At 38.2% G+C, this 67,261-nt stretch overlaps 3 protein-coding genes and 2 pseudogenes across 3 annotated transcripts; 1 reads left to right on the top strand and 4 right to left on the bottom strand.

Moving 5' to 3' along the window:
- Window positions 1–12,527: 12,527 nt before the first annotated feature.
- LOC133072882 (olfactory receptor 5G9-like) lies at window positions 12,528–13,317 on the top strand (annotated as a pseudogene).
- A 3,906-nt stretch (window positions 13,318–17,223) lies between these two features.
- Window positions 17,224–18,091, bottom strand: LOC133072787 (olfactory receptor 5G25-like; annotated as a pseudogene).
- A 14,721-nt stretch (window positions 18,092–32,812) lies between these two features.
- Window positions 32,813–33,748, bottom strand: LOC133072692 (olfactory receptor 5G3-like). The gene has a single exon (XM_061166283.1). The coding sequence runs from the start codon at window positions 33,623–33,625 to the stop codon at window positions 32,813–32,815; it is 813 nt and encodes a 270-aa protein (XP_061022266.1). The 5' UTR covers window positions 33,626–33,748.
- Window positions 33,749–43,665: 9,917 nt separating this feature from the next.
- On the bottom strand, window positions 43,666–44,610 carry LOC133056553 (olfactory receptor 5G3-like). Its single transcript, XM_061141969.1, has one exon. It carries the CDS (start codon window positions 44,608–44,610, stop codon window positions 43,666–43,668), a length of 945 nt encoding a protein of 314 aa, XP_060997952.1.
- Window positions 44,611–49,145: 4,535 nt separating this feature from the next.
- LOC133056546 (olfactory receptor 5G3-like) lies at window positions 49,146–49,748 on the bottom strand. Its single transcript, XM_061141956.1, has one exon. It carries the CDS (start codon window positions 49,746–49,748, stop codon window positions 49,146–49,148), a length of 603 nt encoding a protein of 200 aa, XP_060997939.1.
- Between the last annotated feature and the right edge of the window lie 17,513 nt (window positions 49,749–67,261).

Raw genomic sequence — 67,261 nt, 5'->3', positions numbered from 1 at the left:
ATCTTCCTCTATGGAGACTGAACTCCATGCTGCTATAGATGTTGACCTTCAACATCCCTTGAGGGTGTTCAGGGTGGAGTGAGGCACTCTGTGCTCCAGGGAATCTGGTGGGAGAGGTCTTTAGATAGTTGGAATTTTTAGGAACAAATTTTATGATCTCAGTCCTTGCATCTCCTCATATCTAGAGAAGCATTAAGCACTAAAACCCTTCATGGTGACCTCAGATCCTTATGACTAACAAAAACCTTTTGTAGACTAAATGCTTCATTGTATTGAACTCACTTCACCGAAATCTGATATACTGACCAACCCACTGCCGCTTTGGAGCAGTCTCTCAGAACTATCTGAGATGCTGCCTCTGGGCTGCAGTCCTAATTTTGCCCCCAATAAAACTTAACTCACAACTCTCAAGTTGTACATTTTTTTAGTCAACTCATACGATCTATTTTGTCATGTTGAAAGCAGGTCCTCCTAAAACTGAGCTCCCCTGCTGAGTTTATGATTAACATCTCTATGCACATGGCATTTCTTTTCTTGGCCATCACTTGTTCCCCACAAGGTTGAAGATTATCAAAAAAAGTGGGATTGAAATGCAGAGGAACCCGTGGGGCCCTCTCAAGTACAAAAACATTGTCCCCCAGCTTTTTATTTGTACAAAGAAGACTTTCATCCTCCTAGACTTTCCCTGTGTCCCAAAGGGCATATTCACACAGTAACTAATTAAGGCTTGAAAAAGTTGGCTTAGAACTCAACATTCAGAAAGCTAAGATCATGACATCTGGTCCCATCACTTCATGGCAAATAGGTGGGGAAACAATGGAAATGGTGAGAGAATATTTTTGGGGGCTCCAAAATCACTGCAGATGGTGATTGCAGCCATGAAATTAAAAGATGGTTTCTCCTTGGAGGAAAAGCTATGACCAACCCAGACAGCATATTAAAAAGCAAAGACATTACTTTGCCAACAAAGGTCCATCTAGTCAAAGTAATGGTTTTTCCAGCAGTCATGTATGGATGTGAGATTTGGATTCTAAAGAAAGCTGAGTGGTGAATAATTGATGCTTTTTAACTGTGGAGTTGGAGAAAACTCTTGAGAATCCCTTGGACTGCAAGGAGATCCAACCAGTCCATCCTAAAGGAAACCAGTCCTGATTATTCATTGGAAGGGCTGATGTTAAAGCTGAAACTCCAATACTTTGGCCGCCTGATGTGAAGAACTGACTCATTTGAAAAGACCCTGATGTTGGGAAAGATTGAAGGCGGGAGAAGAAGGGGAAAACAGAGGATGAGATCATTGGATGGTGTCACCGACTCAAGGGACATGAGTTTGAGCAAGTTCCGGTAGTTGGTGATGGACAGGGAGCCCTGGCGTGCCTCAGTCCACGGGGTTGCAAAGAGTCAGACACGACGGAGCGACTGAACTGGACTGAACTGTACTGCAGTGCGCCAGGCTTCCCTGCCCATCGCCAACTGCCGGAACTTGCTCAGACTCATGTGCATTGAGTCACTGAGGCCATCCAAGTATCTCATCTTCTGCCTGCAGGGGTCCGTTTATGCATCAGTTTGTTTCAATTGTAGCTACTGCATTACTAAAGGCTCCCCAGTTGAATTTGCAGAACTGGATGATCCACAAAAACACAAAAACAGAGGGAAGACTCTCAATTGCACATCGATTTTTCAACTACACAAGAAGATTGGCACCCCAACACATTATTCAAGGGTTAGTCGTTGTCTAAGAAAAACAATAAAAGACACTTCTGGAGCTGGTACTTAACATCACTCTAGAATATTTGCAAAATAGAACATGAAAGAGATAAAAAAATCATATGTAGTTTTACTAGTCACATATACAAACTGCAGATATTTTCATATATTTTTTCAGTTATTTCTTGTATATGTATATTTGTATAATATATGTAGAACTCAGAAATATATCAATGTATACAATCTATTTTATGAGATAATGGGACATTAAAAAACAAAAGTCCTTTATAATATGGTTGGTCTGTACAGAACATTTGTGTTAAATCATTTGTTTACATTCTTCCAGTATTTTTCTGTGTATGTATGTATAATATTTGAAAAGATTTCTTATGGAATATTATTTTGCCTATTTAAATCATAAATCCTAAATATTTTTAATTGGACTATTCTTTTAAATATTCTTCTCAACAGGAGCTTTAATTGCCAAAATAATTCATACAATTAACAAATACACTTGTGATGACTTAGAACAGCATGATGCTCAGTAGGCAGTATCCCAGGTTCTGAGGATTTATCTGTGAGCCACACAAGCAAAGACCCTTCCTCCATGGGGCTTACATTCCATTGAGAGGAGAGAGGCTTGCAAATAAAGACAAATCAAACTGTGGCCAGTACTACTACAAAAGGAGAGCATAAAGGGGTGGAGTGCATCTTGCAATGGAGTCAGGATCATGCAGCTGGTCTGTAGTGGGGTTGGGGGTTCCAACTCAGATTCTCAGACAGTAAAGCTTATACTTCTAGCTATTATTTTAATGGCATCATCATAGTCAGATCACTGAGGAAAAATAATAGATGAGGAGAAGTCAAACGGACCCCATCTGCTTCTGCGGCAGAAACTACTCAAGAGAGATCCCATATTTCATTCTGCCCATCTTTAATAGATGACCTATGTTTGGTTGGTACATTGAAACCTGTATGTATGCGTGCTAAGTCGCTTTCATTGTGTCTGACTCTTCTCTGTCCGTGGGATTCTCCAGGCAAGAATACTAGAGTGGTTACCATTTCCTTCTCCAGGGGATCTTCTCAACCCAGGGATTGAATCCGCATCTCTTATGTCTCCTGCACTGACAGGTGGGTTCTTCACTACTAGTGCTACCGGGGAAGCCAGTATAAATGACTGCATTTCTCACTGTCCTTTGTAATTGGGTGTTGACATGTTACTAAGTCCTGATGGGTAAGTGGAAGATTTGTGAGGTACCTATAGGAAGTCTTCTTATACTTTCAGAGAGTGCCTTTCTTCTCAGCTAGCTCCCCTTTGAGACCTGGAATGCAGCTTTAATGGTTGGAACTTGAGCAATCATTTTGGACCATGAGGAAGCATTCGTATCCCTGATACTTTGTACAACTCTATTAGTCCTATATTGTGGCAAAAATAAATTCCTTTAAATACTTTTTTTTTAAGGTCATCATTTTTAATACACATTAAAAAGAACTTGGAGGTGAATAGATAGCCTGCATTATTTTATACATTTGCTCCTATAACAGTATTCTCATCTATAGGGGCATATTCCTAAGCAGCCACAGTGAAATCTTTAGTCACTGAGCGGTCACTGTATGCTAGGCATTGTCCATGAACCAGGTTTTAAGGAAATGTCAAACCACTTCAGTATTCTTGCCTTGAGAACCCCATGAACAGTATAAAAAGGCAAAATGATAGGATACTGAACGAGGAACTCCCCAGGTCAGTAGATGCCAAATATGCTACTGGAGATCAGTGGAGAAATAACTCCAGAAAGAATGAAGGGATGGAGCCAAAGCAAAAACCATACCCAGTTGTGGATGTGACAGGTGATAGAAGCAAGGTCCATTGCTGTAAAGAGCAATATTGCATAGGAACCTGGAATGTTAGGTCCATGAATCAAGGCAAATTGGCAGTGGTCAAGCAGGAGATGGCAAGAGTGAATGTCAACATTCTAGGAATCAGCAAATTAAAATGGACTGGAATGGGTGAATTTAACACAGATGACCATTATATCTACTACTGTGGGCAGGAATCCCTTAGGAGGAATGGAGTAGCCATCATAGTCAACAAAAGAGTCCAAAATGCAGTACTTGGATGCAGTCTCAAAAATGACAGAATGATCTCTGTTCGTTTCCAAGGCAAACCATTCAATATCATGGTAATCCAAGCCTATGCCCCAACCAGTAATGCTGAAGAAGCTGAAGTTGAACGGTTCTATGAAGACCTACAAGACCTTGTAGAACTAACACCCAAAAGAGATGTCCTTTTCATTATAGGGGACTGGAATGCAAAAGTAGGAAGTCAAGAAACACCTGGAGTAACAGCAAATTTGGCCTTGGAGTACAGAATGAAGCAGGGCAAAGGCTAATAGAGTTTTGCCAAGAAAACACACTGGTCATAGCAAACACCCTCTTCCAACAACACAAGAGAAGACTCTACACATGGACATCACCAGATGGTCAACACTGAAATCAGATTGATTATATCCTTTGCAGCCAAAGATGGAGAAGCTCTATACAGTCAGCAAAAACAAGACCAGGAGCTGACTGTGGCTCAGATCATGAACTCCTTATTGCCAAATTCAGACTTAAACTGAAGAAAGTGGGGAAAACCACTAGACCATTCAGGTATGACCTAAATCAAATCCCTTATGACTATACAGTAGAAGAGAGAAATAGATTTAAGGGATTAGATCTGATAGACAGAGAGCCTGATGAACTATGGACGGAGGTTCATGACATTGTACAGGAGACAGGGATCAAGACCATCCCCTGGGGCGGGGGGGGAAATGCAATAAGGCAAAATGGTTGTCTGAGGAGTCCTTAAAAATAGCTGTGAAAAGAAGAGAAGCAAAAAGCAAAGGAGAAAAGGAAAGATATGCCCATTTGAATGCAGAGGTCCAAAGAATAGCAAGGAGAGATAAGAAAGCCTTCCTCAGCGATCAATGCAAAGAAATAGAGGAAAACAACAAAATGGGAAAGACTAGAGATCTCTTCAAGAAAATTAGAGATATCAAGGGAAAATTTCAGGCAAAGATGGGTTTGATAAAGGACAGATATGGTATGGACCTAACAGAAGCAGAAGATATTAAGAAGAGGTGGCAAGAATACACAGAAGAACTGTACAAAAAAGATCTTCATGATCCAGATAATCACAATGGTGTGATCACTCACCTAGAGCCAGATATCCTGGAATGTGAAGTCCTGTGGGCCTTAGGAAGCATCACTATGAACAAAGCTAGTGGATGTGATGGAATTCCAATTGAGCTATTTCAAATCCTGAAAGATGATGCTGTGAAAGTGCTGCACTCAATATGCCAGGAAATTTGGAAAACTCAGCAGTGGCCACAGGACTAGAAAAGGTCAGTTTTCATTCCAATCCCTAAAAAAGGCAATCCTAAAGAATGTTCAAACTACCACACAATTGCACTCATCTCACATGCTAGTAAAGTAATGCTCAAAATTCTCCAAGCCAGGCTTCAGCAATACGTGAACCGCGAACTTCCAGATGTTCAAGCTGGTTTTAGAAAAGGCAGAGGAACCAGAGATCAAATTGCCAATATCAGCTGGGTCATTAAAAAAGCAAGAGAGTTCCAGGAAAACATCTATTTCTGCTTTATTGACTATGCCAAAGCCTTCGACTGTGTGGATCACAATAAACTGTGGAAAATTCTGAAAGAGATGGGAATACCAGACCACCTGACCTGCCTCTTGAGAAACCTTTATGACGGTCAGGAAGCAACAGTTAGAACTGGGCATGGAACAACAGACTGGTTCCAAATAGAAAAAGGAGTACATCAAGGCTGTATATTGTCACCCGTTTATTTAACTTATATGCAGAGTACATCACGAGAAACGCTGGGCTGGAAGAAGCACAAGCTGGAATCAAGATTGCCAGAAGAAATATCAGTAACCTCAGATATGCGGATGACACCACCCTTATGACCAAGAGTGAAGAGGAACTAAAAAGCCTCTTGATGAAAGTGGATGAGGAGAGTGAAAAAGTTGGCTTAAAGCTTAACATTCAGAAAACTAAGATCATGGCATCTGGTCCCATCACCTCATGGGAAATAGATGGGGAGACGGGGGAAACAGTGTCAGACTTCATTTTTTTGGGCTCCAAAGTCACTGCAGATGGTGACTGCAGCCATGAAATTAAAAGACGCTTACTCCTTGGAAGGAAAGTTATGACCAACCAACCTAGATAGTATATTGAAAAGCAGAGACATTACTTTGCCAACAAAGGTCCATCTGGTCAAGGTTATGGTTTTTCCAGTGGTCATGTATGGATGTGAGATTTGGACTGTGAAGAAAGCTAAGCACTGAAGAATTGATGGTTTTGAACTGTGGTGTTGGAGAAGACTCTTGAGAGTCCCTTGGACTGCAAGGAGTTCCAACCAGTCCATCCTAAAGGAGATAAGTCCTGGGTGTTCATTGGAAGGACTGATGCTGAAGCTGAAACTCCAGTACTTTGGCCACCTCATGCGAAGAGCTGACTCATTGGAAAAGACCCCGATGCTGGAAGGGATTGGGGGCAGGAGGAGAAGGGGACGACAGAGGATGAGATGGCTGGATGGCATCACCGACTCGATGGGCATGAATTTGAGTAAACTTAGGAACCTGGTGATGGTCAGGGAGGCCTGGCGTGCTGCGATTCATGGGGTCGCAAAGAGTCGGACATGACTGAGCGACTGAGCTGAGCTGATTCTGAGGTTTTTTTTTTTGTTTTTTTTTTTTTTAGAGTTAGTATTTTTTTTTTTATTATTATTATTATTTTTTTCCAGTGGGTTTTGTCATACATTGATATGAATCAGCCATGGATTTACATGTATTCCCAATCCCGATCCCCCCTCCCACCTCCCTCTCCAAAAAGAATTCATTTGAACCAGTCCTAATGAGATGGATGAAGCTGGAGCCCATTATACAGAGTGAAGTAAGCCAGAAAGATAAAGAACATTACAGCATACTAACACATATATATGGAATTTAGAAAGGTGATAACAATAACCCTATATGCAAAACAGAAAAAGAGACACAGAAATACAGAACAGACTTTTGAACTTTGTGGGAGAATGTGAGGGTGGGATATTTCAAAAGAACAGCATGTATACTATCTATGGTGAAACAGATCACCAGCCCAGGTGATTCTGAGTTTTATATCATAAGAATAGACAATCCTAATTAAAATTAACCCAGATGCCTATTTTGGAGGCAGAAGGTGGAAACAGCGTATCTGTACCATACTTTGGTTGACTGTTGACTTGGTTTTTAGGTTTAGTGCATTAAAATATAGTAATATTCAGAGAAGATAATAAAGAAATAGTTTCCATTTACTATCTCTCTCTCCATTTGACCCCCTTCAAGAGAAACAAATGCTGATTTTGACCCAGCTCGTGCTTAGTAATCTGGTGGCTGCGTCCAGAGTGTTAGGGTTTCCTCACTGATTTCCTCTGCTGGAGCAAGTACTTACCTCAGTTATTTGGGGGAGGTGGGGTCTCATGATTGACAGCCCTACCAGGTGTGGGATGGACAAGTTATTTATAATACAAGAGTGACTCTGTTGCCAAAGAAGGAAAAAGGGAGATCTGGTCAGACAGACAAACACATTTGAAATGAAACTTTGAGGAAAGAGAGAGGAAGGTTTAAAGAAGATATTTTGATGAGAGAAAGACACCATTTTCACAATTTCCCATGACAGAGCAATGTGAGAAACACTCTGGAAAAAAAAAAAAAAAAAAACAGTCATTTTTAATGTGCTTAGATTTTGTGTGTGTGAGAGAGGCAGAGAGACAGAGACAGAGGTAGAAAGAGAAGTTAAATGGGATTGTCCCAGTTAATTTCACATTATGCAAGTGAGACTACATAATACAAAATTTAAAATAAAAAGCAGTATTTAGTATTACAGATAATTTAAACAAAAGAATTATTTTGCTCATCTATGAAATGGGGATAACATTATGTGAGGCACTGTATGTATATAAAAATAAGTAAGAGATCATAAAAAAGTGCTCAGAAGATTGTAAGTGATATTTTATTATTTTTATTATTAATATTCTTTTTTTATATAAAAGCATATTTATAGCAGTATTGACTGTAGGTTTTGTTGATTTTTAAATTTGATTTGCAAAGCAAATGCTATAACTTTCTTTTTTTATATATTAATTTTTTATTTTTGTAAATTAATTTATTTTAATTGGAGGCTAATTGCTTTACAATATGGTAGTGGCTTTTGCCATACATTCGCATGAATCAGCCATGGGTGCACAACATTCTTCAGGTTAATAAAAATTCCATCTTTTCATCTTTATAGGCATAAGACAATATCTGTTCCTAATTAAATTTTATAAAGTTTTAGTAGCCCAGGAAAAGAGGAATTCTTATTTATTGAATGTCCTGGAGAAATACTACTTCTTTATCATCAGTGTCTAGGAAAATATATGACTCTGTAGGAGTTTATTCACTAGAAATTTGTTAGCTCTATCTTAGGCTTCCCCAGTGGCTCAGCAGTAAGAATCCGCCTGCCCATGCAGGAGACATGGATTCGATCCAGGAGTCGGGAAGATCCCCTGAAGAAGGAAATGACAACCCACTGCAGAATTCTCACCTGGGAAATCCCATGGACAGAGGAGCCTGGCGGAATACAGTCCATGGAGTCACAAAGAGTCTGACATGACTTAGCGACTAAACAACAACAACAAATCTATCTTAGGGTATTTTGAAAGGAATGTGATAAAACATTAACTCTAAGACTCATTCTAGTCCTGCTCCAATATCAAGTTCATAAAGATTCCCTCAAAATGACCTTATTTTCTAAACTGTTATAAACCCAATTTTAAATATTTAGTATTACTTGAAAACAAGAGGGTCAAAGTTTGTTAAAATTTGTTTTACCTTCAGTACCATGAGATGCACTATTTCCATTCTTAATGAAGGATCCCCTCCATCTTTTTATTCATCTCCTATTTAACAGGTCTCAGTGAATACAGTGAAGTGAAAGTGATAATCACTCAGTCGTGTCTGACCCTCTGACCCCATGGACTGTAGCCCACCAGGCTCCTCTGTCCATGGGATTCTCCAGGCAAAAGTACTGGAGTGGGCTGCCGTTCCCTTCTCCAGGGGATCTTTCCAACCCAGGGATGGGACCTGTGTCTCCTGCATTGCCCGCAGACTTGTTATCGTTGAGTGACCAGGGAAGCTTCAGTGAATACAGAAAGCGTTAGTCGCTCAGTTGTGTCTGACTCTTTGTGATCCATGGACTGTAGCCCCCAGGCTCCTCTGTCCATGGAATTCTCCAGGCAAGAATACTGAAGTGGGTAGTCATGCCCTTCTCCAGAGGAACTTCCTGACCCAGAGATTGAATCCACATCTCCGGCATTGCAGGCAGATTCCTTAAAGTCTGACCACTAGGGAAGCCCACTTGCTGCTATATTGCCCCTATACTGAATATATTGAATATAGGCTGTGTTCAAATAAAGCGTAGGCAAGGTTCCTAGTGAAGTAACGTTGTTACCGTTCCTTTTCAAGGTGGCGTTAAATGTTTCCACCAGGTGGCAGCATCAGCTTATCAATCACAGTAAAAGTCTGTTCACATTTCCTTCATTATTTTTTAAGATTTTTTTTTTTTTTTTTGGATGTGGATCATTTTTAAAGTCTTTTTTGAGTTTGTTACTATACTGCTTCTGCTTTATGTTATTTTGGTTGTTTGGCCACAAAGCACAAGGGATCTTAGCTCCCCGACCAGGGATTGAACCTGCACCTCCTGCATCGGAAGGCAAAGTCTGGATACCGGATACCACTGGATACCAGAGAAGTCCCCTCTACTACTTTAATTTACAAAGGATTCCATAGGGTTTCCTTGTGTAGCTTGGAACTAGAGAAAATGGGGAGCCTATATCCAGTTAGAAACAAATATAAAATTATCAGAAAATAGATCTCATTGGACTGACTGAGGCTGTAATGCAGAATTTTAATTGCACTTTCCCTTAACTGTTCTTTCCCAAGGTACAGTACACTTTGGAGACAGGGCATCTTCAATAAGAACAAAGAGAAAATGATGCAAGTAATTCAGGGGACTTTCAGTTAGTTGACTAAGACTCTGTATGTGTCACAGTGGAGTCTTCCATACTTTCCTTTTGGAAGAAAGTAAAAAGTAAAATCAAATGATTACTGAAAATTTGGACGCATTCTATGTGTGAAGGTAAGGGAACAGATGAAAGCTAAGAATCTTGATTCCTTTTTACTTTAGTTCTTCTCTCCATCTTTAAAGAAGAGGGACCCCATTGAAATGTAAGTTGAACTTGTAAATCATTATCTGTCCCTTTTCCTACCTGAATTTTAGCAAGTTCAGGAGAACATAAATGAAGTAAATTGAAAATAAATTTTATATTTGATTCATGGCTATGATGGCATGATCCCCATCTTTGCTGGATGGTTGAGCAAGGTCTAAGAAGAGATAACCTAGGTAGAGAAAAGTTTAGGTTGTGCAATTGGCCCAAAATATTATAACATGAGTATAAAATGGATCAGAGATGTCTTAGCAGCAGGAAAAGGGGAAAATAAAAGCTCCGAATTCAATTCACATTCCAGTCTAAGTCACCTGGGTGATCTCCTTTCTCCTTGCTAAAAGAAGGTTATTGTGGGCTGTGCTGTTATTATCCTAAGTGCTCTGAACCCCAGAGTGACTTGTGTTCCTCCGCCTGTGTGGTCTCACCTGTTGGAGCCCCGTAGTCTATTCTAGGCATCAAGCCACATCGGAAAACTGAGAAATTAAAATGTCATGCAGGAGGCTTGGGCAGGGGCTTCCTTGGCTGCTCAATGGTAGAGAGTCCGCCTGCCAATGCAGGAGACACGGGTTTGATCTCTGACCTGGGAAGATCGAACATGCCGTGGATCAGCCTGGCGGGTGCTCACAACTACTGAGCTCGTGCTGGAGTCCGCACACTGCAACCGCCGAGCCCAAGGGCTGCAACTACGGAGGCCCGAGCACCCTCCGGCCTGAGCTCAACGACAGGAGAAGGACCACGATGAAAACCGGAGCACTGCAGCCAGAGAGGAGCCTCCGCTCCCGCGCCCAGGGCAAGACCCGCTCAGCCGAGAAGTCCCAGCACGGCCAAAAATAAACGCGTACGTAAAGAAGGCTTGAGCAGGTTTAGAAACCAAGACTCAGGAGAGGAGCTGATGAGCTTTCGGCAAAGGGCAAGTGGAAGACTGAGATGAAGTACCTGCGTGACCCTGGAGAAGGTGTAAACAAGCGGTGGGTGTGACGGGTGGATGGTTTGACGGCCCATCCTTTCTTTCTCTTTAATTTCCCTGAAGTGAAGAATATCATGCAAGCTGTATTATTGGGCCTCAGAGGTATAGCCTTGCTAAAGCTGAATAATAAATTAAAATAAAAAAGTGAAGGAAAAGTGCTTAGCATACGTGTGATGATGAACTCCAATATTCCTGGGCTAATAAAAATTTAAAGTATGAGTAGTTTTCTGAGCACTTACACATCAACCCTCTCATTCTAAGTGAGTAAGAGTCCCGAGAGATCAAGTTACAGGGTTTCAGCCACGTTGAATGAGGCAACTCAGGTTCAAGGAGATCAGCTGACTTAACCAAGACCACTCTTACAGTGCATGAAAAGAGAATACATAGAGGATATAGAGCTGGGCTAATTTAGGCTCTTTTCATGGTTTCTTCCCTGTACTGTTTCCATAAAGTGTGCTTAAACTCAGCATTCTATTATCCTATGGGCTTCCCACTAATGACCATTGGCTGTAACCTCAAAAAAATAGGAAGCCAAAATGCATTATTCTGTACTGCTATTGCAATGTACAACATTTGGTCTCTCTAAGATGAAAGGATTTATGAAGACCCAGGAAACACTGTAACAGTGTGAAAATAGAAAGAGTACAGTCTGTTTTGACATGTAATTACTCAAAGCCCACTTCTGCCAGTCACTAGTATAGGGAACATGGATTAAACTTTTGTTTTCCTCCTATGTAAAAGGAAATAATGATGTTTAGCTCTCGGGCTTGTTAAAGACAATATGTAAGGCAAAAAAGCCAATAATTAGTGTGCACTTAATAGGAGCTCAATAAGACTCTGTTAAAAGTTTGCATGCATTGACTCATTTAATCCTCACAACAATTTACAAGGTAGCTATTACTATTATTACTCCTACTTCACAGGTGAAGAAATGTAACTTCCTAGGGTCCGGGCACTTGCAGAAGATGCACTCAGGCTTAAATTGTAATCCCAAAGTGCACAGCACGTGGCCTGAGGCTGACCCGCTGCTCATTCTTCTCTGCTTGTTTCATTTCACTCTCCTACATCACTTCACTGGGTGTGTACCCACCTGGTGAACTCTGGAAAAGTTCACTGAAGTTGGAATTACTGGATACTTATTCTGGAATTTTCTCTGCTATCGGTTATGGGACTTTGAATTTCTAGGCTGTGGATTTCTCACCCATATACTGATGGATTCCTATGGAGCCTTGCAATATTATAGGTTCAAATCTGATCGTTTGCCCTGGTCTCTAGTTCACTTCTGTTTCCTTAGCCACAGCATGCAACTAAAAGTTGTATGCTCTCCTAGGGACTAGTTTATTTTTTCTGTGTCCCCTTTTTGAAGATATGTTTACCAAATTTCTCTGCTCTTCTCCAGGGGAATCCAGAGTCTGTCCCTGGCTAATGAAAGCGACACGAGGGTCACAGAGTTCATTTTCACAGGTTTGAATTTCAGTCCTCAATTGCAGGCCTGCCTTTTCCTGCTCTTTCTTAGTTTCTGCCTCAGCAGCCTAACAGGGAACTTGGGTATGATTATTCTGACACAGATGGATTCCCGCCTTCGTGGGCCCATGTACTTTTTCCCCAGTCACTTGTCTTTCGTGGACATGTCGTGAGCCCCAGGATGCTCTCTGACTTCTTTGTGAGGAGGAGAGCCATGTCTTTCCGGGGCTATGCTTGGCAACAGGGGTGCTTTGGGTTCTTCGCGGCCACGGAGGGTGTCCTCTGGTGTCCGTGGCCTATGACCGCTGTGTTGGCATCTGTAACCCCCTGCTGTGTTCCGTCGCCATGTCCCAGAGACTATGAGTCCAGCTGGTGGTGGGTCCCTATGTCATCGGCTTCGTGAACCCCATGATGCACACATGATGCTTTTCTCCTTCCTTTCTGCAGCCCCAATGTCATCCATCGCTTCCTCTGTGACTTGCCCCCTCTGCTTTCCCTTGTGCGTGCGGACACCAGTCTCAGCAAGTGGGTGGTTTTTGTCGTGGCTGGAGCTGCGGGCATCTTCAGTGGCCTGACTGTCCTGGACTCCTGCCTGACAGCCTCATCGCCATCCTGATGATCTGCTCTGCTGATGGGAGACATGAAGCCTCGTCTACGCTGTTCTGCACATCCGAGAGCCGTGTCTATTCTGTATGGCCCTCTTCTCTTTATGTGCAGTCTAGTGCCCGTGTCCCCCTGGGTCTCGACAAAGTGGTGTCCGTGGTTTACACTGCAGGCATCCCCATGTTGAACCCACTTACCCATAGCTTGAGGAATAAGGCGGTCAAAGATGTTATCCGCAGGGCCGTGTTGAAGAGGACATTTTCTAGGACATAAATTCTTATCTAGAAAGGAAGTTGCAGGAGAAAGCTAAAAGGATAGACTGTGTGGATTCCTAAGATTCCAGGCCTCTAGTAAGTATCTGGGAACACCATGGTACCCCTTTATCCATTCATCCATCCAATTATTCATTCATCTTGTCAATCAATGTGGATTCCTGAAACCTTGTATGTGATCTTTTCTGTATACTAAGCCAAAGTTATAGTTCAAACCCACAGCCCCTTTAATTTGGTTCCTTTCAGCCACCTCATAGTCCAATCATTTTCAGAAAAAGTTTATTATTTAATATCAGCTACTATTTTTAAAAAACACTCTGCATATATATTTTCTTTTTCTGTGGACTGCTTGGAATTGGACTTTTTAATTTATTTTAATTTATTTTTACATTTATTTTTATTAGTTGGAGGCTAATTACTTTACAATATTGTAGTGGTTTTTGTCATACATTGACATGAATCAGCCATGGAGTTACATGTATTCCCCATCCCAATCCCCCCTCCCACCTCCCTCTCTACCCGATCCCTCTGGGTCTTCCCAGTGCACCAGGCTCAAGAACTTGTCTCATGCACCCAACCTGGGCTGGTGATCTGTTTCACCCTAGATAATATACATGTTTTGATGCTGTTCCCTCGAAACATCTCACCCTCGCCTTCTCCCACAGAGTCCAAAAGTCTGTTCTGTACATCTGTGTCTCTTTTTCTGTTTTGCATATAGGGTTATCATTACCATCTTTCTAAATTCCATATATATGTGTTGTATACTGTAATGGTCTTTATCTTTCTGGCTTACTTCACTCTCTATAATGGGCTCCAGTTTCATCCATCTCATTAGAACTGATTCAAATGAATTCTTTTTAATGGCTGAGTAATATTCCATGGAGTATATGTACCACAACTACCTTATCCATTCGCCTGCTGATGGGCATCTAGGTTGCTTCCATGTCCTGGGTATTATAAACAGTGCTGTGATGAACATTGTGGTACATGTGTCTCTTTCAGATCTGGTTTCCTTGGTGTGTATCCCCAGGAGTGGGATTGCTGGGTCATATGGCAGTTTTATTTCCAGTTTTTTAAGAAATATCCACACTGTTCTCCATAGCGGCTGTACTAGTTTGCATTCCCACCAACAGTGTAAGAGGGTTCCCTTTTCTCCACACCCTCTTCAGCATTTATTGCTTTTAGACTTTTGGATAGCAGCCATCCTGACTGGCGTGTAATGGTACCTCATTGTGGTTTTGATTTGCATTTCTCTGATAATGAGTGATGTTGAGCATCTTTTCATGTGTTTGTTAGCCATCTGTATGTCTTCTTTGGAGAAATGCCTGTTTAGTTCTTTGGCCCATTTTTTGATTGGGTCATTTATTTCTCTGGAATTAAGCTGCTGGAGTTGCTTGCATATTTTTGAGATTAATCCTTTGTCTGTTGCTTCGTTTGCTATTATTTTCTCCCAATTTGAGGGCTGTCTTCTCACCTTACTTATAGCTTCCTTTGTTGTGCAAAAGCTTTTAAGTTTCATTAGGTCCCATTTGTTTATTTTTGCTTTTATTTCCAATATTCTGGGAGGTGGGTCATAGAGGATCCTGCTGTGATTTATGTCGGAGAGTGTTTTGCCTATGTTCTCCTCTAGGAGTTTTATAGTTTCTGGTCTTACATTTAGATCTTTAATCCATTTTGAGTTCATTTTTGTGTATGTTGTTAGAAAATGTTCTAGTTTCATTCTTTTACAAGTGGTTGACCAGTTTTCCAGCACCACTTGTTAAGAGGTTGTCTTTTTTCCATTGTATATCCTTGCTTCCTTTGTCGAAGATAAGGTGTCCATAGGTTTGTGGATTTATCTCTGGGGTTTCTATTCTGTTCCATTGATCTATATTTCTGTCTTTGTGCCAATACCATACTGTTTTGATGACTGTGGCTTTGTAATATAGTCTGAAGTCAGGGAGGTTGATTCCTCCTGTCCCATTCTTCTTTCTCAAGGTTACTTTGGCTAATCGAGGTTTTTTGTATTTCCATACAAATTGTGAAATTAATTGTTCTAGTTATATGAAACATACCATTTGTAGCTTGATAGGGATTGCATTGAATCTATAGATTGCTTTGGGTAGTATAGCCATTTTGACAATATTGATTCTTCCAATCCATGATCATGGTATGTTTCTCCATCTGTTTGTGTCCACTTTGATTTCTTTCTTCAGTGTTTTACAGTTTCCTATGTATAGGTCTTTTGTTTCTTTAGGTAGATATACTCCTAAGTATTTTATTCTTTTTGTTGCAATGGTGAATGGTATTGTCTCCTTAATTTCTCTTTCTGTTTTCTCATTGTTAGTGTATAGGAATGCAAGGGATTTCTCTGTGTTAATTTAATATCCTGCAACTTTACTATATTCATTGATTAGCTCTAGTAATTTTCTGGTAGAGTCTTTAGGGTTTTCTATGTAGAGGATCATGTCATCTGCAAACAGCGAGAGTTTCATTCCTTCTTTTCCTATCTGGATTCCTTTTACTTCTTTTTCTGCTCTGATTGCTGTGGCCAACACTTCCAAAACTATGTTGAATAGTAGTGGTGAGAGTGGACACCCTTGTCTTGTTCCTGATTTTAGGGGAAATACTTTCAATTTTTCACCATTGAGGGTAATGCTTGCTGTGGGTTTGTCATATATAGCTTTTATTATGTTGAGGTGTGTTCCTTCCAAGCCTGCTTTCTGGAGAGTTTTAATCATAAATGGGTGTTGAATTTTGTCAAAGGCTTTCTCTGCATCTATTGAGATAATCACATGGTTTTTATCTTTCAATTTGTTAATGTGGTGTATTACATTGATTGATTTGTGGATATTAAAGAATCCTTGTGTTCCTGGGATGAAGCCCACTTTGTCATGGTGTATGATCTTTTTAATATGTTGTTGGATTCTTGCTGATTTCTAGTGAGATTGAGCAACTTTGCAATATTTACAGGATATTTACATACTTTATTAAAGAATATGGAGGCATTCTGTACTTCATATGCACAAAGCATATGATTACAACAGCAAAATCCTGATAAGTTATTACTATGACTAAAGAGTATAGAGGATATAAAAGGCCTTGGGAATAAACCTACGCCAAATATGAAGGTAATATTAGAGAGTGCTATGGTTACGTAGTTCCTGAATATCTCACTTTTTTCAGGTTTATTGATATATAATTAACATAATATTGTATTAGTCCAAGGTATACAGCATAATGACTCAATATTTGTCTACATTGCAAAATGATTACCCCAATTAGCTTACCAGTCACCTAACAGAGTTCTGAATTTTATTTCTCATGATGTGAATGATTAAAATCTCCTCTCTCAGCATCTTGCAAATATAAAATACAGTATTGTTAGCTATAGCAACTATGCTTTATTTTACAGCCCCAGAACATATTTATCTTATAACTGAAAGTTTTAAACCTTTGACCTTAATACATTTTTAAATATTCTATGTTTAAAGGGTCAAGGTCAAGATTACAGACAATGAGAGATCTCAACACACTGTAAGAAAAACGAAAGTACTGTTAAGTCACTGCTGTGATTACATTTACTCAGGACTTAACAAAGAACTTCTGATATCCTAGTCATAAAATGTTTTATATGAATAAAAATATTTTTAAGTCTTGGGATTCAATAGTCTACTCTTTTGAGTTTAAAGTTCTAAAATCCATCCCTACTAAATCAGAAATGAGAAAAACAAAGTGAGAAAATTATACCCTAAGACATTGTATGACTTGTCAATGACCCAAAATCTCAACATAAAATAAAGATTGTCTATACCCAGCCCATGTGGTTACATCTTGCATACAGACTACTCTCAATCTGTAGTATAAATGGTGTTCCAGTTTATTTACCTGTAAGAAACTTCTTCCTTTCAAACGTCCTTCTGAATGATTATTTTACTTCCTTGTTTCTTAGGCTATAGAGAAGTGGGTTCAACATGGGAAACAGGGCTGTGTAGAACACAAAAACCACTTTATTAATATCCAGGGAGAAACTGGAACTTGGACGTACATAGATGAATGTCCCATAAATGCTGGAGACAGCAGTTAGGTGTGAAGAGCAGGTGGAGAAGGCTTTCCACCTCCCATCAGCAGAGCAGATACTCAGGACAGTGATGACAATTAAGTGTAGGAGACCAAGATGATCCGGCTATTGGGTACTCCTGGAGCTCCAGCCAAGATGAAAAGTAAAACTTCATTGACCCGTATGTCTGCACATTCCAGGGAGAGAACAGGAAGGAGGTCACAGAAGAAGTGAGTGATTTTTGGACCACAGTAAGGCAGGTGAAAGGTGAAAGTTGTATGGATCACGGTGCTTATAAGGCCCACGGTATAATGAGTTACCACCAGCTGCCCACAGACTCACTGAGACATAATGAGTGTATACAATAGGCCATATGCCAGTCATATGCCATGGAAGCCAGGAGGAAACACTCAGTCACTACACACTGACCAAAAGACCAGATCTGGGCCGCACAACCAAAGAAAGAGATGACTTTTGTCTCCACAAAGATGTCCGTTAACATCTTGGGACCAATGACAGAAGAGGAACAGACGTTCACAAGGGACAAGTGGCTGAGAAAAAAGTTCATGGGGCTGTGGAGTCGAGAATCCATCCAAATGAGAGTGATCATCCCCAAGTTTCCCAGAAAAGTGGCAACAGAGACCATGAGAAATATCACACAAAGAACAACCTGGATCTGGAAGCGATTTGTCAAGCCAATGACAACAAACTCAGTCACCAGAGTTTCATTTTCCATAATCCATTTCTCTGATCTAACCTGTAATGAGAAAGAGAGAGATCTTTCTTTGGAGTCAATTCATAATTGGGTTTCCTCATTTTAAAAATGAATGAATCTTTTACCTTTTTTACATTTACAGGGTAGATTGACAGACAGCACTCCTGACATCTCTGAGTGGTCACCCATCCACTTATTGTTTGCATGATATTAAGTCACTAAACCTCAGTTTCTTCTTGATTAAAACAGAAATTTTTGAAGAGAATCATAGATTTTTATGTATAGAAGTAGCTTTTGGAGACTATCTAAAGCAATTCCTTTAACTGTGCCAGATTACATTTCTAAAAATCCTTGCCTTTGAACCAAGGATATTTTAAGACACATTTCACAGATAAGGTATCATGGGCATTTGATGAATTCAGGCTGATAGTTCTCACTCTCACCCTAGATAAAGGCTGTAAGAAATATAACTTCCTTGCTAATTGCTTCAGATTCTGGGGAAAAAAAGTCAGTGTGTTGTCTAAAAGATAACTTCTGAAGTCTAAGAAGGAATGCAAGCTCAGACAAATGAAGTTGGTTTTCAAACAGAGTTCAAAGTCCTCAGCAGTGTCTACTTTGTGATGCCTTCTCCAAAACACCAATATTCCTCATATTATTAATGAGCATACTGACTACTTTATCAAACTCCATTCTCTTTTCAGCCTATGAGAGAGACTAGTTCTTAAACATTCAATAGGTGCTGTAATCAATTGTGAGTGATCAGAACCTGGGAGAGAAAAATAATATCTTAAGCAGGAAAAGGACACACCTAGGCATTTATCCCCCTAAAAACTGATGTTGACAGAAAAACCTGGTCATCTGTATCCATAGAAACATTATTCATAATGGCCAAACACTTGAAATAACAAAAACAGTTGAACAAACTGTGGTATATCCATACCACAGAATATTATTCAGTAATAAAGAAGAGCAAAACATGATACTTGCAACAATCTGGCTGAGTGTCAAGAGCAGATTTGTTAAAAAAAAAAAAAAAAAAAACAATCTCAAAAGGTCATGTACTCTATGATTCCATTTATAAAACATACTCAGATGGCAGAATTTTAGAGATGGAGAAGAGGTTGCCTGGGATTAAGAATGTTGGGGAGGAGGGTGGTGGTGTTATTATAAAAGGATAACACACAGGAGATCTTTGTGGAGATGGAATAGTTTTGTATCCTGATTGTGCTGGTGGTTAAACAAATCTACATGAGTGCTAAAACAATACAGAGCTACACACATAACATGCCAATTTCCTTTTCCTGCTGTTCTGTGTTGTCTAGAGCAATGAACTGGGGTCAAACTGAGGGAAACACACAGGAGAATTCTCTGTGCTATCTTTGAAGCTTTTTGTGAATATTTATTTCAAAATAAAAAGGCTTTAGAAAAAAATGAATAGAAAGTTAGAGGAAGGGGAAGTGAATATAGTCCCAAAAAGAAAAAGAAAAACTGAAGAAGGGAGATACATATCTTGGACATGGAGATAATCATGGTGATTCCAGCAAAACAATCACACAGAAATATTAAGTGGAGTGTGTGCAGGAGATGTGTTGGCAGAAAACGAATGCCATTGCTCCCTGATAAGACATCTTTAAAAATATTGTGCTTAACAGGAAGTTAATGAAATAAAAGCAACAGACCTCCTGTGGTCTCAGAGGCAACGGAGCTCAGTAAAAAAAGACCTGGAGGGGTGGGATTTCAGATTAGTCAAAAAAATCATACCTAAGTAGTGAAATGTTTCAAGAATTCAGTATTTTGTAGACACAGAGCTCATTTCAGGTCATTTATACTCATGTTTGCTTTCACTCAAAGAGGGAAACAAATCATTTTAAGTGTCAAAATAAGTTAAGGTCACAAGAAAATTCTGTGAAGATGCAACTAGAATATGCTCATCTATGATCTCAACCAACTCAAATTATTATGTGAAAACAACAGTTTCTGACTGTCAAAATGCATAGCACTTTATTTTTTCCAGTCTTGCCCAAATAAAATATTCCAGTTCAGAAAATTCATGATCTTTGGACATGAGTAGCATAAGTTCAAGTTAGCTGATTCAGAGGTTTGTTTTCTACATGTAATATTCCAGTATATGTAATGTGAAGACATTAAGACCCAGAAAAACCAACCAAGGTCTCATCATTCTAACATTCTTGAGACCATATGTCTTAAAGCACATTCAGCATCTCTATGCCAAATACAAAATTCAAACAAAATGTATGTTCAAGTTAGGTCATTTAAATCAAAAGACAAAGATGAAACATTCTATTTCTACCAAAATATCCCTCATAATAAGCTTAAATACAATGCTTTCCTATGCTTTTAAACTCATCTTCCATGTCTGGCTTCCTGATAGCAATTTGGCAAATTTCATTAAAAAAAGAGAAAAGAAAAGAAAAAAGCCCTACTGTGACAACCTAGAGGGGTGGAATGGGGTGGGAGGAAGGTTCAGAAGGGAGGGGACATATGTATACCTATGGCTGATTCATGTTGATGTATGACAGAAAGCAACAGAACATTGCAAAGCAATTATCCTCCAATTAAAAAGAAATAAATTAAAACAGACATGATGAAAACTATTTAGTTATGTCAAAATGAATTATGAAATTAACATTCCCTCATATGAAAATGAATTACTCTACAAATGTAGACCTGCCATTTTTCTCTCAGCTTCTTCATGTTGACTAGGAGGATAGATAATATACTGATACCATCTTGAAACTTGGACCTTCTTAACAGTACTTTAGTGAATTCATTGACTCAATTCTGTACAACCTTCACCAGAGCATTTTCTAAAGAGCTGTTGTATAAATTAGCAATAACTCCCACAAGGAAATGGAAGTTCAGGAGATGAGGCCTATAGAGAAGAAATTAAAGTTATTTTATAAGAAAATAATTTTGGGACTTTGAATCAAAGGTACTTGCACAAATTAAAACTACATCTCCATTTGGAACCATCTGCCCCCTTTGAAATTCCAATTCTGAACCTTCAACTATCACATAATTATCACCGGCCTTTGACATTGTGCAGTTTGAGAATGTAAGATAAAGTCCTGCTTCAGAGAGATTACAATCAGAAGGGGAGTCTGGGTCCACAGCAGCACTAGGGACCCCAAAACTGTGTCATGAGGTAAACTAGAAGAGTGGGATCATTGTAACTGAAGTTTTGGAAATAGTCTCTTGGACATAAGCAATCTCAGAAGGTGGCAAAGGTATCGGTAAGTAAAAATAAGGTGGACTGATGGTATCTATGCAGCAGTTGAGTGCTAAAATTTGGACAACACCTTTGAAAGACAAAATTAGTACACACTGTATGTATGAAAATTTCAAAAATAAGAAAAATAGGGTTGGACTCAAACTTCAAAACATTTTAACATTAGGTAAAAAATTCTTACTCTAAGCAATGAAGAATCTTTCAAGGTATTACAGAAAACAGATAATATCTATTCAAATAAACGTTGCCCCAGGACGTTCATCTTGTCACGAGAGATGCATACTAGGCATCCTTCAAGAGAACACACTGGTCATCGCAAACACCCTCTTCCAACAACACAAGAAGAAACTCTACATATGGACATCACCAGATGGTCAATACCAAAATTAGACTGATTATATTCTTTGCAGCCAAAGATGGAGAGGCTCTAAACAGTCAGCAAAAACAAGACTGGGACTGTGGCTTAGATCAAGAACTCATTATTGCCAAATACAGACTTAAATTGAAGAAAGTAGAGAAAACCACTAGACCATTCAGGTATGACTTAAATCAAATCCCTTATGATTATACAGTGGAAGTGAGAAATAGATTTAAAAGACCACATCTGATAGACAGAGTGCCTGAAGAACTGTAGATAGAAGTTTGTGACGCTATACAGGAGACAGGGAGCAAGACCATCCTCAAGAAAAAGAAATGCAAAAAAGCAAAATGGCTGTCTGAGGAGGCCTTACAAATAGCTGTGAAAAGAAGAGAAGCGAAAGGCAAAGGAGAAAAAGAAAGATATTCCCATTTGAATGCAGAGCTCCAAAGAATAGCAAGGAGAGATAAGAAAGCTTTCTTCAGTGATCAGTGCAAAGAAATAGAGGAAAAAACTACAATGGGGAAGACTAGAGATCTCGTCAAGAAAATTAGAGATACCACGGGAATATTTTATGCAAAGATGGGCTCAGTAAAGGACAGAAATGGTATAGGCCTCAGAGAAGCATAAAATATTAAGAAGAGGTGGCAAGAATACAGAGAAGAACTGTACAAAAAAGATCTTCATGACCCAGATAATCACGATGGTGTGATCACTCACCTAGAGCTAGGCATCCTGAAATGTGAAGTTAAATGGGCCTTAGGAAGCATCACTACAAACAATGCTAGTGGACATGGTGGAATTCCAGTTGAGCTATTTCAAATCCTAAAAGATGATGCTGTGAAAGTGTTGCACTCAATATGCCAGCAAATTTGGAAAACTCAGCAGGGGCCACAGGATTGGAAAAGGTCAGTTTCATTCCAACCCCAAAGAATGGCAATGCCAAAGAATGCTCAAGTTACTGCACAGTTGCACTCATCTCACATGCTAGTAAAGTAATGCTCAAAATTCTCCAAGACAGACTTCAGCAATATGTGAACTGTGAACTTCCAGATGTTCAAGCTGGTTTCAGAAAGGCAGAGGAAGCAGAGCTCAAATTGCTAACATCTCGTGGATCACCAGAAAAGCAACAGAGTTCCAGAAAAACATCTATTTCTGCTTTATTGACTACCAAAGCCTTTGATTTTGTGGATCACAACAAACTGTAGAAAATTCTTAAAGAGATGGGAATACCAGACCACCGGACCTGCCTCCTGAGAAACCAGTATGCATGTCAGGAAGCAACAGTTAGAACTGGACATGGAACAACAGCCTGGTTCCAAATTAGGAAAGAGTCTGTCAAGGCTATAAATTGTCACCCCGCTTACTTAATTTATACGCAGAGTAAATCATGAGAAATGCTGGACTGGATGAAGCACAAGCTGGAATCAAGATTGCCGGGAGAAATGGCAATAACCTCAAAAATGCAAATAACTCCACCCTTATGGAAGAAAGTGAAGAACTAAAAAGCCTCTTGATGAAAGTGAAAGAGCAAAGTGAAAAAGTTGGCTTGAAATACAACATTCTGAAAACTGAGATCACAGCATCTGGTCCCATCACGTCATGGCAAATAGATGGAGAAACAATATAAACAATGATAGACTTTCTTTTTGAGGTCTCCAAAATCATTGCAGATGGTGACTGCAGCCATGAAATTAAAAGACGATTGCTCCTTGGGAGAAAAGTTTTGACCAACCTGGACAGCATATTAAAAAGCAGAGACATTACTTTCCCAACAAACGTCCATCTAGTCAAAGCTACGGTTTTTCCAGTAGTCATGTGTGGATGTGAGAGCTGGACTATAAAGAACGTTGAGCACCGAAGAGTTGATGCTTTTGAACTGTGATGTTAGAGAAGACTCTTGAGAGTCCCTTGGACTGCAAGGAGATCCAACCAGTCCATCCTAAAGGAGATCAGTCCTGGGTGTTCATTGGAAGGACTGTTGCTGAAGCTGAAACTCTAATCGTTTGGCCACCTGATGCGAATAAAATTGACTCATTTGAAAAGACTGTGATGCTTGGAAAGATTGAAGGCAGGAGGAGAAGGGGATGACAGGATGAGATGGTTGGATGGCATCACCGACTCAATGGACATGAGTTTGAGTAAACCCCAGGAGTTGCTGATGGACAGGGAGGCCTGGTGTGCTGCAGTCCATGGGTTCGCAAAGTGTTGGACACGACTGAGTGACTGAACTGAACTGGGCATCCTTCAAAGAGACTTTAAGGTAATTTACTCATCTGTAATCTCATAAGAGCCTAATGAAGTAGATTACTACAAAGTCCTAGATTCTCCTAACTGTCACCACTACCCTCAGATACTTTCTACTCTTGCAACAAGTAAAGCAAGATTCTCCCTCATAAACTTACTCTCTTCCTTCCGTTTACAGTGTATCTCTAACTGATATCTGCACAATTTTCTCCTTCACTTTATTCAGGTGTCTGCTATAATATGCCCTCATCATGGACCGCACTCAGTGGAAATAACATAACCAAAAAAAAAAAAAAAAAAATCCTCTATAAGAAAATGCTAGATAGCTAAACATTAAAAAAGGAAATAGAGTTAATGTTTTCATCTATTTGAGGGTTCAATAGATGTAATACATTTCCTCTAAAATCAAGGGCAGTCTTGATTTTATCACAGTCCAATACTGTAATGCATGATCTCATGAGAAAGAAAAGTATGGAAAAGGAAGGGAGAGGAGCAGAAAGGAGCAAAGGAAAGGGAGTAAAGGAAATGGAGAAAAGCATAAAATGTTACTTGGGGAGGCTATGGCCATGCTGATATTTTGAAGAGCAAAAGAAAAAGAAAACATTCTTAGTTTCAAAATTCTCCTGTAACAACAGAGTAAGTAATTTATAACAACCTTAGTCCCTGGTGGCTCAGCTAGTAAAGAATCCACCTGCAATGGGGGAGACCTGGGTTCGATCCCTGGCTTGGGAAGATCCCCTGGAGGAGGAAAAGGCTACCCACTTCAGTGTTCGGGCCTGGATAATTCCATGGACTGTATAGTCCATGGGGTCACAAAGAGTCGGACACGACTGAGCGACCTTCACTTTCATAGCTAAAGGAGTAGAATAAAGAATTGTCAGGAGCATGTGCAGTGAAAGTGAAGTCGCTCAGTCCTGTCTGACTCTTTGCGACCCTGTGGACTGTAGCCTGACAGGCTCCTCCACCTGTGGGATTTTCCAGGCAAGAATACGGGTTGCTGTTTCCTTCTGCAAGGGATCTTCCTGACCCAGGGATCAAACCTGGGTCTCCCACGTTGCATGCAGACTCTTTACTGTCTGAGGCACCAGGGAAGCTAGACTGGAAGCTAAAAGCAAATAGAGAGAATAAAGACCAATAATCCATTGAACAATCAAGTGAACATTCCAATGATGAGTGATGTGACTCTTAAATCAGCTTAGGGTGAGAAGACATGAATGAGCAGAATGATGAAAGAAACTGATCCAGGGAGAACTAGAATAGAAGTATTTCCCTAAGCTATCTTTCTTTCCAGCTTGTTAAGAAGAGATTATAATTATGACGTAAAGCAACTATATGTTTTATTCACTCACCCATTTAACACTTTCTCCTGAGGATTTACCATGTGCCAGGTATTCTTTGTTTCTTTGCAAACCACACGTGATGCTTTCTCCTCACAATTTTTCACCAAGGTCTTCAGTGAACTGCTTATAAAGGGCTAAAATGCCATCCCACTTTCTTTTAATCATCAGTCTTTTTTTTAACAGATTTGTATTGCCATGATAAATCACTGAGTTGAAAAACCTTCCAGGTAATATCCTGAAGGATTATACAGGGAGATCATATCACTAGAAGGAAAAACTAGAAACTTGAAGGACATCATTGCTAGGAAGCTCTTTCTTTTGGTCAGTATATGAAAAGATAGCATTCGGGTTACCAAGGGGTAAAGGGGGGAGGGATAAATTTTGAGATGGCATCGACAAATATACACTACCACATATAAAATAGTTAATTAATAAGGACCTACTGTATAGCATAGGGAATTCAATACTCTGCTATGGCCTATATGGGGAAAAAACTAAAAAAGAGTATATATGCATACATATATATGTATATATATAGCTGATTCACTTTGCTGTACAACAGAAATTAATGCAACATTATAAATCAACTATATTCCAGTAATACTAAATTTTAAAAAGATAGCATTCATAGAAACTTTGATATATTATATAGAATCATAGAACTTTAGAGAAGGCAGTCATTTAGATGGCATTGAGTCTACTCCCCTCATTTTACAAATTAAGACATCAAGAACCAGAAATGCTATAGGATTTATCTTCTTTTAGTCTTCTTAATATTTGGTGACCTTCTTAGGCCAAATTTGGTTTTTCTTTTTAATAAACAGTTCAGTCATTCCCTGTAGCTCAAATTGTAAAGAATCTGCCTGCAACACAGGGGACCAGGGTTCGATCCCTGGGTTGGGAAGATCCTCTGGAGAAGGGATTAGCAATCCACTCCAGTATTCTTGCCTGGAGAATCCCATGGACAGAGAAGCCTGACGGGCTACAGTCTATGGGTCTCAAAGACTCAGACATGACTGAGTGACTTAGCACAGACATACACATTCAGTCACTGCAACATTTAAACATATACCACCTCAGGGAGCAAGAAGTGTTATGAAAAAAAAGAAGGAATCTCAGTTCAAATGTCACTGTCTGTGGCAGACAGTATAGTGGAGGGGATCAGCACAAGGCTGGAACCAAAGGGATTCAGAATTAAATGCTGACTCTGCTCTACTTTCTCTGTTTTCCCTGGTGGCTCAAATAGTAAACCATCTGCCTGCAGTGAGTGAGATCTGGGTTCAGTCCCTGGGATAGGAAGATCCCCTGGAGAAGGAGATTGCAACTCACTCCAGGACCCTTGCCTGTAAAATCCCATGGACAAAGGAGTCTGGTGGACTACACTCGGACACAATGGAGCTACTTCACTTTCACTTTTCACTTACTGCTTCTTTTTATCTACAGATATAGCTTTGTATTACTAACGTATGTTAAAAAGTAATAAAGAATACTTAACTCAGAGAGCTGTTTTTGAAAGAGTGGATTAATATATTAAGTGCTCACTAAAACTCACTGCTGCTTTTTTTCTTTCCTCTAGTAGGTTTTTCGCAAATCTGAGGTCACCATTCATTTCTCATTTGCTGTGATTCCATGGCATCATAACATACCTTTATTCAAGAATTTCAAATCATAATATTATTTCCCAACATAAAACAATGTGAGCTTCCCCAGTGCTTATCAGAGTACTTGGTGGGAGGGGGAGATGTGCTAGATACTTGAATAAATAAATTAGAAGAAAAGAAAATTAACATTATAATTTCAACCATACTTTCATCAATCACACATCATCCCTGGACAGTATCATTGTGTAATTATGAAGACAATATATATGTCTGATTCTCACCAAAGAAATATGGAGAGAGCAAGCATACCAACAAAAGTACAAACAACAATAAAGTCAGTAACACAATCTTAGGTGATGCTGTGATCTTACTGGAAAATGAGATTTGGGCTGGAGATAAGATTCAAAGACATGCCATCTTGTCTTCAAATACTGAAAGAGCTATTATGACAAAGGGCTGTTATGAACAACAGTGGTTTTACTTTTTTCTTTGAGCAGCCCCAAAAGGCAGATGGTGTCCCTGAGGATTTCAGCCATAAGATCATTGACTTAAGCTAAGAAGGTAAGGATATTTTCCAACTTTAGAAAATTTCAAGAGTAGTTGCTTTTGGAGGTACAAAGATCCACGACATTTTACGAGACCCAGTCAGGCAGTGATTGGATGGCAATTTAACAGCAATATTTCAGAACAAATGAGGAAAAGTATTTGAGAAATTTATCAGCAGAACTTGAGCTTCTGTCATCTTATTAAGTATGTTATTCTAATTCAGAGTAACAGAATTATTTTATTTTCTCAATTCTATCTGAACACAATTCAAGACTTAATGGATACAGAGCCTATGAAGATGGATAAATCCCTAATCAGTGTTTTCGACTCATCCAAGAGGAAAAGGAAAAGAGGAATGGATTATTTCAAATGACCAACAGGAAGTCAAGGTAGAGGACACCGTGAAGTCATCTGAGCCCTGGAAGTCTCAGTACTCAGCATGTGAGTCAACTGCACCCGCATCACTTGGAAGTATGTCAGAAATGCCGAATTTGAAGCCCCGCTCCAGTTTAACTGAACTTACATTTAAAAAGATCCCCAGATGATACATAACACACTAAATATTTAAGCACAAGTATAATCACTTGCATTTCCCTACATGTGAACTTCCCAGTGAATCACCTGTGTAAACAAGGGCACTATGAAATGTCATTGTCTTATGACATTGAACAATGTTAAATACAAAATAGAATTCCCTTTATAGCATAATTGTGGTAGGCCAAAGTATCTGCAGTTGCATATTTCTTCTCTGCCATAAATTATCTGTGGGAGATCCATATGATTGTGTTTGCTGTAGTCAAATGGTGACTGCCACTTAGTGATAGCTCTTACAGAAGCTTCCAACAGAAGTATGAGCCATTTCAGATTGTATTTATATTTGCTCACAAATTAGTTCATATAATATAGGAAAAATAATGAAATATGGTTTTTAAATAATCTGTTTTGACAAAACATATGTCAAAAAACCACCAGCAATGGAACACCAGTCAAGTTACATCCCTAGATCCTCATTAAACTGGAGCAATTTATGAATATTTTAACAACTCCAATAGGCCAAATTAACATGCTATCCATGTTTAAGAATCACTTGTTTAGTGTGAAGCATACAAGAGAATATCTAAGTTAAGCTGTTCTATTTGGAGAGTTTTAAAAACTAATTTTGGCCAAGTACTCATCATATCATTTTATGAATTTGGCTTCTCAGCAAACTCACCTCTTTGGTAAAGTCCTTTATTCACTTATTTTAATTACTTCAGAATGATACCAAAATGTGTGGACTTCCAGCCTCAGACAAGAATAATTGTCTCTAACACACTGTTCTTTAAGCATCATGAATTCTGACTGTATTCCCTTCACGATGGGTGACCTCTGTCCTGACTCACCTAGGGTCTCCTAACTCACACGTATGAAATAATTCCTTGCCCTTTTCTGGCTTCCATATGGCATAGTATGATGCACATATTTTCCGTGAAAGTTTTGAGTCAATTGCACTTGATGCCCGAAGAACCCTGAAACTCAAGGGTCTACATCCATAGAAGAGAAATTAAAGTGAATCAAATATAGAGTTTGACCCAATATTACCTCACAATGGGACTTTTTTCTCAAAGGAAGATCTCTAAAGAAAAAAAAAAATACTCTCATCTTGGGGCCATCTTTGAGAAGTGAAGCAGATTTCTACTGAAAAAGAAGCACTGCATGCTGAGATAAAAACTCACAGTTAAAAAACTATTTCTGAAAGTAGATACAGATTACTTTGGGAGATGGGACATAAATGAGGGAAAATCAAATATATAACACTAACTATACACAACACTTGGGAATATCTCACTTTAGGTTTATTTAGACCGACTAAGGAAAGTCCATCCAGTAGTCATGTGTAGATGTGAGAGTTGGACCATAAAGGCTGAGCACCAAAGAATTGATGCTTTTGAAATGTGGTGTCAGAGAAGACTCTTGAGAGTCTCTTGGACTGCAAGGAGATCCAACTAGTCCATCCTAAAGGAGATCAATCCTGGGTGTTCATTGGAATGACTGATGCTGAAGTTCCAATACTTTGGCCACCTGATGTGAAGAGCTAACTCATTGGAAAAGACCCTGATGCTGGGAAAGGTTGAAGGAGGGAGGAGAAGGGGATGACAGAGGACGAGCTGGCTGGATGGCATCACCGACTCGATGGACATGAGTTTGAGTAAACTCCGGGAGTTGGTGATGGACAGGGAGGCCTGGCGTGCTTCAGTCCATGGGGTCACAAAGAGTCGGACACGACTGAGCGACTGAACAACAACAGGGAAAATCCCCAGTTGAGGAATGGGCTCCCAGAGGCCACTTGCCAATATACTTTTAAGTATATAATATAGTCATGCTAAGTTGCTTCAGCCGTGTCTGACTCTTTGCAACACTATGGAGTTGCAGTCCACCAGGTTCCTCTGTCCATGGGAATCTCCAGGCAGGAATAATGGAGTGAGAAGCCATGCCCTCTCCCAGGGGATGTTCCCGATCCAGGATCAAACATGCATCTCTTGTGTCTTCTGCGTTGACAGGCAGGTTCTTTATTACTAGCACCACCTGGGAAGCTGTTAGGGGTCAAAACTTATTTTCAAATATATCACAGCACTTGGTACTTCTAGGAGAAACTAGTTAATCAAAGCCTAACCTGACAGGGTATTATTAGAGTTTAACTGACCTGTGGGAAGAGAGAGGCCAACTTTATCTTCCTCTGAACTTCCACATGGGGGAAGGGAAATACCCAACTCCAGCCCACTCTAACCTTCTTATGCCAACTTATGGGGGGTGAAGAGACCCTGTGAAACAATTGTGAAGTTTACAATTCAGATACCTCAGTTCACTAAAAGACTGAGACCTGATCATAGGACATAGAACACGTCTCTTCCCCTCACACCTCACATCACAGTTACTAGAGACCCATTTCCAGCAACTCCTTTTACTCAGCACACCATGTCTGGCTATCAAGAAAAAATTACAAGGCATAGAGAAAGGCAAAAAATACAACTGGACAAGACAGAGCAAAGGTCAGAACCAGAACTGGCAGGGATATAGGAGTGATAACACCAGGAATTTAAATTGGCTCTGATTAAAATGCTAGAGATCAAATACACTGTGACAAAAAAAAAAAAAAAAATCTTTGATGAGATGATTAGTAGACTGGATGTGGCTGAGGAAAGGATCAGTCTACTTGAGAATGCAACAGAAACTTCAGAAACTGAAAACAAGAGTGAATGAGGACTGAAAAAAAAAGAAGAATGTCTAAGGACTGTGGAATAACACAAAAGGTGTAACATATGCACAATGGTAATATCTAGAGAAGTATTTCAAAAAAATGACTAGGAATTTCCCCACTAATATTAGACACCAAACCACAGATCCAGGGAACTCAGAGAACACAAAGTGGGATAAATGCCAAAAATGAATAATAACTATACTTAAAATTTTCAAACTATGAAAATCAATAGTAAAGAAAAAATCTGGAACGAAGCCAGGGGCAAAAACTATCACCTACAGAGAAACAAAAGTAGGGATTACATCAGAGTTCTTCTGAGAAACTATACCTTATGAAAATTAAGCACCTCCTCCCAGGTATCAGCATTGCCAATCAGGTGATTTCAGTGTGTGGCTGCCATAACTGACATATAATTTCCCTGCTACTGATGTTGAGACTCACTCTTTAAAAAAAAAAAAAAAAAATAAGGAGAACCGCTTACAGACTTATAGCGTGAACAAAAATGCAGCTCCAACTGAATTTCTGTCACTTCCTAACGTGAAGAATCAGCTACAAACATTTCTCACTAATAAAAGCAAGCAAAATAAAAATGATCTTAACAAGCAACACGTTACACTTATAAAGTCTGAAGGAAAAGAATATGATGCTGTAAGGGAAAAATACAGAATGGCTCAAATGAGATTGGAGAGTTAGGGTTATTCTCAGAATGAAAGTCACATTAGCCAGTATTTTTAAAAAGTAGTTATCCATGTAAATATGGTACAAAAAGTATTCTAGACAGAAAATACATTAGGATTTCAGGACAGCAACAGCTAGAGCTAGAGAATACAGTTGGTTTTGAATATATTTGCATATACTTGGGGAAGGAACACAGAGGCATTGAGAAAATTTATAATTATCATTTGTTTCCTATTGTTCTTCTTTCAATCTGCTTTCAAAAGATGTTGCATCATAAATATTTAAGAAAAAATTAAACAGACAGGAAATACTTCAGGTGTCATATTAGGAAATGGAAATCTCAAAAGGTAATGTGATTTGTGATATGCTATATAACAAAGACACAGAACAGATGGATTTAAGGCAAAATTTGATGGAAAAGAAGCTGTTGATCTTTCTAGATAAAACCAGGAAAAATGTATGTTTCCCCTTGTCACACCTAAGTCCAAGTTTTAATAATTCTTTTTTTTTTAATATTTGTTTTATATTAGAGTATGTTTGATAAACAATGTTCTGTTAATTTCAGGTGTGCTACAAAGTGATTCAGTTATACACATATGTATATGTATTCCTTTTCAAATTCTTTTCCCATTTAGGCTATTACAGAATATTGAGCAGAGTTTCCTCTGCTATACAGAGGTCTTTGACGGTAACCCTTTTAAACTATATGTTAAATGTAGTAGTGTGTATTGGTCAATCCCAAACCCCCAAGTTATTCCTTGCCCCACCTACCTTTCCTCTTTGGTAACCATAAGTTTGTTTTCTAAGACTGTGAGTATGTTTTTGTTTTCTAATTAAGTTTATTTGTCTCATTTTTTTTTACATTGTGCATATAAGTGATATACTATGATATTTGTCTTTCTCTCTGTGACTGACTACACTTACTATGATAATTTCCAGGGTTAGTAAAATGATGTTGAAAATTTTTACAAGACTGACAATTAGTGATGATAGTTTTATATCTGGATAAATTTAAGATAATATTTTGTACGCCATTCAAATTTCATATTTGCATTGTCATGTGTTCTACAACTGTTCACTCACTTTCCATTGCTCAGCTTTTACCAAGGTCCATGAAACCTTTATTAATGAACTCTGGTGAACTTTCCCGTATACCATTTGATTTTCTGGGGAAGATTAGATTGTTTTCCCACATATAAGAATGCATAAATGTCCTTCTGGATTATGTTACATTTATACCATATATATTTATATATATATTATATATATATATACCATATATATATAATATATATATATAATATTTTGTATTCCCTATTATTTTACAAAGGAGAAGACTGAAGAAAAAGCAATATAAGCAGTAGTTTCAGTATATACAACTGTCAGACCTAGGGATTAAAAAGAGTCTATTTCTTATTTCAGTATTCTTTTAACCACACATAATCAAATCAACATCTTTGGTGCAGCACAATTAGAATTCTATTTTATCCATCTTTAAAAATAGTTTTCCTTTCAAACCTCCTGCTGAATGAATTCTTCACCTCTTTGTTCCTCAAGCTGTAGATAAGAGGGTTCAACATGGGAGTTAATACCATGTAAAAGAGGGAAATCACTTTACAGATATCTAGGGAGGAACTTGAGCTAGGTCGAACATAAACGAAGAAAAGAGTCCCATACAGGATGGAGACAACTGCCAGGTGAGAAGAACAAGTAGAGAAAGCTTTCCTCCTCCCATTGGCAGTCTGGATCCTCAGGATGGCCACCAGGATGCAAACATAGGAGATCATGATGATCAGGCCGCTGAGTAAGCCTATTGCTCCAGCCAAGGTGAAAAGTATACATTTAATCACTGAGGTGTCTGTGCACACTAGGGAAAGCAGTGGTGAAATGTCACAGAAAAAGTGATTGATAACATTTGGACCACAGAAGGGTAAGCGAAATGTCAGTGTGGTGTGGGTCATAGAGCTTACAAGAGCCACAGCATAAGGGCCTATACCCAGCTGCACACAGACCCTCTGGGACATAATGAGTGTGTACAACAAGGGCTTGCAGATGGCCGCATACCGATCATAGGCCATGGAAGCCAGCAGGAAACATTCACTTGCCACAAAAAAACCAAGGAACCACATCTGTGCAGCACAACCCATGAAAGAGATGCCCTTTCTCTCCACAAAGATATCACACAGCATCTTGGGGGCAACAGAAGAAGAGGAACACAAGTCTACAAAGGACAAGTGGCTAAGAAAAAAGTACATAGGAGTGTGGAGTCTGGGATCAATCCCTATGAGAGTGATCATCCCCAAGTTACTCCCTAGTGTGATAAGATAGACAAAAAGAAGGATGACAAATAGGGCAATCTGCTGATAGAGATGATCTGTGAGGCCCAAGAGAAGAAATTCAGTCACTGCTGTCTGATTCTTATTTTCCTTTGGTCATTTGTAACCTATATAAGAAATAAAAAATACATGGCATTTTTTAAAATCAATAAGCACATTTAAAAGTCTTTTAAACTAATTATAGTTGGGTTTTTTTTTTTTTTTCTTTTAATCTATATACGTGGCAGTTACAGAAATAGTGTTAGACTGGTTGACAATGTGTCTAGGGACTAGACCTTGTCACTTGGGCACACATCCCATAAACTTGGGCAAGTTTATACTTGATCTTCTTGGAGTCAGCACTCTCTGCCTTTAACAGTCTAACTGCAATATCAAAAACTCCTGTGGGTTCTAAAATTGTATTTGATATGAGATTCAGTCTTTGTATTTCATCTTTATTGCATGATAGGATAAGAACACCCCCTAAGAATACAGTTACCAGTGATATTGTAAGACACAAAAGAAAATTTAGATCTTGATAACAGACATTGGGATGAGCTAAGTAGAACAGAAATAAAAAACATTTTTCAGTTCTTCTACTGATGGAATGAATAGTATCATTCGGATATTATGAAGACAACATTCACATCTGTGTATATTAATCTATCCCCTTATGAAAAGAAAGTATTAGAAAGGTAAATGTATACAAATGCCAGAGGGTTATTTAGCATGAAGAATATTATGTTGTAACACATGACAATTATATTTATGCTTATGTAGGGTTTTCTTGAAAATAGAGACTGGATTCGTTTACTCTTTAACAAGTCTGAAGATAGGAGTGGCACAAAAAGAAAATGGATTTAAAATTGAGGTTAGCATGAAGAAAATTTCACCAACCATATAATTTGAATAATGGAACATAATGCCTTGGGAGAGACTTAGATGCCCTTCTTTCGAGATTAATTAATCTGTCAAACAGCACATAGCAACTTTTTATGAAAACTATATAAAAAGACACCTGCATTAAGCTCATCTGACTTAGTCTCTAGATGATTACTACTTATAGTTTTTATAAATGTATGAGTATATTCTGTTAACCAGAATAATAAGATTATTTCCCAAATTTTATAATATTTAAAAACTTATTTAAGATGTAGATTTTAACAGGTAATGTCTCTGTTATTAAGAAAATGTGTATAGTGTCAAATGTTTAAAATTTTTATTTAGCCACAATTTTTGCATGCGTGCATGCTAAGTCATTTCAGTCACATCCAACTCTTTACAACTCCATCGACTGTAGCTCACCAAACTCCTCTGTCCATCAGATTCTCCAGGCAAGAATACTGGAGTGGATTGCCACTTCCTCCTCCAAGGGATCTTCCCGAACCACAGATCGAACCCGCATCTCCTATTATTCTGCTTTGGCAGGGGATTCTTTACCACTAGCACCACCTGGGAAACCCAGACACCATTTTAAGGTAAATATTATTTTTCTGACTCATCAATTGAGGAAGAGGATATCAAGCTGTTATAATTATAGTAAGAAGTCCAAGGTGTGTCAGTATCGGTAGCAAAGATTCTAGGGTCAAATCATGTGTATAATCAACTCACTTCCCTCTATAAGTAAAACAAAACATACCACATTTTGAAGATATAATAATTAGGATGTGGAACATGAAATGCTATGGTATAGAACAATAGCTAAAAAAAGTCTACATCTCTATTTTATTTTTATAATTTAAGAAAATATCTATAGAATTCACTTTCACAAGGCAATTGCTTATTAAATGTCAACTAATAATGTCAGTTATTATTTTTAGGAATTTAAACTTGGTTGGGGAGACAGGACTTAGAAAGAAAAGGAAAATTTACATTTCAGAGAGGTCCAAGATAAAACATGCCCTAGGATTTCAGAAGAAGGAAGGGTCACTGAAGTGAGCTGAAGTGGTTGGTGAAGTTTCTCATATGAAACAATTCTGAAAGCAGAGCTTTCAGGCAATGGTTGTGGATATTTATGGACATTGTCGTGAGGGTAGGATGCCATACCTGCCACTATTCAGCATGTGAACCTGAACAGGGCACATATCTGCTTCTGCGAACAAGGAAAATGATCTCTATGCACTTTCCATTTCTGGCATCTCTGACCTTAGAATTCTTCTTGGACATTATATTATCTCTATAATGTTAAAAAAAAGAAAAAGGGACAAGTTCAGTTTAAAAAGTCAAAAGATTAGTTGCTTAGTGCTCTGAAAAGCTGGACTAAACACCAACGACCACTCTCTTTGGAGTACTTGAGATGGTGAGTTTTATATTCCCTAAAGCCAAGTTCAGCTGAAGTCTTTCCACCATGTTTCAAATTTTCTTTTTATACCCAAACTATGGAATACTCACTTCACTGAAAGAATTGTTTGTTTTCCTGTTCACTGCTTCAAGATGAATAGCAAAACCCAGGGATTTCTGGTTTCCATCATAAAGTCAGTGTGGAAGATTTAATTCCCATTTTGGTAGTCAGCGTCTGCAACAAGCATGACACCCTCAACACCTGGTAAGGAAGATAAGCCCCGATGCTGATGAGTCTGTGGATCAAGAGAGATACCTGATCCTGAACACTGGCTCATGTGCAGTGCAAGTAAGGCATGCACGTTCCTGGTAGTTTTAACTGCTCTAAAGCCAGGTCTCTGAAGAATTAACCCTCAAGAGTGTACACCCGAGGGACAAAATTAAAGCACTATCATTGGATTTTGTGCCAAGGTTATTTCCAAAACAATGTCTTTTCTCAAATAGAAGATTCCTGGGGGTGGGGGGGCGGCATGTTTTTCCCCCTTTAGATACTCTTTGTAAAAACAGGCCCTCATTTGCATCGATAGAGAGTGATGAGCTAAAAAAACTGAGCAACAACGGGGATGAGTAGTGCTCTGCCTGGATCCTGAAGCCTAGGTTCAAATCCCAGCTCCATGGCTTGTCCCTTTGAGCTAGTGGGGTTTTTGCTTTTTTTTTTCTTCCTTGTCTATTTTCTATTTATTTTTAACTATCTGTGCCTCAGTATCCTTATCTATAAAATGGGGATGATGGATTGCTTGCTCACGCTGGAAGAATTAGATGTGTTATTACAGGCAAAGCACTTACAAGCTTACACGCCACATAAGCACTCATTAATGCCTAGAAGCAAAGATTCTATGTTTTATAAAAATAATTTCCTGCACGTCATGTTGTTTTGATTAGGTCTTTGATTACTTAAGAATTCCATCTTGGCTAGACTTACAAAAAAACAAAAAAGACTATGAGAGAAATGCAGTCTTCTAGTTTTACTACATGGAAGTAAGCTTCCCTGTTGGCGCAGACAGTAATGCACCTGCCTGCCATGCAGGAAACCTGGGTTTCAGCCCTGGGCTGGAAAGAGAAGGGAAGGGAATGGCTACCCACTCCAGTATTCTTGCCTGGAGCATTTCATGGAGCCCAGTGAGCTACAATAAACGGGTTCACAAAGAGTCGGACACAACTGAGCAACTAACACTTTCAAAGTGAATTTCATACATTTTTTTTGTTAGAAACTTCCATGTCAAATCATTAGAAATAAACCAGGTCTTTTCCTACCATATAAGCTTATGGCATTAAGATAGAAATAATAACAGAACAATTTTTCTCACTGTAATAATGAAAGTCTAAAATTTTGTAATCTTGTCCCTTGACACCAAGGTTTGCAGTGTTAAGTAAAGAGTTTTCACATTTTTGATAGAAAGCTTAAAATCAGAGAGGGGATTCATTTTTTTTTTTTTTCATTGCAGTGCTGTTTACAATAGCCAAGATAGCCAAGACATAGAAGCAATCTACATGTCCATCAGCAAATGAATGAATAAAGAAAAGTGGTACATATATACGATGGAATATTACTCAGCTATTAAAAAGGATGAAATAATGCCAATTGCAACAACATGGATTTGGAGAATCTCATAATAAGTGAAGTAAGTCAAACAAAGACTTACATGATATTGCTTATACGTGGAATCTAAAGAACATGATGCAAATGAACTGATATACAAAACAGAAACAGACCCACAGGCTTAGAAAATGAATTTATGGATACCAGGGTGAAAGGTTGGAGATACAGACAGACTGGGAGTTTTGGATTGACATGTACACACTGCTATGTTTAAAATAGATAATCAATAAGGGCTTACTGTATAGCACAGAAAACTCTGCTCAGTATTCTGTAGTAATCTAATTAAGAGTTTGAAAGTGCATGTATAAATGAATCACTTTGCTGTTGGTGTGAAATTAAGACAACACTGTTGATCAACTATTGGGCATGTGCAGTCACTCAGTTGTGTCAGACTCTGTGACACCATGGCCTGGAGCCCGCCAGGCTCCTCTGTCCGTGGGTTTTACAGGCAAGAATACCGGAGTGGGCTGCCATTTCCTCCTCCAGGAGATCTTACTGACCCAGGGATCAAATCCACGTCTCCTGTGTTTCCTGCTTTGGCAGGTAGATTCTTTACCACTGAGCCAGCTAGGGAGCCTGTTAATCAACTGTACTCCAATATAAAATAAGAATTGAAAATAGTGATAATAAAATGCTTAGAGAAACTTATGATGTGAAACTTCAAACTACTGAAGGCATAACCATAACTTTGTTTTGAGGGCACACACCAACCAGTGCTTCTTCAGGGTTCTGTCACCTTCCCAGGAGAAGACCAGGCTTGGCACATAAGAAATCGGTGGTCATCAACTGCTTGCCTTTGCAATAAAATAACTCGCCTCTGATATTTATTCTTTTTTTTTATTAGGAAATTAAAGATTTTTTAATTGAAATGTAGACCTGACCTACAATATTACACTAGTTTCAGACGTATCGCGCTTCCCTGGTGGCTCAGCTGGTAAAGAATCCGCCTGCAATGCGAGAGACCTGGGCTTGATCCCTCAGTCGGGAAGATCCCCCAGAGAAGGCATAGGCTACCCACTCCAGTATTTGGGCCTGGAGAATGCCATAGACTGTATAATCGATGGGGTCGCAAAGAGTCAGACAGGACTGAGCGACTTTCACTTCCACTTTCAGATGTATGGCATAGAAGAACATTGATATCTGCCTATATTATGAAAAATGATCACCATTAAGATATGTCTAGTAACCATCTGGTCCTAAACAAAGTTGTTACACTATTATTGACTATATTCCTTATGCTTTATATTATATACCATGATTTTTATATAATCATGGTATAATTGAGGTATATTTTTATATACCTCAATCCCCTTCACCTATTTTGCCCACTCCTTTCAGCTTCTTTCCTTCTGGCATTTACCCATTTGTTCTCTGTATCTCTGAGTCTGTTTTGATATTGCTTTGGTTTGTTTGTTCATTTTATTTTTTAGATTCCATGTATAAGTGGGATCATGCAGTATTTCACCTAATATGACACCCTCTAAATCCATTCATATTGTCACAAATGGGTACTTCATCTTTTATGACTGAGTATTATTTCATCATGTGTGTATATATACATACATATTTACATATCACATCTTCTTCATTCATCTGTTGAAAGGCATGTAAGTTACTTTCATATGCTGACTACTGTAAATAATGCTACAATAAATACCTTTTCAAATTAGAGTTTTTGTTTTCTTCAGGTAAATACCCAGAAGTGAAAATCCTGGATCATATGACAGTTTTATTTTTAATTATTTGAAAGAATTCCATAGTGTTTCCCAAAGTACCATCTGCAGTAGTTTTCCTATCTACAATGCCACCAACAGTGCACAAGGGTTCCCTTTTATCCACATCCTTGCTAGCACTTGTTACTTGTCATCTTTTTCTCATTAGCCATTTGGATAAATGTGAGGTGATCTCTCATTGTGGTTTTGATTTTCATTTCTCTGATGAATAGTGAAGTCCAGATTTCTTAACTGAATTGATCTTTAGATTTGTAGCCAGTCTTTACAGGACCATATATGACCTCAAGTCTTAAGTGATCTGTTCTTCTTGGAGTTCTTTCTTGAATTCAAGGGGTAAATGAAGACTAAAATTTCTTAGGGCAAGCCATTCCAAAAGGATAGTTTTCTGAAATTCAATTTCCAAATTTTATTGGAAAGTGTTTCCCATCTCATTGTATTAGAAATTCACTGAACCATATATGTAAATAGACTGAGTTAATTCAGATTATTGAAATTATTCAGAAAAAGCAGTAGCAGATTAACTGTTATAAAAATCCAAGCTTTCACCACATTAAACATCAGTGTTTTTGTTTGTTTTATAATATATGTACAAAATTTTGTTTAGGTTTTGTAATTGTAACAACTTATCTTAGTAACTTGTTTGACTAGTGCATTCAGCAGATTCTTGGAATGGGTTCCTGGAATCAGACCACTCACCAGACAAATGGAAATGAGAGTCCACTGCTGGTGGAATGAGGTGGTCGTAACCATTAGCATGCCCTAGCCCAGCAACTACTAAAACTCACCAGTAGCGAGTTGGGGTAGAGCACAGTTGAAAACTGTGCATTGGCTTTTGCAATTTTTTCTAACATGTGAGAACTATCGAGAGCAGTGGTAAATATTGCACAATGAGTCTGGCAACTGTGAAAATCCACTAATATGATAAGTGATGAGAAAATAACGTTTAGGCCAGGTAATTTCCAACTCAAGGATATAAGAGCAAAGAAGATACTGGTTGACTGTGTTTCCTTAGAAGGCATGCCTTCCACTAAAGGAATTTTAAAAAGACACTAATGGAAGAGAATCCAGTTTCATGAGAAATTCAGTGGTAGAAGGTTCTGTTATGGATCTAGACTTCTTTTTTTCCCCCAATTATTTTTGTTAGTTGGAGGTTAATTACTTTACAATATTGTAGTGGTTTTTGCCATGCATTGACATGAATCAGCCATGGATTTACATGGATCTAGACTTCTTAAAGTCAGTGGAAATGATACAATTCCAGGATACTTAAATCGAGAAATTAATGCCTTTACCAAAGATACAAAGGGTGCATAAGAGGTAGTCACGTTATTTTTCTATTTAATTCAGCAGTCTAGACCATCTGGAAACTGGATGACTCTAAAAGAATGCCTGTAACTGAACAACTACATGTAAAAGAATGAAATTAGAAGATTCTAAGCACCAAATACAAAAATAAACCCAAAATGAATTAAAGACTTAAGTGTAAGCCCAGATATTCTGAAACTCTGAAGAGAAAAACATAAGCAGAACACTCTATGACATAAATACATAAATTGCAGCAATATTTTTTCAATCTGTCTCCTAGAGTAACAGAAATAAAAGCAAAAATAAACAAATGGGACCTAATTAAACTTAAAATTTTTTTGCAAAGGAAATGATAAACAAAATAAAAAGCTTATGGAATGGAGGAAAATATTTGCAAATGATGTGGCTGACAGGGGATTGACTAATTCCCAAATTATACAAATATCTCATACAGTTTAATGTAAAAAAAATCAAATAACTCAGTCAAAAAATTGGTGTGCATGCATGCTAAGTTGCTTCAGTCATGTCTGACTCTTTGAGACCCCGTAAATTATAGCCCGCCAGGCCCCTCTGTCTATGGCATTCACCAGGCAAGAAAACTATAGTGGGTTGCCATTCCCTTCTCTAGGGGATCTCCCTGACCCAGGGATTGAACCCAGGTCTCCTTTATTGCAATCAGATACTTTACCTCCTGGGCCACTAGGGAAGCCCTCCCCTCAAAAAAAAAAAGGGGGGGGGGAGGCAGAAAACTTGATTAGACATTTTTCCAAAGAGGACATAATAGAGCCAACAGGCATGTGAAAAAACACTCAGCATTGCAACTATAAAAGAAATGCAAATCAAACTACAATGAGGTATCACCTCATGTCAGTCAGAGTAGCAGTCATTAAAAAGCCTACAAATAATAAATGCTGGAAGGGATGTGGAGAAAAAGGGACTCTGCTGTTGGTGGTAATATAAACTGATTCAGCCACTATATAAAACAGTATGATGGTTCCTTAAACACTAAAGTTAAAGTTAACATAACATTTTGCAATAACACTCTTGGGCATATATCCAGAAAAAAATTATTCAAAAAATACACATGCCTCAATATTCACTGTAGCACTATTTACACTAGGCAAGACATGGAAGCATGCTAATTGTCCATCAATGGATGGATAAAGAAGATGTGGTATTTATATATACAGTGGCATAATACTTGGCCATAAAAAGAATGAAATATTGCCATTGGCAGCAACATGGATGGGCCTACAGATTATTATACGAAGTGAAGTAAATCAGACAAAGAAAGACAGATATCATATGCTATTCACTGATATGTGGAATCTAAAAAAAAGGTATAAAAATGGTAAAAATGAATGTATTTAAAAAAGCAGAAATAGATTCACACACTAGAGACATTGTGGTTACCACATAAGAAAGTAAGGGGTTAGTTATGTTAGCTATGAAACTAACATAACATTGTAAATCAACTATACTTCAATTAAAAAAAAAAATGAATACCAAAAAAAAAAAAAAAAAAAAAAAAGATGCCTGTAGACTGCTTCCAGTCCCAGTAAGCAGCAGTCCCTCTGACCTCGCTCCACCAATACAGGACACTTTAATGGAGCTCCAGCACACGGCACACAGTCATGATTTGAGGAACGTAGTCTTTTCCATTCTGATTAGAAAAAAAAAAATCAGAAACAGTTTACTTTCATGTAAGATGAACAAAAATATTCATTTATCATATTGCTTTAAGGCTATGTCAACCCTATTTCATTCCTTACTATAGTCTGCAGGTATCTCACCCCCTCCCCCTCCACTACACTTAGTGGATACAATATTTAATGGCCTTTTCACTGATAACATTACATGAATACAGCAAGTTACACAAACAGGTGCTCCAATATTTGAGGTCTTGGTAAAATGCATGTGGTACTGAGTTCAAGCTCACTCTGCTCACCACATGACAGGCCAATAAATCCGAGAGACCAGGTGTTGAAGCAAAGATTACTACTTTATTCAGAAACTCAGCTGACCGAGAACATGGCAGACTAACATCTCAAAATAACCATCTTATCGTGGCCTGGATGCCAGTTTCTTTTACAGAAAAGAGATGAGGGAGGGGGAGGTGAGGAAACAAGGTAAAAAGACCATTAGTCTTGTGAATAGCTCCTAGAATGGCAAGATTCAGGGAGGGGATGTGTTAATTTCTTCCTCCCTATAGCCATTCACAGGTGGACAGGGTCCCCAAAAAAGGCATTTTGGTTTAATATTCCAGCAGAGGGGTAGGCTTCCCAGGACATTATGTATAAAGAGAATCCTTTAAATGAACAAAAGGAACGGGAAACAAGGTTAAGGTAAAAGAAACAGATCTAATGTAGAGTCATTGGCTCTTCCCTGCAACATATATTCTCCAAAGAATGAGAGAAAATTCATTAAGATGCAGAAATTTGACACATTAGGTAAATATCTACAGATCTAGTGGTTAGATCTAGTGCTCATGTTAGAACACCCCCTACAAAGAAAAATTCATGAAGAAAGAAATTGAGTGTCTAGGGAGGCTTCTGTCAGTTTGGAGACAGCATATTCCACAGCTGGGACTATTTTTATAACCCATATGTAAGAGAGGTATGGTCCGTCACTTGGCTCACATGCATAAATATTTTCTTTGTTTCATTATTTTCTCTTTAACACTAACTGTGGTACATGAAAATTTCCTTGTAACATTGAGTTTGCCCATTTTAAATAGAATTCACATATCCACAATTGTAAAAATACTCAGTTTCTTCTAGTATATTTTTATATTTATATTCTCAATTCATTTCTATATTGTTTTTAAACCATTCTCCCGTGACAAAGAACAAGATTGGAACAGAAAAAAAAAAACAAACAAACAAACAAACAAACAAACAAACCTTGAGAACTACACCATTTCTCAAATCATCTTGAACATGCAGAGCCAGGACTCACATGCAGCTTCAGATTTCCAGGCTAGTGTTCTTATCACTAAACATTCTGCACCAGTGTCTACACTAAAATATTAATAGACTTCTACTTCACCTACCAATTGGACAGTTTTCCCTTTCAAACTTTCTACTGAATGAATTCTTCACCTCTTTGTTCCTCAAGCTGTAGATGAGGGGGTTCAACATGGGGGTAATCAGAGTGTAAAAGAGAGAAATCACTTTATTGATACCTAGGGAGGAACTTGAGCTGGGTCGAACCTTATTGAAGAAAAGACTCCCATATAGGATGGAGACAGCTGCCAGGTGAGAAGAACAAGTAGAGAAAGCTTTCCTCCTCCCATCAGCAGTCTGGATCCTCAGGACGGCCACCAGGATGCAAACACAGGAGATCATGATGATCAGGCCACTGAGCACTCCTATTGCTCCAGCCAAGGTGAAAAGCACCAACTTATTGATCCGGGTGTCTGCACACGCAAGGGAAAGCAGTGGTGAAATATCACAGAAAAAGTGATTGACCACATTTGGACCACAGAAGGGTAAGCAAAAAGTGAGAATCGTATGGGTCATAGTGCTTACAAGAGCCACAGCATAAGGGCCTATAACCAGCTGCACACAGACCCTCTGGGACATGATGAGTGTATACAACAAGGGCTTACAGATGGCCATATACCGATCATAGGCCATGGAAGCCAGCAGGAAACATTCAGTGGCCACAAAAAGACCAAAGTAAAACATCTGTGCAGCACAACCCATGAAGGAGATGCTTCTTTGATTTGCAAAGATATCACACAGCATCTTGGGGGCAATGGAAGAAGAGGAACACAAGTCTACAAAGGACAAGTGACTAAGAAAAAAATACATGGGCGTGTGGAGTCTGGGATCAATCCATATGAGAGTGATCATCCCCAAGTTACCACCCAGAGTGGCAAAATAGACAAAAAGAAGAATGAAAAAGAGAACAATCTGCAGATAGAGATGATCTGTGAGGCCCAAGAAAAGAAATTCAGTCACTGCTGTCTGATTTTGATCTTCCATTGGTCATCTGCAATCTGTTTTAAGAAAGATTTTTTGATGAAAAATAATCATTGAGTTACAAAGAACATATTAAGCCAATGAAAGATTCTGGTAAACAGGTCTACAGCAGACAATTACCGAAACACCGTGGAACTAGAAAATAATATTCCCAGATTCTAGTTTGGGCTTCCCACTTGGTGCAGTGGTAAGGAAACACCTGCCAATACAGGAGACACTAGAGACGTGGGTTCAATCCCAGGGCCATGAAGACCCCCCGGAGTAGGAAATGGCAACCTGCCCCAGGATACTTGCCTGGAAAATCCCAAGGGCAGAGGAGCCTGATGGACTAGAGTATGGGGTCGCAAAAGTCAGATATGACTGAACAACTGAGCACACACACAGATACTAGATCATGGCAGTTTGTGCAAAGATCCTGTGTAAACTCGGGTGATTCACCATTAATCTCTACTGTTTGCCACCACAAAGTTCTGAACCCTATAATCTAAAAATCTTTCAAGTTACAAATTTGTATATGAACTACCTTTCATGTTTCATCTTATTGCATGACTGGATATAAAACCCCAGCTAGAAAAACCTTGCTAGGAATACCATAAGATCAATGAGATATTCAGATCCTAACATATGACATCTGAGAAATGCAAGACAGGGAATTTTTTTTATCTTAATGATCACAACCATCCTAATATTTTTAACACTCAATTCACATATGTGTTTATCAGTCTATTCCCTACTCCCTCTTATACAAAGGTGTGGAAAGGGTAATATACACAAATGACAAAGAGTTTATTCATATATTTTATATCATATACAAAATGATATGATCCATGGAAGGAATGGGGATGCCTTGTCTGTAAAATCAAATTGATCTGGCAATGTTAGAGAGCAACTTGTCATGGAAATTGTATAGAAAATTAAGCACATTTTGCACCAAAATAACATAAAATTGTATTATGTGACTTGTTTTTTCATATAAACTACTTTTTAGGGCACTTATCTTGAAACCTGTTAGGCAATATCAATTACAGAAATAATATATGCAAAATATCAAATATATAATTTTTAATGCCTAGAACACATTTAATAATACATATGTTCTGACTCACTAGGCAAGGAAGAAAATATCAAGTTGTTTAAAATTCCTAAGAAATTACTACATAGGTAATTCATTTTTTAAAAAGCTTGTTTTCAATACCATTTATTATCACTGCAATTATTTCCTCTTTAAGTAAAACAAAGCAGTGTACTATTATTATTTATATAGTAATCATATGTGAAGTTTGATTAAAAAATCATGGCTATATCTCTTTGATTATTCATCAATATCATGATTACTTGCTTAATGCTATGTGGGGTACAATTTCAGTGGTCACAAATACAATTCTAGGCTTGGATTAGGAGCATTAGCCATCGCATGAATGTTTTGTTTGTATCCATTCAAATATGCCGATATAGGTGTATGGAGGTAAGGGGTTGACCATACTAATTCTATATTTTATCAAAATACTATTTATGTATTTTAATGCATGTCATGTTCAGGCTTCTATAAAACAAGGAGGATGGTCTTTACGCCACTTTACAGCTAACATTCTGTGACCTTAGAATTCCTTTTGCTGTATCTCTGTATTATAGAAAAATAAACAAAAAAATCAGGTTCAGAAAAAGTCATACAAAAAAAGTTGCTTAGTCTCATAAAGATGTGAACAAAATGCCAGTCTGCTCTCTTTAGAGAACCTGATCCAGAATGGTTACATTCCCAAAGTTCAAACACAGCCTGAAGCTTCTCCATCACATTTCAAAAACTTCATGTTATCCAAAGCACAATGTACTCACTTCTTTAAGAATATCCTTTATGTAGGTCCTTTAATTGCTTCAAGGAATTAATCATTTTCTAGAAATAAGGATGGAACTTTCAATTTTGCTCATGGTGGCAACTTTTTCTAAAGAGGCATGACTTTCTAGGTACTTGGTGAAGAAGACAAATCCCTCATCTTGAACATCCTGGGAGTAAACAGATACTCGTTGACCTGCACATTGATTCACATACTGCGTAGAATAAGGGACAGTTTCTTGGGAGTTTACAGTAATTTAGAGCCATGTCCCTAAAGAACTAAAGCCTCAAGAGCTTATACCTGGAGGCACAAAAAATTAACATGATCTCAGTGGCATTTGGACCAACATTATTTCCTAACTGTATCTTTTCTCATATGGAAGAGTCCTAGGAAAACAATGTGGAGGATCTCCTTTGGGAGCCTCCTTTGCCAAAAAGCTGTCTTTTCTATCAGTGAGGAGTGATGCATTGAGCCCCCAGAACCAGTTGGGATTTGCTGCCTTGGCATAGTCTTAATTTCATCACTTACTGGCTGTGTCAGTTGGAACAAGCTTTTAAATCTCTCTATAGCTCACTCTCTTAATCTCTTAAATATATAAAAATGTTTTCTAGTTCACAAAGATGTCAGAATGATTTAATGAGGCAATAATTTTAAAGTATTAAAAGGAGTATCCAGCACAGAATCGAAGTTTAGTATCAAAAGGGGTCTACAGCACAGTTAGGAGATAATAGCTAGATACAAAAACAAAACATATGTTCAAAGTAACATTTGTCTATATCTAGGCAAAAGTAAAAAGCAGTCTCTGACTTAGGGAGGTGGGATATGGGGGTGGGGTGTAGTCCCAATATATATAAATATATATATATATATTTGTGAACAAAGGTCTGTATAGTCAAAGCTATGGTTTTCCCGGTAGTCATGTATGGATGTTGTGAGAGTTGGACCATAAAGAAGGCTGAGCACTGAAGAACTGATGCTTTTGAACTGTGGTGTTGGAGAACACTCTTGAGAATCCCTTGGACAGCAAGGAGATCAAACCAGTCAATCCTAAAGGAAATCAATCCTGGATATTCATTGGAAGGACTGATGCTGAAGCTGAAACTCCAATACTTTGGCCACCTGATGCAAAGAACTGACTCATTGGAAAAGAACGTGATGCTGGGAAGGATTGAAGGCGGAAGGAGAAGAGGGTGACAGAGGATGAGATGGTTGGATGGCATCGATGCACTTGAGTTTGAGCAAACTCAGGGAGGTAGTGAAGGACAGTGGAGCCTAGCATGCTGAAGTTCTTGGGATCTCAAACAGTTGGATGCAATTTAGTGACTGAACACCAGCGACAACTGTGTATGAGGAAGAGCTCTCCTTTCTTACCTCCAACGCCATTCCCTTTGAAATAACCATTGTCAGTAGCTCATTATGTATTGTTTATAATTTTCCCTATGCTCACTTACACCTAACACATACATATACATTTTATTCATTATATAGGTTTTGCCCTTTTCCTTAATGACCAGCGCTAGCATTGATATTCAACCCGATTTTTTTCTAAACTAGCAGTAGCATGCATGCAATAGGTCTCTCCAATTCAATCCATCGATACCTAATTCAGTCTTTATTTGCTGCACAAAATTACCCTGAAAAATATGTACTTTTCTTCAACAATTAGTATTCAAGTGATTTATTTTATTCGCCATAACATGTAGCGCTTAAATACGTGCAATCTTATGTTTTGGCATTTATATTTCTGTAGTTTAGATTTCTAATAAAGGGATCTCTCAGTCAAAAGCCATATAAATGTATCCTTTTAAATGAAAACTACCAAAGGGCCTTGTGGAAATAGTGGAGTCGATTCTTACTGCCAGTAGAAAATAATGAATCTATCAGTACATACCAAATAAAAATTCCTCTTCCGTCAGTGGAATAGAATGAAACTACTAACATTTCACCTGCATTGAAAGGCACTGCGTTGGAATTTTAATTTTATTTCATTTACTTGACCAATCATGATGCTGAACATTGTCTCCATGCACCTTTGGCAATTTGCATTTCCATCTTTGTAAGATGCCTATTCATTTAGTTGACAGTTACCTATTGTTTTTCTCATTGTGTATTTTAGACTATTCTTTGAATATTAGGGATATTATCCCACTCTTTGTTACAGGAGCACAAAAATTTTCTCTTTTTTATTTGATTTTTAATATTGTCTGTCATACTTTAAGCTTTCCATTATAACTTATATTTTTCATGTCCAGATTAAACATGATTCACAGATGCATGACTGTGCAGTATTCTCCTGAGTTTTCTTCTGGTATATTTACACTTTTATATTCCCACTCCATCTCTATATTATTTTAAAGCCACTCTCATGTCACAGAGAAGATTGAAGCAGAAAATTATTAAAAAAACTGCTCCATTTTTCAGATTATCTTGAAGAGACAGAGCCAGGACTCACATGCAGCTTCAGATTTCCAGGCTAGTGTTCTTTTTAATAAGCATTCCTTACCAATATCTATGGTACAATACAAGTAGAGTTCTACTTTACCTAGCTACTAAGCAACTTTTCCTTTCAAGTTTCATACTGAATGCAGTTTTCACCTCTTTGTTCCTCAAGCTGTAGATGAGGGGGTTCAACATGGGGATCATCATGGTGTAAAAGAGAGAAATCACTTTATTGATACCTAGGGAGGAACTTGAGCTGGGTCGAACCTAATTGAAGAAAAGACTCCCATATAGGATGGAGACAGCTGCCAGGTGAGAAGAACAAGTAGAGAAAGCTTTCCTCCTCCCATCAGCAGTCTGGATCCTCAGGATGGCCACCAGGATGCAAACACAGGAGATCATGATGATCAGGCCACTGAGCACTCCTATTGCTCCAGCCAAGGTGAAAAGCACCAACTTATTGATCCGGGTGTCTGCACACACAAGGGAAAGCAGTGGTGAAATATCACAGAAAAAGTGATTGACCACATTTGGACCACAGAAGGGTAAGCAAAAAGTGAGAATCGTATGGGTCATAGTGCTTACAAGAGCCACAGCATAAGGGCCTATAACCAGCTGCACACAGACCCTCTGGGACATGATGAATGTGTACAACAAGGGCTTACAGATGGCCATATACCGATCATAGGCCATGGAAGCCAGCAGGAAACATTCAGTGGCCACAAAAAGACCAAAGTAAAACATCTGTGCAGCACAACCCATGAAGGAGATGCTTCTTTGATTTGCAAAGATATCACACAGCATCTTGGGGGCAATGGAAGAAGAGGAACATAAGTCTACAAAGGACAAGTGACTAAGCAAAAAGTACATAGGCGTGTGGAGTCTGGGATCGATCCATATGAGAGTGATCATCCCCAAGTTACCACCCAGAGTGACAAGATAGACAAAAAGAAGAAAGAAGAAGAGGACAATCTGCAGATAGAGATGATCTGTGAGGCCCAAGAAAAGAAATTCAGTCACTGCTGTCTGATTCTGATCTTCCATTGGTCATCTGCAATCTGTTATAAGAAAGATTTTCATATCAATGTATGGCAAAAACCACTACAATATTGTAAAGTAATTAGCCTCCAACTAATATAAATAAATGAAAAAAAATAAAAAACAAAAAAGAAAGATTTTTTGATGAAAAATAATCATTGAGTTACAAATAAGATATTAAGCCAATGAAAGGTTCTGTTAGATAGGTCTACAGTAGACAATTACTGAAACACCGTGGAACTAGAAAATAATATTCCCAGATTCTAGTTTGGGCTTCCCACTTGGTGCAGTGGTAAAGAGTCCGTCTGCCTGCCAATGCAGGAGACACTAGAGATGTGGGTTCAATCCCAGGGCCATGAAGACCCCCCGGAGTAGGAAATGGCAACCTGCCCCAGGATACTTGCCTGGAAAATCCCAAGGGCAGAGGAGCCTGATGGGTTACAGTATGGGGTCGCAAAAGTCAGACATGACTGAACGACTGAGCACACACACAGATACTAGATCATGGCAGTTTGTGCAAAGATCCTGTGTAAACTCGGGTGATTCACCATTAATCTCTACTGTTTGCCACAAAGAGTCCAAGCCTGTAATCTAAAAATCTTTCAAGTTACAAATTTGTATATGAACTACATTTCATGTTTCATCTTATTGCATAATTGGATATAGAACCCCAGCTAGAAAAACCTTGCTAGGAATACCATAAGATCAATGAGATATTCAGATCCTAACATATGACATCTGAGAAATGCAAGACAGGGAATTTTTTTTTATCTTAATGATCACAACCATCCTAATATTTTTAACACACAATTCACATATGTGTTTATCAGTCTATTCCCTACTACCACTTATACAAAGATGTGGAAAGGGTAATATACACAAATAACAGAGGTTACTCATCTAAAAGAATATGACCCATGGAAGGAATGAGGATGCCTTGCCTGTAATATCAAATGATCTGGCATCATTGGACAGCAAGTTGTCATGGAAACTATATAAATAATTTAGCCTCTCTGCACCAAAATAATGGAGAATTATTTTATATGATATCTCATATTTCATATAAACTTCTTTTAGGGCATTTACCCTGAAATCTACCAGGCAATATCAATTATGGTACTGATATATGTAAAGTACCAAATGCATGAGACTTTATGCATGAAATCCGTTCAAGAATATGTTACTTTCTGATTCATTAAGGAATTAGGAATCAAACTGTTTAAAATTCCTACAAGAAGATCACTATGTAGGGTAATTTGTATGAAAAATACCTCGTTTTAAGTAACATTTATTATCACTACAGTGATAAATAAATGCAATAAACTATTCTTGAATTATATAATAGTTATATGTAGAGCTTGATAAATGAAAAATAAGTGACTTGATTTGTGATTATCTATGATTATGATTTTCTGCTAAACCTAAGGTGGAGTATATTTTCAGCAGTCACAGAGATATTTCTCAGCACAGATTAAGAGCATTATCCATTGCATTAAATGCTTTTGTTTTGTTAAAATTTTAGTCCAAGAACATTTTAGTTATTTGAATGTGAGTAAATTTAAGTCTTTTATAAAGCAAGGAAGATGGTCTTCATGCCACTTTCACAGCTAACATTCTGTGACTTTAGAATTCTTTATGGACTTTGTAGTAATCTCTATATTACACAGAAATAAACAAGAAAATAAGATCTGAAAAAGTCACAGAAAACAGTTACTTTGCCTGTTTAAGGAAGTGAATAAAATGCCAGTCTGCTCTCTTTAAAAGAGAACTTGGTCTGGAAGGGTTATATTCCCAAAGTTCAAAGGCAGCCTGAAGCTTTTCCATCATACTTCAAAAACATCATATTATCCAGAAAGCAAAGTACTCACTTCCTTCAGGATATTCTTTATGTAGGTCCTTTGATTGCTGCAAGGAAATAACCATTTTCTATATATAAGGATAGAATATTCAATTTCCTTCATGGTGACAACTGTTTCTAAGAGGCATGACTTTCCAGTACTTGGTGAAGAAGATAAATCCATCATCTTGAACATTCTAGGAGAAAAGAGATTCTCTTTGACCTGCACATTGATTCACATACTGCATAGAATAAGATACTCTCCCTTGGGAGTTTACAGTAATTTAGAGCCAGGTCCCCAAAGAACTAAAGCCACAAGAGTTTACACCTGCAGTCACAAAATTAACATGATCACAGAGGCATCTGGACCAAGTGTTTTTTCCTGTCTTCCCTGGAAAGAAGATGCCTAAGAAAACAGTGTATGTTTTTCCCCCTTTTGGATCCTCCCAAACAAGAGCTCTCTTTTCTAGCAGGGAGGAGGGATCCATTGAGCACCCAGCACCAGTGCTGCCAGGTTTGCTATCTGGCTCTAGAGCCACACTGCCTGTGTGTGAATCTTCATTTCATCATTTACTGTCACTCTGAGCAAGCTTTAAATCTCTCTGTGCCTCATTCTCTTAATGTATAAAGTAAACAAAGATGGTTTCTAGCTCACAAAGGTGTTGGAAGCACTTAATGAAGCAAAACGTCAAAAGAATTAAAAACAAGGTCCAGCATAGAATCAGTGTTCACTCGTCATTTACTATCATAAGGGAACTATAAGACTATTTAGGAGACAATATCTAGATATAAAAGTAAGACACCAGTTCAAAGTAGCATGTTCTTCTCTCTAGACAAAAGATGAAAAAACAGTCTCTGAATTTGAAAGGAGGACAGGTCACTGTAGCAGTAAAGAAGGAAATTTTCAAAAAAGAAGTTGGTCTGAAAGCACAGTTTAGATATACTGAAGTTAAGAGCAAAGACATTCCAGTCAATGCTGATGAGCTGATCAAAAGCAGGGAGGCAAGAACAAAGGCAAGAAGTTTGTTTTGCACAGGATTGTTGCAGAAGAGAGAGAAGAACATGCAGAGTCTGATGGCATTGGGTGAATTCTCTAAATCACCACTTCTCTGAGAATCCTAATTGCTTATCCCGCTCAACAAGGCCAGATATCACTCCCATAACACTTCACTGTTAGCTCATTTATGAGTCCTCTTAAGTATCTAACTCAGAAGGCTGTCAATAATTGTGTTCTGTACATATTTGTTGAATTTGTGGGAATAAACCTGTAAAATCTGTATATTCATAATGGTTCATGTTTTGCAATTAAAATTATGCTATATACTTTTTAAATTGGAGGATAATTGCTTTATAATGCGGTGTTGGTTTATGCTTTGCAACAACGTGAATCAGCTGTAAGTACACATACTTATGCTGTAATTAAAGATACCGATGGAAAAATACTTGTTATTTTTCTTAAAATGATTTAAAATCAATGAGGAAGCAATGAAAACAGATTTTTAAAAATAGAGAATGACAGTACATTAAATCAACCAGAAAAGGAATATGAACAATAACAGAAAGTATTCAATTAATTAAAAAATTATTGGAAAATCCTTGCTTGTCACATTAAAATAAAAGTAATACCTCTTCTGTGGAATAACAAGTTCAAAAAAAGAAGTAGCAAAATGATATCAGGCAATGCAAGGTGAGCCGGCTGAGCCTAAGAAAGAAAATTATATGCCAATTTTTAGTTACATGAAACAAAACCAAAAAAGGAACATAGATGCTTCTGAAAGCAATCATGGAAGACACATAAGATCTCTATGGAGAAAGAGTGTACAAAGTGTCTTGAAGGAAAAAAACATAAATTAAATAGCTCATGGTTTATTCTAGTAGAGTGTGTGGGCTTCATTTTTTTCTTAAATGTAGGGTAAAACTCAAATTTTTCTCAGAATTCTCCACAACATCATTCCACACTACACTCATCACAATGAATACTCTTACTGATGGAACCAAGACTGCAAAACTCTGTTTATAGGAAATGGTGGTATGACAATAATAATATAACCAATAAGGACTAATACTAAGTAATATAATCAAACAAAAATCTTGAAATAAAAAAGACGGAATTTTACAGGCATTCTGAACAGCCCATCAGTCTCCTCCTCTTGGTGTGCCTGACTCTGTGATCCCATGAACTGTAGCCGGCCAGGTTCCTCTGTCCATGGGATTTTCCAAACATGAATACTGGAGTGGGTTGCCATTTACTTCTCCACCTCTTGGTGTAGGAAATTATTAAATATTGCTTAAGTGTGACATATATCATTTTCAGTTCACTTCACTTCAGTCACTCAGTCATGTCTGACTCTTTGCGACCCCGCGGATCACAGCACGCCAGGCCTCCCTGTCCATCACCAACTCCCGGAGCCCACCCAAACCCATGTCCATTGAGTTGATGATGCCATCCAGCCATCTCATCCTCTGTTGTCCCCTTCTCCTCCTGCCCTCAATCTTTCCCAGCATCAGGGTCTTTTCCAATGAGTCAGCTCTTCGCAGCAGGTGGCCAAAGTATTGGAATTTCGGCTTCAACATCAGTCCTTCCAATGAACACCAAGGACTGATCTCCTTTAGGATGGACTGGTTGGATCTCCTTGCAGTCAAGGGACTCTCAAGAGTCTTCTCCAACACCACAGTTCAAAAGCATCAATTCTTCGGTGCTCAGCTTTCTTTATAGTCCAACTCTCACATCCATACATGATTACTGGAAAAACCATAGCCTTGACTAGATGGACCTTTGCTGGCAAAGTAATGTCTCTGCTTTTTAATATGCTGTCTAGATTGGTCATAACTTTCCTTCCAAGGTGTAAGCATCTTTTAATTTCATCGCTTCAATCACAATCTGCAGTGATTTTGGAGCTCCCAAAAAATAAAGTCAGCCACTGTTTCCACTGATTTCCCATCTATTTGCCCTGAAGTGATGGGACCGAATGCCATGATCTTAGTTTTCTGAATGTTGAGCTTTAAGCCAACTTTTTCACTCTCCTCTTTCACTTTCATCAAGAGGTTTAGTTCTTCTTCACCTAATGCCATAAGAGTGGTCTCATCTGCATATCTGAGGTTATTGATATTTCTCCCGGCAATCTTAATTCTAGTTGTACTTCATCCAGCCCAGTGTTTCTCATGATGCATTCTGCATATAAGTTAAATAAGCAGGGTGACAATATACGGCCGTGATGTACTCCTTTACCAATTTGGAACCAGTCTGTTGTTCCGTGCCCAGTTCTAACTGTTGCTTCCTGACCTGCATACAGATTTCTCAAGAGGAAGGTCAAGTGATCTGGTATTCATTCCCATCTCTTTCAGAGTTTTCCACAGTTTGCTGCGATCCACACAGCCAAAGGTTTTGGCATAGTCAATAAAGCAGATATAGATGTGTCTCTGGAACTCGCTTGCTTTGTCAAAGATCCAGCAGATGTTGGCAATTTGATCTCTGGTTCCTCTGCCTTTTCTAAAACCAGCTTGAACATCTGGAAGTTCATGGATCGCATATTCTTGAAGCCTGGCATGGAGAATTTTGAGCATTACTTTACTAGCATGTGAGATGAGTGCAATTATGTGGTAGTTTGAGCATTCTTTGACATTGTCTTTCTTAGGTATTGGAATGAAAACTGATCTTTTCCAGTCCTCTGGGAACTGCTGAGTTTTCCAAATTTGCTGGCATATTGAGTGTAGCACTTTCACAGCATCATCTATGAGGATTTGAAATAGCTCAACTGGAATTCCATCACCTCCACCAACTTTGTAGTAAAACTTCCTAAGGCCCACTGACTTCACATTCCAGGATGTCTGGTTCTAGGTGAGTGATCACACCATCATGATTATCTGGGTCATGAAGATCTTTTCTGTATAATTCTTCTGTGTATTCTTACTACCTCTTCTTAATAGCTTCTGCTTCAGTTAAGGTCCATCCCATTTCTGTCCTTGATTGAGCCCATCTTTGCATGAAATGTTCCCTTGGTGTCTCTAATGTTCTTGAAGAGATCTCTAGTCTTTCCCATTCTATTGCTTCCCTCTATTTCTTTGCATTGATCACCGAGGAAGGCTTTCTTATCTCTCCTTGCTATTCTTTGGAACTCTGCATTCAAATGGGAATACCTTTCCTTTTCTCCTTTGTTTTTTGCTTCTCTTTTTTCACAGCTATTTGTAAGGCCTCCTCAGACAGCCATTTTGCTTTTTTGCATTTCTTTTTCTTGGGGGTGGTCTTGATCCCTGTCTCCTGTACAATGTCATGAACCTCTGCCCATAGTTCATCAGGCACTCTCTCTATCAGATCTAGTGCCTTAAATCTATTTCTCACTTCCACTGTATAATCATAAGGGATTTGGGTTAGGTCATCCCTAAATGGTCTAGTGGTTTTCCCCACTTTCTTCAATTTAAGTCTGAATTTGGCAATAAGGAGTTCATGATCTGAGCCACAGTCAGCTCCTGGTCTTGTTTTTGCTGACTGTATAGAGCTTCTCCATCTTTGGCTGCAAAGAATCTAATCAGTCTGATTTCGGTGTTGGCCATCTGGTGATGTCCATGTGTAGAGTCGTCTCTTGTGTTGTTGCAAGAGGGTGTTTGCCATGACCAGTGCGATCTCTTGGCAAAGCTCTGTTAGCTTCTGCCCTGCTTCATTCTATACTCCAAGGCCAAATTTGCCTGTTATTCCAGGTGTTTCTTGACTTCCTACTTTTGCATTCCAGTCCCCTATAATGAAAAGACATGTTTTGGGGGTGTTAGTTATAAAAGGTCTTGTAAGTCTTCACAGAACCTTTCAACTTCAACTTCTTTAATGTACTGGTCAAGGCATGGACTTAGATTACCGTGATATTGAATGGTTTGCCTTGGAAATGAACTGAGATCATTCTGTCATTTTTGAGACTGCATCCAAGTACTGCATTTCAGACTCTTTTCTTGACCATGATGGCTACTCCATTTCTTCTAAAGGCTTCCTGACCACAGTAGTAGATATAATGGTCATCTGTGTTAAATTCACCCATTCCCGTCCATTTTAGTTCACTGATTCCTAGAATGTCAACATTCACTCTTACCATCTCCTATTTGACCACTTCCAATTCACCTTGATCCATGGACCTAACATTCCCGGTTCATATGCAATATTGCTCTTTACACCATCAGACCTTGCTTCTATCACCAGTCACATCCACAACTGGGTGTTGCTTTTGCTTTGGCTCCATCCCTTCATTCTTTCTGGAGTTATTTCTCCACTGATCTCCAGTAGCATATTTGGCACCTACTGACCTGGGGAGTCCATCTTTCCGTGTCCTATCTTTTTGCCTTCTCACACTGTTCATGGGGTTCTCAAGGCAAGAATACTGAAGTGGTTTGCCATTCCCTTCTCCAGTAGACCACATTTTGTCAGACCTCTCCACCATGACCTGACTGTCTTGGCTGGCCCCATATGACATGACTTAGTTTCATTGAGTTAGACAAGCTGTGGTCCATGTGATTAGATTGGCTAGTTTTCTGTGATTGTGGTTTCAGTCTGTCTGCCCTCTGATGCCCTCTCTCAGCACCTACCACCTTAGTGGGGTTTCTCTTACCTTGGATGTGGGGTATCTCTTTTTGGCTGCTCCAGCAAAGCACAGCTGCTGCTCCTGACCTTGGACGTGGGGTATCTCCTCATGGCCACCGCTCTTGAGCTTGGATTATTTTATATGTAAGTATATTCTAAGATGCAAAATTTGTTACTAAGGCATTGAAAAGTGAAACTGAGAGTATCTCAGTCATGTCCTACTCTTTGCCACCCCATGGACTGTAGACTGTCAGGCTCCTCTGTCCTGATACTGGAGTGGGTAGCCGTTCCCTCCTCCAGGGGATCTTTGCAACTCAGAGATCAAACCTAGGTCTCCCACATTGCAGGCGGATTCTTTACCATCTGAGCCACCAGTGAAGCCCAAACCTGGAGCCCCAGCACTAAGAGCACTGAATCCTTACCATTGAACTGCCAGGGAAGTCCCTAGGGGCATTAGGGAAAATAATATAAACTATCAAAATCAGACTATGGAAAGAACATAAGGAAAGTAAGTGTACTAATATTAATATCTTTCATACCAATATGATATTAAGGTAATAACTCTAGGAACAAAAATGTATAACATTGCTCCTAAAGATTAATATCAGAAAGGGTAAAAATGAATTGTAAAATTTTCATATTACCAGAATAAATTTACATATTTTATACATGCCAAAAACATGAAAAATTTATACCATAAAGTAAAATATTTTTTGAAAGCTTTTAAATGAAATAGCACATTTAAAACAAAACTTATCTATTATTGCAGCATAATCAGTTATAATAACAAAAGATTGGGAGTAGTTTTGTATCAATAAGGGATTTACTAAATAGTTCTCAAAATGAGTTAGAGCTATGTTTATTGATTCAACATAATATCCTAAATTATTTGACTCAAAAAAGGAAGGTGTAGAAGTATGTACAAGGTAAGCTTTCATTTATGTTATTATAAAAGCACACAAATTTACATCTGTGTATGCTTTCATATGCAGAGGAAAATCTCTTGATAAGAAATATCTTCATAGGAATCTATGTAAAGTGGATGGGAAACAGCATTTATTTACCCTTGCTATCATGCAATTTAATTTTGTACTAAGTGCAATCATACTTTATAACCGAAAAGGAACGGACACTAAAAGTCTTGTTGGAAGTAATATTTAATCAGATGAAAATATATTCATATATTTATTGGAAAACAGAATAAGAAACAGCATGTATAATATGCATGATCAAAGGAATTTCATTCAAATTTACTATTTACCCATGCCTTCACCTCTAAGCCTTATAATTTACTTTCTTCCTACAGCTTTATCAAAAATAAATGTAACATGTAAGCTACCAGCTGTAAAGCAAGAAATTTACTTTTCTAGAAAATGTATATGCATTTCAACAGGAGTAATACAGGTGTTAATAGAGGTGGTCCTAGTTTCGAGTGCTTCTGATTGTCAATTTCCCACATTACATCACCATATTTAATTCTTTGCTCTATAATTCCTTTCATATGCATTATCTAATCTGGTATGCAGCCAAGTAGTAGTTATAAAGCTTGTGAGGCTGACATGATAAATTAAACTATAATGCCACATCCTAATATTCTCAGCAGTTTCGTGGAGTCATATTTGTTGTTTCTTCCAAACTGAAACAATAATTTAAAAGAAGCCTCAGTCACTTACTCACTGGGCTCTCTACAATATCATGAGATTTCCTTTTCAATTATTAGCCAGTGAGATTTTAAAATCACATCTTAGTTAACTTCAGGCACTAAAGAAGGTGTAGCACATACACTGCTTCCCACTGTTACATTGGTTAGCACGGCAGCCTTTCTGTCTCACTCATCATTTCAGTACACACCACCTGCATTTCTTTACTTCAGAATTTCTTTTCCCACTACTTTTCCTCCAGGCTTCCCAGGTGGCTCAGTGGTAAAGAATCTGCCTGCCAGTGCAGGAGACCTGAAAGAGACAGGTTTGATCCCTGGGTCAGAAAGATCCCCTGGAGGAGGAAATAGCAACCTGCTTCAGTAGTCTTGTTTGGAGAATTCCATGGACAGAGGAGCCTGGCAGGCTACAGTCCATGGGGTCTCAAAGAGTTGAACACATCTGAACAAACACACACACACACTTCGCTACCACCCAACAAGCCAGATGTGTCAAAAGAATAAAACCCTCAGGAGTAAATTTCAGCCAAATATTGATTAAAAGAAATGAGAAAATGAGGCAAAAATGAACCAAGTGCAGATGAGACAAAAAGCACACAAGAAGAATGCAGATGTAAGTCCAAGCATATCAATAATCACTTGAAATCAGTTCAGTCCAGTTCAGTCACTGTCGTGTCCAACTCTTTGCAGCCCCATGGACTTCAACATTCCAGGCCTGCCTGTCCATCACCAACTCCCAGAGTTTACTCAAACTCATGTCCATTGAGTCGGTGATGCCATCCAACCATCTCATCCTCTTTGGTCCCATTCTCCTCCTGTCTTCAATCTTTCTCAGCATCCCCAACTAAAAGGCAAAATTTTTATTACTGTGAATAAAGCAAGATAATCAATACAAAAACTCCTAAGAAAAATCTACTTCAAATATGAAGACACAAATCGGTCATTAAAACATTGTATACTATACAAAACATTTAGAGATAAGTTAACACTTATTCTTCTGAAACTATTCCAAAAAATTGCAAAAGAAGGTAGACTTGCAACTTATTCTATAAGGCCACCATCACCTTGACACCAAAACCGGACAAATATGTCACACAAATATGCCAATGTCACTGATGAACATAGATGCAAAACTTCTCAATAAAATACTGGCAAATGGAATCCAACAATACATTAAAGAAATCATACATAATGATCAAGTGGGATTTACCCCCAGGAATGTGAGAATGGTTCAGTATCCATAGATCAATCAGTACGATGCACCATATTAACAAATTGAAGAATAAAACTTTTGTGATCATTTCCATTGATGAAGAGAAAGCTCTTGATAAAATTCAACATCCATTTACGATAAAAACTTTCCAGAAAGCAGACATACAGGGAATATATCTGAACATAATATGATAAACTCACAGCTAACATTATATTCAATGGTGAAAAGCTGCATTTGTAATGAAACAGTACACTAAACAGATCATACACAATGATCAAGTGGGATTTATTCCAGGGATGCAAGGTTGGTTCAACATCCACAAGTCAATCAATGTGATATACCACATCAACAAATTGCAGAATAAAACTCATATGATAATGAAATAAGGAAAATGTTTCTTTAATAAAATTCAGCATGCATTTATGATGAAAACTCTCAACAAAGTGGATACAGAAGGAACATATCTCAACATAACAAAGACCCTTTATGAAAACCCCACTGTTAACATAATGAATGATGAAAAGCTAAATGCATTTCCTCTAAGACCACTAACAAGTCAAGAATGCCCATCCCATATCTTTTATTGAATAAAGTCTTGGAAGTTGTAATCGCAGAAATTAGGAAAAAGAAATAAAAGGCATCCAAATTGGAAAGGAAAAAGTAAAACTGTCTTCTTTTCAGATAAAATGAAGCTATATATAGACAATCTGAAAGATGCCACAAAAAAACTACTAAACCTAACAAATGGATTCAGTAAAGTTGCAGACTACAAAATTGATACACAGAAATCCATTGTGTTTTTATCAGAACTATCAAAAACAGAAATTAAGGAAGCAATCCCACTTACAATTTCACCAAAAGAAGAAAATAACTAGGAATAAATATTACCAAGGAGATAAAAGACTTATACTTGGAACACTCTAAGGCACTGATGAAAGAAATTGAAGATGACACAAACAAATGGAAAGCAACTGGATTAGAATAATTAATATTGTTAAAATGATCATAATACCCAAACCATTCTACAGATTTAGGACTATCCCTATCAAAATGCCAATGACATTCTTCACAGAACTAGAACAAATGATTCTAAAATTTGTATGGAAATACAAAAGACCCCAAATAGTCAAATCAATCTTGAGAGAGAAGAACAAAGATAAAAATACCACACTTCTTGATTTCAATTTGTTCTACAGAGCTACTGTAATCAATACAATATGGTGCTGGCACAAAAACAGACATATAAATCAATGGAACAAAAGAGAAAGTTCAGAAATAGGCACACTTATATAGGCAATTAATCTACAACAAAGGAGGCAAGAATATACAGTGAGGAAAAGACATTCTCTTCAATAAATTGTGTTGGGAAAACTGGACAGCTATATGCAAAAGAATCATGGGTTACTTTCTTATACCACATTCAAAAATAAACATAAAGTGGAGAAAAGACTTAAATTTAAGACCAGAAACCAAAAGTTCGCTAGTAGAAAGCATAGACAGTGCCATCTTTGACATTGGTCTTCACAATATTCTTTTGGATATGTCTCAGACCAGAAAAAAAGAAGCAAACATAAACGGATAGGACTGTATCAAATTAAAATGCTTTTCACAACGAGGGGAAATCTCCAAAAAAAAAATAAATAAATAAATAAAAATAAAAAGGCAGCATACTGAGTGGGAGAGGAAATGCAAATTAGAGCTTGATATTTAAAGAACTCATACAACTCAACAGCAACAAAAAATCTGATTTAAAAAGGGAAGATTAAAAATAGATATTTTCCAAAGAAGACATACAGACGCCAACAAACACATGAAAAGATGCTTGACATTACTAATCAACAAGGAAAACCAAATGAGATACCACTTCACACTTTTCAGAATAGCTATCAAGAAAAAGATAAAAAATAACAAGTATTGGTGAAGATACAGAGAAAATGAACACTTGTGCACTGTTGGTGGGATTTTCTATCGATGTAGCCATTATGGAAAAGAATATAGAGGTTGCTCAAAAAAATTAAAAATAAAGCTGCCATTTGATCTGAATCTTCTGCATATTTACCCAAAGGAAAACAAAAACTAATTCATAATACATATACAGGGAGGTGGGATGGAGGTTCAAGGGGAAGGAGATATATGTATGCCTATGGCTGATTCCTGCTGATATATGGCAGAAACCAACCCAATAATGTAAATCAATTATTCTCCAAATAAAAATTAATTTAAATATAAAAAACACATATGCACCCATTATCATTGAAGCATTATTTACATTAGCCAAGATAGGGAAACAACTTAAGTGTTTTTGGCTTGGTATATATACAGACATATATATATAGAGAGAAATATGTGTATATATACCAATACACACACACACAATGGAATATTATTCAGCCACAGAAAGGCATGAAATCTTGACATTTGTGACAACCCAAATGGATCTAGAGGATATTATGCTAAATGAAATAAGACAGGCAAAAACAAATACAGCATGATTTCACTTATATATGAAATTTAACCAAAACAAACCAAAATTAAAATAATCTCATAGAGAACAAAATGATTTCCAGAATGGAGGTGGGTAAAGTTGATCTGGGTGAAATGGGTGAGGAAAATTAAGAGGTACAAGATTCCACTTATATAAGATATAAACCACAGTTCAGTTAAGTTCAGTTGCTCAGTCATGTCAGACTTTGCGATTCCATTGACTGCAGCACTCCAGGATTCCTTATTCATCACCAACTCCCAGAGCTTGTTCAAACTCATGTCCATTGTGTCGGTGATGCCATCCAACCATCTCATCCTCTCGTCATCCCCTTCTACTGCCTTCAATCTTTCCCAGCATCAGGGTCTTTTACACTGAATCAGTTCTTCCCATCAGGTGGCCAAAGTATTGGAACTTCAGCTTCAGCATCAGTCCTTCCAATGAATATTCAGGATTCATTTCCTTTAGGATGGACTGGTTTGACCTCCTTGCAGTCCACGGGACTCTCAGGAGTCTTCTCCAACACCACTGTTCAAGAGCATCTCTTCTTTGACACTCAATCTTCTTTATATTCCAACTCTCACATCTATACATGACTACTGGAAAAATGATAGCTTTGACTAGATGGACAGTTGTTGGCAAAGTAATGTCTCTGCTTTTTAATATGCTGTCTAGGTTGGTCATAGCTTTTCTTCCAAGGAGCAAATGTCTTTTAATTTCATGGCTGTAGTCACCACCTGCAGTGATTTTGGAGCCCAAAAAAACAAAGTCTCTCACTGTTTCCAGTGTTTCCCCAACTATTTGCCATAAAGTGTTGATCACAAGATGCCGTGATCTTAGTCTTTTGAATGTTGAGTTTTAAGCCAGCATTTTCACTTTCCTCTTTCACTTTCATAAAGAGGCTCTTCAGTTCCTCTTTGCTTTCTGCCATAAAGGTGGTGTCATCTGCATATCTGAGGTTATTGGTGTTTCTCTCAGAATCTTGACTCCAGATTGTGCTTCATCCAGTCTGGCATTTTGCATGATGTAGTCTGCATATAAGTTAAATAAGCAGAGTAACAATATACAGCCTTATTGTACTCCTTTTCCAATTGGAACCAGTCTGTTGTTCCATGTTCGGTTCTAACTGTTGCTTCTTGACCTGCATACAGATTTCTCAGGAGGCAGGTAAGGTGGTCTGGTATTCCCATCTCTTGAAGAATTATATACAGTTTTCTGTGATCCACACAGTCAAAGGCTTTGGCATAGTAAAAAAGCAGAAGTTGACGTTTTTCTGGAATCTCTTGCTTTTTTGATGATCCAAAGGATGTTGTCAATTTGATCTCTGGTTCCTCTGCCTTTTTTAAATCCAGCTTGAACATCTGGAAGTTCTTGGTTCACACACTACTGAAGCCTGGCTTGGGGAATTTTGAGATTAATTTGCTAGCGTGTGAGATGAGTGCATTAGTGAAACAGTTTGAACATTCTTTGGCATCACAAGATGAAATATACAGCATAAGGAATATAGTCAATAATACTGTAATATCTGTGTATAGGGACAGATATTAGACTATCATGGTGATCTTTTAATAAGCACGCAAATGTTAAATCATTAGTATATCTGAAGTTAGCATAATATTGTATATCAACTGTATTTCAATAAAAGTGAAATATTTAATAAATGTCATTTTGTAAACACAATGAAAATTTGATTCCCATGATCAATCTTTTGGCTAATTTTCAAATGGGAAAATCACCATACAAAACCACTGAGCTTTGTCCAGGATCACGGAGCAAATTAGTACCATTGTTGGAACTAGAATCCATGTCCCCTGATTCTCACCCAGTGCAAAAAAGACATCAAAGAGAATATTAAGATCTCTGGACAAAAAGTGATAACTGGAGTGAATCTAAATCTGCACCTCAATGCTCATCACAGCGTTATTTACTACAGCCAAGATATAGACGCAACATAAATGTGCATCAGTAGACAAATAGGTAAAGAAGACATGGTATATATAGATACACAATAAAATATTACTTAGCCACAAAAAAACAGAGAAATCTTGCCATTTGCAACATCATGGATGGAATCTAATAGGACTTTTCCTAAATGAAATAAGCCAGAGAAAGACAAATACCATAAGATTTCACTTATATGTGGAATCTAAAAAGAAAAACAAACATAATAAAAACCAAAGCAGTCTCATATATAGAGAGAACAAACTTACAGATAAGAGGAGTGTGGTCAGTTGGGCAAAACAGATGAAGGGTATTAAGAGGTGCAAGTGTTAGTCGCTCAGTCACATCTGACTCTGTGATCCCATGGACAGTAGACCAGCAGGCTCCTTTGCCCATGGAATTCTCTAGCAAGAATATAGGAGTGGGTTGTCAATTGCTTCCCCAGGACATCTTCCTGACCCAGGGGTCGAACCTGGATTTCCTGCATTGGAGGCAGATTCTTTACCAACTGAGCCACCAGGGTAAACTTCTAGTTATAAAATAAATAAATCATGGTGCTATATGGTGACTATAGTCAATATAATATTGTAATAACTTTGTATGGCAATAGATCATGATTAGACTGAGTGTGATGGTCATTCAGTAATAAATCACTATGTTGTATACCTGAAATAATATAATACTCTGGGTCAATTATATTTCAACAACAAAAAAAGAGCCACTGAAACAGGAGCCTTCTAAACCTGATCAATGACAAGAAAATACCAAGAGATGGCAGTATATCCACATACAAAGAGGTCAGCTGTATTTCCTTTCTTCAAATGTTTTTCCTCTCCCATCTCAAAATCACAACAGAATATCCAAACTCAGCCATTGATATCCTGACCACACCACAGTTTTTCCTTTGCCAGATTAAGCTTCAGTTCAGTTTAGTCCAGTCGCTCAGTCACATCCGACTCTTCACGACACGGTGGACTGCAGCACACCAGGCCTGCCTGTCCATCACCAACACCCGGAGCTTACTCAAACTTGTGTCCATCGAGTCGGTGATGCCATCCAACCATCTCATCATCTGCCACATCTTCTCCTCCCTCCTTTAATCTTTCCCAGCATCAGGGTCTTTTCAAATGAGTCAGTTCTTTGCATCAGGTGGCCAAAGTATTGGAGTTTCAGCATCAATCCTTCCAATGAATATTCAGGACTAGTTTCCTTTAGGATTGAATAGTTTGATCTCTTTACAATCCAAGGGACTCTCAAGAGTCTTCCCCAACACCACAGTTCAAAAGCATCAATTCTTCAGTGCTCAGCTTTCTTTATGGTCCAACTCTCACATCCATACATAACTACTGGAAAAACCATAGCTTTGACTAAATGGACCTTTGTTGGCAAAGTAATATCTCTGCTTTTTAACATGCTGTCTAGGTTGGTCATAGATTTTCTTCCAAGGAGCAAGCATCTTTCAATTTCTTGACAACAGGCAGCATCTGCAGTGATTTTGGAGCACCAAAAAATAAAATCTCTCACTGTTTCCATTGTTTCCCCAACTATATGCTGTGAACTGATGGACCAGATGCCATAATCTTAGTCTTTTGAATGTTGAGACTTAAGCCAACTTTTTCACACTCCTCTTTCACTTCATCAAGAGGCTCTTTCGTTCTTCTTTGCTTTATGCCATAGAGGTGGTGGCATCTGTGTATTTGAGGTTATTGGTATTTCTCCCGGCAATCTTTTTTTTTTTTTTTTTTCATTTATTTTTATTAGTTGGAGGCTAATTACTTTACAATGTTGTAGTGGTTTTTGTCATACATTGACATGAATTAGCCATGGATTTACATGTATTCCCCGTCCCGATTCGCCCTCCCACCTTCCTCTCTACCCGATCCCTCTGGGTCTTCCCAGTGCACCAGGTCTGAACACTTGTCTCATGCATCCAACCTGGGCTGGTGATCTGTTTCACCCTTGATAATATACATGTTTTGATGCTGTTCTCTCAAAACATCCCACCCTCGTCTTCTCCCAGAGAATCCAAAAGTCTGTTCTGTACATGTGTCTCTTTTTCTGTTCTGCATATAGGGTTATCATTACCATCTTTCTAAATTCCATATATATATATGTTAGTATACTCTAATGGTCTTTATCTTTCTGGCTTACTTCACTCTGTATAATGGGCTCCAGTTTCATCCATCTCATTAGAACTGATTCAAATGAATTCTTTATAATGGCTGAGTAATATTCCATGGTGTATATGTACCACAGCTTCCTTATCCATTCCTCTGCTGATAGGCATCTAGGTTGCTTCCATGTCCTGGCTATTATAAACAGTGCTGTGATGAACATTGTGGTACATGTGTCTCTTTCAGATCTGGTTTCCTCGGTGTGTATGCCCAGAAGTGGGATTGCTGGGTCATATGGCAGTTCTATTTCCAGTTTTTTAAGAAATCTCCACACTGTTCTCCATAGTGGCTGTACTAGCTTGCATTCCCACCAACAGTGTAAGACGATTCCCTTTCCTCCACACCCTCTTCAGCATTTATTGCTTGTAGACTTTTGGATAGCATCCATCCTGACTGGCGTGTAATGGTACCTCATTGTGGTTTTGATTTGCATTTCTCTGATAATGAGTGATGTTGACTATCTTTTCATGTGTTTTTTAGC

Source organism: Dama dama, chromosome 1 (genome assembly GCF_033118175.1).
Source record: "Dama dama isolate Ldn47 chromosome 1, ASM3311817v1, whole genome shotgun sequence".
NCBI classification, from domain to species: domain Eukaryota; kingdom Metazoa; phylum Chordata; class Mammalia; order Artiodactyla; family Cervidae; genus Dama; species Dama dama.
This window is presented reverse-complemented; position numbering and strand designations above follow the sequence as displayed.

Excerpts from the sequence above, each read along its gene's own strand:
- LOC133072692 (XM_061166283.1), bottom strand. The coding sequence starts at position 33,625 with ATGATCACTCTCATAGGGATTGATCCCAGACTCCACACTCCTATGTAC.
- LOC133056553 (XM_061141969.1), bottom strand. The coding sequence starts at position 44,610 with ATGGAAGATCAAAATCAGACAGCAGTGACTGAATTTCTTTTCTTGGGC.
- LOC133056546 (XM_061141956.1), bottom strand. The coding sequence starts at position 49,748 with ATGTACTTTTTGCTTAGTCACTTGTCCTTTGTAGACTTATGTTCCTCT.